We start from the raw sequence: 68,322 nt of genomic DNA, 5'->3' as shown, positions 1-68,322 counted from the left end.
CGTCCCAAGTTTGACGACGCGTGCGCAGCACGGTTGACGTGGCATCCAAGCCATGGCACCTCTACCTAGTGGCTACTTACGTGCTGTTGCTGTGTTGCAGTCGTTTATTTCTGAACATTCAAACGGAATGGTCGATGCCACAACTCGGCACGCACCGTGGAGTACTACTACAGTACTACCGTTGAGTCTCTCTCACGAAAAGTTTGCTCAAATGCTCTATCGATCGTCTTGGCTGGTTGTTTTCTTCTCGATAAAAGTTAAGAGTTGTGCCTAGACCGGTGATTGACTGATTGGTGACTGGTCGTCGTTTGTATACCGTGAGGAAGCAAGCTGGCTGAATTTTATATGCTAAAGCGGTCTCTTAGGGGCGTTTTCTTCCGGTGACTTATTTGTAGCACGTGTCACATCGAATGTTTAGATACTAATTAGGAGTATTAAACGTAGACTATTTACAAAACTCATTACATAAGTGGAGGCTAAACGGTGAGACGAATCTATTAAGTCTGATTAAGCCTAATTAATTCACATTAGCGAATGGTTACGGTAGCACCACATTGTCAAATCATGGACTAATTAGACTTAATAGATTCGTCTCGCGATCTAGCCTAGGATTTGTGCAATTAGTTTTGCAATTAGTCTACGTTTAATACTCCTAATTAGTATCTAAACATTCGATGTGATGGGTGCTTAAAATAAGTTAGTGGAAGAAAACGGGGCCTTTAATTATTGCTGAATGATTATGATTCCACAGAGAGAGAAGATGATCATCCAAAATATCGGAGAAAGTTGAATATGCCCAATTACCGGACAGCTCCAGATTCTTATGATTTGGCTCTTGTACTTCTGTTTGTTCGTCCTTACGATAAAAGGGGTATTTGGAAGACAGGGCTAAATTGTCACATCGGATATTTTAACACTAATTTGAAATATTAAATATAGACTAATTGCAAAACTAATTGCACAAATCCTAGGCTAGATCGCGAGACGAATCTATTAAGTCTAATTAGTCCATGATTTGACAATGTGGTGCTACCGTAACCATTCGCTAATGTGAATTAATTAGGCTTAATAGATCCATCTCGCGATGTAGCCTAGGGGTTCTCCTAATTAGCATCCGAATATCTGATTTAGCCCCTTCCTTCCAAACAAGATCTAATTAAGTGCATCATACCTACCTTTTGCTCAATTTGGCTTTTGTGCTCATCTGTTTCTGAGGGAATCCTTCTGGGTTCTTGCTGGCTGGAAACACAGTGAGTCTGACATTCCAATTGCCCCACAGCTTCAGTTCAACTTGTGAACTCCGACGGTTACCGTACGCCTAGCTTCTGGCTGGGGCTACAGGAAAGCACGTCATCCATGAAAGGTCCACGGTTTGCGGATCACATGGGGCTCGTGCAACTAATCACAAGGTGTTTGCATTAGACTTGGCCTAGAGCCTACAGGCGGCCCTCTCATGTGGCAAGTTGACATGGTCACATGTGGTGTGATCGCAAATAAACTCCTCACAACCGATTCCACAAAACCTTTTCCACGGAACGAAGGTATTCGACCTAAAGATGACGGGATCAAACTCATCATCACGATTGTTTATTCCACGACATGACAGAAGAGAAGGTTCGTTCCGTCTACACTGATCACTCCGATCGTCCGTTGTGTCATCGCTAGGTAGGTGTCGCCTTCAACCAACGCCGAGCTAGCTCCGTCACGTCCCGTGTCGTCGTCCTCCCCACGCTTCCGGTGACGGACTACGGGGAATGGAATGGTCGCGAGGCATCGTCCGGCAATGGAAGTAATCTGTCTGACCAACCGGCCCTGGTCGGTGCCCCTGATTTGCGGTTGCTTTCTCGCTGAGTTGTATTCTGGCCTAATTTAATCGGCCAGACAAAATGTAACTAGTTTCATTTCAGAATGGGCTAATTTTCAACTAAGAATCTTCTCTTTGGTCTCTGTTTGGATTCATATAATGGAGCTAGGAGAAGAAGGAGAAGGTGACGTGGATGGGTGGCGGGCCCCAGGTGTCAGCGCCTGTCCACGTTGCCGTAACGGACCCAACTACCGAACTTGTAATAACAACCTTAGACGCAAACTGCCGCGATGACCGAAGACGGAAGAAGAACAAAATTTAGGCGAATCCACCGAACGACCAAGAGGCAAGAAAATCGGGATGGCTAGCTCACCGTATTTCTTGGCGTGGAGGACGAACTGGATGGCCGGCGTGTAGTAGTCGGCGTAGATGATGCGGACGCCGGGGTGCTTGGCCCGGAGCTCGGCGATCTTGCGCTGCAGCGCCGCGTTGTGCACCCAGGACAGCGTGTTCATGTCCTTGATGCACCCGCTCCGGGGGCCGTACCCCTCCGGCTGCTTGCGGAAGATGGAGAGGTAGACGGGGAAGCAGCCGATGGGGAGCACCCCCGGGACCACCAGGTCCACCGCCCCTTCCGCGATGAGCTTCTCGACGCCCTCGCCGATGGAGTCGACGACGTGCGGGATGAAGTCGTGCGCCTCAGACAGCGGGCGGAACGCGAACAGCGGCGAGTTGTAGTCGTTGCCGCCGAACTCGCCCACGATGAACAGCGACCGCCGGAAAAGGTCACGGCACTCTGAAAGAGATGACCAAGAAGTAATCATCGTATACTATACTACTATGAAGAATTAATTGAGATGCATCACGCTAGCTATTCAATGCAAGAAAATGAACCTTGCGGGGAGCTGCAGATTTTGGGCTTCATGTCCTGGAACCACTTGATCTGGGTGTGCAGGGAGCCGGAGTTCCAGACGGTCTGCCCGAGGCCGCGCGCCTGGAAGAAGGGCGTGTCCAGCGACGTGGCGCCCGTGATGGCGAAGTTGGCGCCGTGGTGGAACGTCGCGTTCTTCGCCTTGGACGGCGGCAGCAACGGCAGCCCGAGCTCCTGCGCTGCTCGTCATTCATGATCACCGGTGGCCGATCAGCAGCCAGCTCGAATGATATTAATTAATTGATTATATTAACTAATTGTTAGTTACCGATGAAGTCGACGACGAGGCGGCCGTCGGAGCACCGCCCCGTGGGGTAGCCGAAGTAGGTCATGCCGTAGGGAAGCCGCGCCGTGGCGAGGTAGTCCGGGATGCCGTCCACCACGAGGTTCCCGGCGTCCACCAGGGAGTCACCGAAGTTGAAGATGGCCGCGTACTCCTTCGCCGCGGCCGCCCGCGGCCCCGCCGCCAGCGCCGCCGCAACGGCGACGAGGAGGACAGCGACGAAGCACGCCGGCCGCCGGCACGCCATGGCGAACGTAATCGACGATCGAGGATCGACGCGACACGGCCGCACTCCCCCCGCGTGCGTACGTGCAGAAGAGAGCTGTGCTGCCGGCCGGCGCGTGTCGTCCGCTGGCCAGCGCGGTCGTTTAAATCCCCGTCCGGAGCCGGGTCGCCGGGGGCCCGGGCGTACGGTTTGGTTAAATTAAAGGGAAAGCTACTTAATTAATGGGGGGTTTTCTTTTCTTGTCCTGGTTGGAGGCGAAGAAGAGTACTGCAACTGGGTTTGATTGTTTGATCAAGTCATGAGCACGACGCGACGCGCGTAGTTGACAGAGCTTTTGAGCCAGGTCAATAGTCTCAGCAAGGGCACTCGTTAACGGGTCCCGGTTGCTAACCAATCAATCCTCAGAGTTTTGCACACATGCATGGAGGAATCTACGGTGGTGGCGAAGGAGAAGCCGGGAAGGGGAGCAAGAACATGCAGGGAATTATTTGTTGTTAGAGGAAGGAGAGCTGGTCGAGCTGACCTTCAGTTCAGAGTTGACATTCTGAGCTGTTGTCAGGGATGTCTTGCGATTGGTGCTCGGATAGATCGGTCGCATCTCAGCCAGGAAAGCCACGGGGGGTTTACTTTAGCAGCCTATCTTCATCCAAAACATTTTGTACAATGTCTCCTTAAGAACAAAAAAAGAAGGAACATTTCGCATTGGAAGATTCTTAGTCGATGTACAAAGAAGTGTACTGCATGCACTAGCAAGTGCCCGTCGTCAGACGCAGCATCTGATCCGGACCCGGAAGCAAGCGACTTGTGCAAGTTGGCACAGGGAAGGAGACTAGCGACGAGCTGAGAAGCTCCCTCTGAATCGCACGCGCGGCAGCCAATGGGAGAGGAAGCAGGGCGGCACCGCAGTCGCCGAGAAGAAGTCTGCACGCCCACGTCTGATCGATCAGCACACAAAGGCCGGAAGGAAAGGGGTTCATGGGGGTGGTTGCGCCATTCCTGTCAAGATGACGACGCCTCCTCCCGAGCTGGCCATATGCAACAGGGATACTGTATGCCACGTTTGATCCATCCATCATATGGGATGGGAGCTCCTTGATGCATTGACCCTCAGGATCATTTTGCTCGGCGGAGCTCATGGAATCAATCCTCTGTATTCTATCCTCTCCGTATTTCTGCACGTCCTGTGCTGCTCCCTCTCAAGTCTCAACATTCTCAGTTTCTGCAGTCTGCGAAGGACACAGCTTGGAAGGAGTGGCTGGCCATGTGGACGGAGAATTGTATACACTTACATCGTGCTAGAGCCAGTGATGTATACAAAATTAAAAACGTTCTTATCATATACGACTGACTCTAGCTGGTGGTGGCATATGGGTATCCAAAATTTTTAAAATTCGCTGGACTTGAACAAAACCTTCAAAGAATTCAGTGACAGAGATATTGTACTCTCTAGCGCAGGAATTTCCTCTTCATTGGATTACTTGTCCCTTTTCTTTGCTAAACAATTGAAAGGAAGAACAAGGGCATGATCGAGCTACTCTGCCTCGTTCATGCCGATCCAACTGGCGAGGCGAGTGTTGCGGATGGCCATCCGTGCGTTTGTAGGTAGGCAGGCACGCCCCGGTCCAGCTCTCTCTGTCGAGCGTTCTGTTCCTGCAAAAGATAGCTCTGCTCTGCACGGCGGCTAAGCTTTAGCTTCCCTGGATGGATGCTGGATTCATGCTACGCTGACAATCCACAGCTACAGTCCATCCGTTGATTGATCAACATGCGTGTTAAAAATGGATTAGCCTACTAGTAGCTTGTTCAGTCAGTGGTGGTGGTTGCCGTTTGCCAACGGATCGATCGACCTGCTTTTGGTATGGTAGGTGTGCTGCAGCTGGCTTATTGGCCCGGCGTTCGCATTCACAAGGAGAACGATCGATCATATCGATGCTATATCTATATATACCAAGCGTCGAATGATGCATACGTAGCGTGTGCAGGTAGACCAGTGACCTCGCCGTCTCCTTCTCTGCCTGCCCTTAAATAACTCTCCACGATTGCAGTGTTGCTGTGTGCTCGAGCAGCACTGATCGATGAGTCCATTCAGCAATCAAGTTGTGCGTCGTTAATTGAGGAATCGACTTCAGGAAACTGTTCACGGTTGCGTGTGCCGTTTACTTGCCAAGATTCAGACGATGGTGGCGGCGAACAAGTAGGATACTCGGTCGCTAATAAGCTGTGCGTGGTTAGGCTAATCAGGAGACTTGGAAGACAAAAATGAAGCTCTGACCAGTCAGTGAATCGTTTGGTTTTTAATCTGTGGGCAGGTAGGAAAATTTGCAATGAACTTTCAGTTTCTGAAATGGCGACTGACGGACTGCGACTGCAACAGCACAAGGGAGCAAAGGACAAAAAGAAACTGGCACAAGATTCGTCCAAAAAACGAGAACAACGGAAAAGAAAAATGTCGCGAGAGCTACTGCCTGTTTATGTAGTTGGTTGGTATGGCTGGGGTTGTACACTGCTTCCCCTGTCGCTCTCGCGAGAACAATCAAAAGGCTTGGCTGGTTTGCATGGCCATGGCTGCAACGACAACCGCAGGCACCAGCTCTGTCGCTGTGCGGTTACGTTCTCGGGAGGGCCCTACTTCTTTCTCTCTCTGTTTTTTTTAACAAGCAGCTTGCGGCTGCTATATTAATAAAAGGGAAAGTCCAACGGGCAAAACAAAATAAAGTTACGTACACTCTGTACACTCACATCCCGGCTAGCGCCTCGGAAAAAGAACAGGGCGTCACAATATACAATTAAGTACGCCTCACGACCTCTATAAACCGCTCTAGGTGCTTAGCCCCCATCGCCACCCATGTACTTGCCTCCTCTTTTATCCTGGCCACTAAAAAGTTGATGGATTGTTCCTGGTGTTGGAAAATCAGTACATTGCGCTCCTTCCATATCTCCCACAGCACTAGGATGATCGGTGTTCTCAATCCTTTCTTATCGACGACCTGCACGCCCGCTAAAGTTGACCACCAGTCGTGTAGCATGTCATGAGGAATCCAACGATTTGGGTCCATGTCTTCCCACCTGGTCCATGCACTCACTTGAGTCCAAATGCTCCTCGTGAAGCTGCCTTCAGTGAATAGGTGCATTCCGGTCTCCTGAGTTGCGTCGCTAAAAACGCAACGTGGATTACTCGGCCATCCCCGACGTGCCAGTCGATCCGCCATCTAGATGCTGTCCTGAATGTCCAGCCAGATGAATAACTTACACTTTGGTGGCGTCCACGGTTTCCATATGAGTGCCTCAAAATTAGTCGTCATGGAACCAAAGAACTGTGCTCGGTATGTTGATTGTGTGCTATATCGCCCATCTACCGTCAACTTCCATAGGATGGTGTCCTGGACTCCCGTCCTGAGTTGTACTCGGGTCGCCGCCATCCATAGTCGGTGGTACTCTATGAAGTGTGTCATCGAGAGACCATGATGTAGGAGGTCTAAGTCAGTGATCCAAGCATCATCAGTGAGAGCATCACGCAGCGATCTGTTCTTTCTTCTTGAGATGTTTCTTCTTGAGATGTTAAATAGGTTCGGTGCCATGTCTCTTGACCTGTGGCCATCTATCCATCCACAGTCCCAGAAAGATATTGTATTGCCGTCACAATTATTTAAGTCGTGGTTGCCGCGAAGAGCTTACGGTCGGCTTGCGTGCAGGGGACATCATAGTCATCCCAAAGTGCACCCTCATTCATCCACTTCTGCCATAGCCAATGTAAACGTAGGGCCCTGGAGAATTTTGCCATATGCAACACTCCTAGACCACCTCCTTTCTTGTGGCTGGCTGACCGGTTCAGTTGACTCCTCTTAGCATCAATAATCTTCATGATCTCCTTTGGTGCATTTAGAGCTATGAGAAGATAAATTCATTGGGCAGTTAGCACCGATTTGACAAGCTGATCTCCCAGCTGTTGTCATATTTCTAGCGCTCCAACTGCTCAGTTTCCCAATTGCCTTGTCCACTAATGGCTGAAAGTGCACCGCCTTTAACCGTGTCGTAGAGAGCAGTAGACCCAGGTATTTGACAGGGAAGGTGCCATGCTTTGCCGGGAGGTTTTGCAGCACTTTGGTTAGCTCTATTCCTTGACAATGAATGGGCAGCATTGTTGATTTTTGGAAGTTTGATTTGAGCCCTATCATCTCGCCGTCTCGCCAAACATATTCAGGATGTTTACAAGTGCATCTATCTCCTCCTTTCTAGGCGCATTGAACAACGCCGCATCATTTGTGTACATTGATATCCTACATGAGGGGCCATATCCTCGCAGCTTAGAGAAGATACCCATATCCGTTGCCAATTCAATTAGCCTCTGCAGTGGGTCGATTGCTATGACGAAGAGGAGTGACGAGAGGGGGTCGCCTTGTCTTAGACCCCAATCATGCTTTAGTGGTTGATTTGGGACCCCATTTAGGAAGACTCTGGAGGAGGATGTCGATAGTAACGCCGCGATCCAGTTGCACCAACGTGTCGGGAAACCAAGGTGTTGCATGAGGGTCAGTAGATAATCCCACCTAACCAAGTCGAACGCCTTTGCAATGTCCAATTTAAGGAATATTGCTGGCACTTTGTTGCAATGGTAGCGCCTGGCTGTGTTGCGCACTGACATAAAATTATCGTGTATGCTCCTATTCTTGATGAATGCACTCTAGCATTTGGAAACAATTGAGTTCATATATAGTTGAAGCCTTAGTGCCAAAGCTTCAGTGATGATTTTGATGAAGGAATGAATCAGGCTTATGGGCCTGAAATCCTAGACGGTGTCAGCCTGCTCTTTATTTGGCAACAGTATGATGTTTGCTGAATTTATAAGCCCTAAGGTGTTGCAACGAAGCAAATAAAAAGCATTTGCCACCACCATTACATCTTGCTAATTATCTCCCAGCATGACTTAAGGAAGCACCCAGTGTACCCGTCCGGTCTTGGAGCTCTATCACTCGGCAATTTGTCGATGGCCTTTTGATTTCCTCCTCTGATAAAGGTGAGTCTAGCGAGGACAGATCATGGGTGTTGATTCATAGGTTGTCCCAATTGAAATCAGTCTGTCTCGGCCATGGATGTTGCATGGCGCTATTGAAGAAGTTTTGGATCTCGGTTGCTTTTTCATCATGTGTGCATGCCCATTGTAAGCCCTTTTTTAATTTGTGAATCAAGTTTTTCCAGCGCCTGGAGTTGACCCAACGGTGGAAAAAATGTATGTTTGCATCTCCCAGTTTTAGATTGTTAATTCTGCTCGCTTGGTTTTTACGTGCTCGTTCGATGGCGGCGAGACCCAATGCTCTTGTCTTTAGGCGGCTACGCAAGAGGCGTTCTTCATCGGATAGTGCACGCTGCTCTTGCGCTATGTCCAATCTTAGAATAATCTCTAGGGTCATGAAAAGTTGCATTCTAGCATCAGGTATGAGACAGTTTGACCACTCCCCGATCGTATCATGCAGCTTGTGATATAATCTGTGGAAAGGCTCAACATGTGTTGTTGGTGCATTCCATGCTTGGGTGACTGTATCCTTAAATCGTGGAAGTTTAGTCCAAAAATATTTGAATTTGAATGATTTTGGACGTCTCGGGCCACTCTGGTTGGATAACAAGAGTGGACAATTGTCGGATAGGGAAGTGGATAGGGCTTGTAGTGTATGTTTGGTGAATGCCTATTCCCATTGCTCATTGGTGAATACTTTATCGAGTTTAACAAGAGTAGGGTTTCTTCTCTCATTGCTCCACGTGAACTTTCTATTTTGGAGGTGAATCTCGTGTAGATCACAGGCGTCCAAGGTGTCTCTAAACATGGTCATGTGGCTCCAGTTTAGTCTAGTGTTGTTCTTGTTGCTCGCTTTATAGATGAGGTTAAAATCACCTAGAACTAGCCATTGGGAGTAGTTCCCTGGGTTTAGAGATTCCAACTCGGCCAGTAAATATGCTTTCCTGCTAGCTCTGGTCAGGCCATAAACAACCTGTTGACGTCGGATTTTGACACGTGTTTTGAATCGGTGTTAAAGAATGAGAGAAACGGGCCGATGCGGCAGGCTAAAAGCTACAGTTGGGAATCGGCCGATTAAAGCTACAGTTGGGAATCGGCCGATTGAAGCTACAGTGTTTCGGCCAATTGACAAAAGGGGTCGGTAAAGGTTGGCCAATTTGGGCCTAAGGTCGGCTAGGGAAAAGATCAGCTGAAGAAGGGGATTGGCCCGTAGGGAGATGACAACCAACTCTGATACGAGTTGTGTTTTTGTTATCATTTAAAATTAGAGATAGATCCTAGTCGGTTAGAAAATTAGTTGTAAATAGGCTATAAATAGCCACCTCTAGAGGTTTGTAAAGGACACACATCAATCAATATAACCAATCTACTTTTTACTCGTACTTTACTTTCAAGTCGGCGACTTCGCCAAAATACTTTTTCTTTCACGAGTTTATACGGGTTGGCAGGGCTGCATCGACACGATCTCCGGCCGATTCTGTAAGTTCCGCTTATCGAGTAATATCTAAGCTTTAACTTCGGGCGCATCGCTATTATTTCGTTTAGATTTATTCACCAGTTATCGATATCAACTAGAATCGTAGGTTCCACCTGTTATTTTAGTTTTTATCACCAGTTATCCAGCTTGAGATACGAACTGTCGGCTTTTATTACTTTCATTCTTTGTTATCATATAGCCAATTAGATCTATCCCAAGTGTTGTTTTTCCAACGTTGTTTAGTTTGCTCTAGTAGCTTTTTTTACCATCGCTACACGGTATCGGCTGTTTTATAGCTGGTCACCTCTACAGTAAATTAATCGATTCGCCAACACGCCTTTAAAGACGGATCGGAACTTTAGCCGATCCGAACCCCTGGAATTTAATATTTTATTTCCTTGTCAATCAACAGGTCAGATTGACTGGCACGCCGCACGAACCGCACCAAGGCGATAACCTGAATAGGAGTTAAGCAGATTCTCCCGGGTCATGTGTCCGATGCTGAGGATCATCGGCCGATTTCCAGCGCCAACACACTTTTGGCACGCCCGGTGGGACCAAACAACATCCAACATGTTGAAGGCTGCCGAGGTCTCTGAAGACAACGTCATCGAAATTACTGAAGCAGATCTCAAGGATGACCAGAAGGAAGAAGTGGCAAGACATCTAGAAGAATACAGGAAGACATGCTTGCAATCCTTTAGTCGTACCAGCAACGGGGAGACCCTCAAGAAAGCTCCTCTTCCAACTCCCTGCCATATCACCATCGCTCAGGACTCAGGGAAAATGTCCGACATGATTCAACAGTCGGTTTAACTGGCTATGATGAACTAGTCCACAGTAATGACCAACACGGTATACAATGCCATCATCAGTTCCTTGGTCAGCGGCGTAGCTCAGGGGTATCAGGGACCAACGTACGCCCCACCCATCGTAGCTCCAATCAGAGGCTTCTCAGCGGTGCCAAGCGCGTCTCACTTGGCTCCTCAACCGATACCAATGCAACATGGAGGGTACAACGCTTCAATACCCCTAGGATACAACGACGCACCATCCTACCAATCACAAGCGCCATCTCAGCCTACTCAAATTTCCTCCGTATAACCGCCGCTCTCAAACTCGGCACCGTGGGGAATACCAGCAATGACGGCCGAGCTAGATCCGACAACCAGTTACGGCAACCCTCCAGTCCAGGCATCATTCCAATCAGCCATCCGGCCGACGGTCCCACAATATCAGCCGACCATGTTAGAAGTTAGCAAGGGGGCAGACAATGAAGAAACGCTCAGGGGTGCAACACCGATGATACTATACGACGAAGTGACAGATCCCCTACGCCATCAACCATCAGCTACTCAGCCGACTGCCCAACCACAAAATCTGCAGCACACTCTGATCCATCACCCAGTCATGGCACCGCCGGTCCAGCAGCACGTACCGATTCCTCAACTGGTCATACATCAGCAGCAGGTGGATTGGACCGCAAGGATAGCAGAAGTAATTCAAGATCAATTTGGGTTGAAGCTAAAGGTACAAACCTACACGTACAAGACACCATACCCACCTGCCTACGACCTGTTACCGTTTGCCCATCGGTACAAGGTCCCCGATTTCACCAAATTCTCGGGATCGGATGACACGTCAACGGTAGAGCACGTGAATCGATTCATTATCCAGTGCGGGGAAGCCGCCACGCAAGATGCTCTGCGAGTACGATTATTCTCGTTATCCCTATCCGGATCGACCTTCCAGTGGTTCACTACACTGCCGCCCAATTCCATCGTTACTTGGGCCGATTTGGAGAAATAGTTCCATAAATACTTCTAAGCGAGAGTCCACGAGATGAAGCTCTTAGATCTAACCATCCTCAAGCAGAGGAGCAACGAACCAGTGACCAGTGACGTACAAAGGTTCAGAGAGATCAGGAACAAGTGCTACACCCTGGTCACCTCAGCCGTGGCTTGACTAGGGGGAGCGGTGGTTGAACGGAGGCGACCTGCAATGAGAGGGGGAGTAACTGCTCCGAGGGGACGCAGTAAAGGCGGAGCTCCCCCTCCAAGACCGTCGTGTCTAGCACGAATCCTCATCGGTGGATCTTCTAAGGACTTGGGCGTAAGTGCGGCGTGCTGGGGGAGAGCGGCCCCGACCTCCTTCCGATGGGATCTGCGAAGCACTCACCTGGATCTTGGCGTTGACCTTGGGCCTAGCGCACGGTTGTAGTGCAACCGGATCTGCGATTGGCTTGGGTGACGGGTGGGGGCGGCTGGCGTGGCCGACCAGGCGGCTACGGAGTTCCTGGATTTGGCATGGGGGCGGCGGAAGAGTCTAGGTTGCGGTGGCACGGGCGTCATTGCTGGGAGCGGAGCACGTGGGGGCATGTTTGTTTTTACCCGTGTGGAACATGTGGTTACCTTTGTGCCCTACTTCTTTCTTGGATTTCCTGCGAATGCTTGCTAAGAAACTCACGTATGTAGAAGCATCGGTTGGCCGATTGTTCCCTGTGTTTCTAAACATGTATACACATACATACATCAGCATCAGTCGCAAACTGGCAGCCGGTCTTGTACCAAACATTGCAGCCGACGTGCTATTTTCCACAGACGTGTTAGTCATACAAGTAGTGGCGGAGCTAGGGGGTGACCAGCAGGGGCCATGGCCCCCCTAACATCACATAGATTGTTTTATCCTGTATACTTATTAGTGCATGACAGTGATGAATTGCTGATTACTGATGGCCAAAAGTAGCTACAGCGCGCATGCATGGGCCTTGGCAGCTCGGATTGACCTATTTGTAATATCCACTCTAGCAATGGAATAAATATTTATAACCATCTCCTTCTTCCTGTAAATAGACCCTTATAACTTTGTGAAGAGGACTTTTAACCATGTACTCCTACTATGTCATATGTGCTTTCTATCTAATGGTTCATCTCTCACCTATTCAAGATCTTTATCCCAACACTTACCTTTTATTTCTTCTTCATTGCGCCTCCATCAGCCCCGCCTCCTCCTCCCCGCCTTCTCCTCCTCTAGCCTAGCTTCCTACCATAGCCTGCCACGATAACACGGTAGAGCCTTAGCCTCCATCCTACCCCTCTTCATTTAGTGGTTAGACATTTCAAGTGGCGGGCGATGTTCTTGCCTCCCCATCGCAAGAACATATTTCTAGATAAATTAGTTGATTTTATCGCCTAATAATGCAATTCAAATTATCTCTAAGGGGACCAATGCCCCCCTCCCACCCACTCCACACATGGAGGAACACACATTCAAAGACTCAATTTAGTCAAAGTCATCATCAAGAATAATAATACACTTATATACAATTGACCATCATAAGGTGATGTATATATGTCCTCCTACGGATGCCCGCTGATTAGCATCTTCTTTCATTAGGTGTCCATGTTTATGAAGGCTGGAAGCGTCATGGGCTTCATGGCCCATTTCAAGAAATGCATGGCTGAATCTTCAGGGGCTTCTATATGCCTTCCGGAAGGTATACAAGGAACTCATCTTTAAAGTCCATATTAAGCCCATGTACAATATTTTTTTAACATTCATCAACATTTATTGATATTTATCTATATTTTTGGCTTAATTATAACCAATATTTCTTGACGTTAGCTAACATTTTTTTATATGTACCTATATTTTTCTTTAACTTTTTACACTCACAAACATTATTTCTCAACAATTTTTTACACGCATCAAATTTTTTTTTGCATTCATCAATATTTTTTGACATTCACCAACTTTTTTGCCTAAAAAATGTTAAGATATTTCATTTAAAATGTTGAAGTAGTTCATTGGGCCATTGTGGGCTAGTGACTGGATTACTGCTGGGTTATAGATGTTTAGTTATCTTTCTATGGGAAGATAGATAGGAAATCCGGATTCTTCGCTTCTGGAGTTTTGGGGTTGGGTCAGGAAAGTTTTTTTTGACCTTGGATCAGTAAGACAATTCCGTTTATATATTTCAACAAAAAAAAACTTCCATGTGTTTTCCTGTAGCATTGAACATAAAAAGCCCAAAACAACATACTTTCCTGTAGTACTCAGGAATGGAGAGCGTGCGTGCATGTAGTCTCTATATTTGTACGATGTTTGTAATAACCAGGGGATAGGATTTCACTTTTTGAATTTTTCCCCAATCGAAAGCATCGAAATTTCAGCTGAAATTTAGACTAAAAGGTCTATCTTTCGATGAAGAGACTGAATTTCGGACACTGAAAAGATCGAAATTTCACAAAATTCATGAAAATCCGGTAATAACATACTTTCACATGAATCATTCGTGCTGCGAACGATTAGCAAACTGTCCTTTTCAAACCATGCACGTATCCCATTCTCAACAAGTCACCACAACGATCATCAGCCGGCCACTTCTCCACATTCAGTCACACACCGCGCGATGGCTGCATCTCAGCGCAGGATGCCGGGGGTGCAGTAGGTCCCGTTGAGCCACCCGTCGGCGACGGCGTGGTAGGCGGCGTCGGTGAGGTGGATGCCGTCCCAGACCAGGTGCTTCTCCGGGTCGGCGCAGGCGCTCGCCCCGGTCATCCCGCACCGCGCCCTGTTATTGTAGTTGTAGCTGCCCTGCCCGCCGGCGCCGCAGCACACTCTCAGCCCATATTTCAGCCCTGCGCACAGTGCAAAAACACACACATGGATTCACTGGATCAGGCTGTCACCACGCACAGTCGAACAGGAACGGCACGTCGTCAGAGCTGCCGCACGTACCGAAGGTCTCCGGTGAGCGGACCATGTCGGCGACCTGGGCGTAGAAGTCGGCGTACATGAGCCTGACGCCGGCGTGCTTGCTCCGGAGGCCCGACACCGCCTGCTTCAGCAGATCGTTGTGGTAGCTGGACAGGTTGTTGAAGCTCTTGAGGCAGCCGATCTCGTCGTAGTCGTCCTTGCTGGAGCTCGGGTACAGCGTCAGGTACAGCGGGAAGCACCCGATCGGCAGCACGCCCGGCACCACGACGTCCACGGCGCCGAGCTCGATCAGCGCCTGCAGGTCCGTAATTTCAAAAGCTTTGCTGAATTTTTATTAGAAGAAAAGAGACGAAAATAAGAGTAAAATGTACGGCCGGCCCTTTAACTTGGCAGCGAGCGTCATCTAGGTCCTCAAACTCCCAGAATGCACATCTACATTCCTAAACTTACTAATCGGTTCACGTGAGGTCCAAATCTCCATAAGTACCATTAAACTACTCACGTGGCATGTTGACCGTACAATGACATGGTCTGACATGTGGGATCCGTATATTATGCCTATCTCTCTTCTGCAAACCTCTCTCATGACCCATGTTTCTAATATAAAAGAAAAAAGAAAAAATCCACCCGTGGGGAAGCAGGAGGTGGCCGGGGTCGTGCAGCGGATGGGGATGATGGCCGCAACCGTGCACGGTGGCCCCGCAGGGGCAGCCTGGCCGAAGCAAACAGCCGCCGAGCTGCGGCGCAGTACGGGCAGACGGCGCTAGTGGCCGCGGCCCGGCACGTGCCGGCGGTCGCGGCTTGCTTGGGTGGGCAGCGTTTGAGGGGCGATGGGCGCGGCGGCCATGCTCCATACAGCGGTAGTGGTCGTGCATGATGGTAGCGCCAGGCCTCCTCGCCCGCAACGCTGGTGCTTTTTGGTAGATGCTGATTTTGCTCTTGTGGTTTTGTTGCGTGCTCGGGTGGGAAGAGTTACAGGACGATCACCGGGTGGAGTGGAGTATGGATTTCTACGCGGGAGGCTCGGCGTCGCGCGGCAGTGGAAGCCGCCGGGGCACGCTGACCACACGTGGCCGTCCCCACGCGCCAACGACCACCGCGGCCTCCCTCTTCTTCCTCGCCGGCACCCATCGCCTCCTCCGTGCAGCCCTCCTATTCCTCGTCTGCGCGGCGGTGATGGTGGCGGCGCCGGGCACGGCGGCTTCGGGGCAAATGCAGCGGGCGTCGTGGGTGACTTGGTTGGCGACACTCCGGCTTGGGTTGCTGCTTCTATGGTGTTGCTGGAGGAGTAGGAGGAGGAGGAGGAGAGGGGAGGCGGAGCTGACGTCGGGGTGGAAAGTAAGAGGCACTTGCTGGTGGCGTGCGTGCTGCCACCGCTGCTGCCCAAGCGCAGGGCGGTCCCGACGTCCGTGAGGTGGCAGTTCCAGCCCGGTTGCGGGCGGCACGCGGCTGTTCCGCTCGGCCGCCCTCGGTCTGGAGATGCTGGTGTGTGCGGTAGCCCAGTGCAGGCGGGTGGTGGCACCCCCGCGGGGGAGGACTACGGCCGGCCCGACCTCACCAGCACCCCAAGCTCGAGCGCATCACCGCCAGTGGGGGATTGAGGTGATGGGAGGTGGACCTGACATGTGGACCCGACATGTCCGGTCCACATCATCAGCATGCCACGCGGCCAGTTTAATGCTGGTTATGGAGATTTGGACCTCACGTGAACCGATTAGCAAGTTTAGAGATGTAGATGTGTATTTTGGGAGTTTGGGAACCTAGATGACAGTCGCTACCAAGTTGAAGGGCCGGCCGTACATTTTACTCTGAAAATAAATACAAAGAAATAAAAAAAAGAGAGGAAAAAAAGAAGAGAAACAACTATTACAACCGGTGGTGCAGGTCTAATTTAACCGTCATCACGAGACCAGTTTTGGTGCGTCTTCCCGACGAGGGCAAGTGTGCGTTCTGGTGCGGGACACGTACCTCTAGGCTGTTCGTGATCTTGTCGATGATCTGGGGCACGTAGGTTCTGACCTCGGCCATGCCCTTGCCGCCGAAGAGCGGCGCGTTGTAGTCGTTGCCGCCGAACTCGCCGACGATGAACAGGGAGTTGTTCAGGTAGCTCTTGCAATCTACACACAGTACATAATTCATTATATGTTCAGTTGGAGCCTGCTAACGCATGCTAATAAGTGATAAAACAAGAGTGAAAGGTCACCGCTGCCGCAGATGGAGGGCATGAGCTGCTGGAACCACTGGATCTGGGTGCCCAGGGGCCCGTTGTTCCAGATGCTGTTGCCCAGGCCGTGTGACTGGAAGAAGTCGAAGTCCATGGTGGTGGCGCCGATGATGGCCATGTTCGCGCCCTTCTTGAAGTCGCCGCCGCTCGCCTTGGACGGTGGAAGCAGCGGCAAGCGGAAGTGCTCAGCTGCACGTGCACGACCGGACATAAAAAGGTCACCGCGCCAAGTATTTTCATGTTATGAGTCATGACATGCATGCCGAAAGCATGTAACCAAGAGAGAAATTAAAGGTCAGGCACACCGCACACACCTAGGAAGTCTACGACGACGCGGCCGTCGGTGCACCGGCCGGTGGGGCGCCCGAAGTGGGTGTTCCCGTACGGCGGCTGCCCGGTGGTGAGCCAGGACGGGCAGCCGCCGGAGCCCGTGCAAAGGTTGCCGGTGTCGGAGATGGAGTCCCCGAAGCTGTAGATTGCGTTGTAGATCTGCGAGCACCCGTGCCGGGCGACGGAGAGGAGGAAGACGATGAGCACCGCCGCCCTCAGCATTGCTGATCAGATAGGGTGGCTGCAAGTTTGTGCTTGGTTGCAACGCACAGTGAGCAAGCACGTCCATTTATAAGACGAGGCTGCGTGCGAGCACGTCACCGTCACCCACACAAGGCAGGTACACACCCCCTGTAAATTTGCTCTAGCTTTGTCAATGGAAAAATATGTGACATTTACAATATCAAATAAATGCACTATTAAAATATATTTCATGGTCGGTGAAATTTGATTTAATGTGTAGATATGCATTTTTATATAAACTTGATCAAAATTAGAGAAATTTAACTTAGGACAAAATCCTAAAACAACTTACAATTTAAAACAAGCAAGTAGATAGTAGGGCTGTTTGGATCTGGAGCTAAAATTTAGTCCGTGTCACATCGAATATTCGGATGCTAATTAGGAGGACTAAACATGAGCTAATTACAAAACTAATTGCAGAACCCCTAGGCTAAATCGAGAGACAAATCTATTAAGCCTAATTAATCCATCATTAGCGAATGTTTACTGTAGCACTATATTGTCAAATCATGGACTAATTAGGCTTAATAGATTCGTCTCGTGATTTAGCCTAGGGGTTGTGAAATTGGTTTTATAATTAGTCTATATTTAATACTCCTAATTAGTGTCCAAATATTCGATATGACAAGGGCTAAAATTTAGCCCGGGGATCCAGACACCCTCTAAGAGTCTTATCGTAGACCATGCATACATCTGTGGGTTTATGTTAGCGCATACAACTGCACAAACTGAAATTTTGAGGCAAGCTGATTGGAAACCAGATGGCATAACGACCGAGGTTGTATACTGAACATAAGTTATTAAATGAGTTGACCATATGGCCTTCTCTTTAGAGATAAAGAGTGAAAATATAGTACCTGCTGGAAAGATAAAGACAGCCATTATCGCTCAAAGATGGCAGATAGATTCATAGTTAGCATGGAAACACATATCATTTCAAATGGGGACCATGCATGTTCTTTTTCGTTCCTGGATACCCACAACATGGTAAAGACACATAACTTCTAGAAAAGGTTGCAGCTGCAAGTTGATTGAGCCTATAATGACAGGTCTTGATTACTTGCACAGTACATTATCTAGTGCACCAGACATGATATTTGTAGATTGTGCAAGAGTGTAAACACAGACGTATGAGGATACATGCGGAAGTTAGTGTTTCCAGCATTAAGAGCCTAACAAGAATTAACAAAGCATTAGTGACAAGAGCTGAAGAGCACGTAGCGATGGGAATGACACGCAGCAGCATAAGTGATCACTGATTAACAGCACAAGGCTGCGAGAAGGACCAGTGCTTTGGCGGTGGCGGCGGCGGCGGCGCACGGGGGGAGAGGGATGTTGATGGGAATGGTGGTGCTTCTGGATTTGATAATGGAGAGATAACAGGCAATTTTGCAATGCGATAGGAATTGGCGGGAGGTGGATTCTGACTTAAACGAGTCAGTTGGATGGAACGGGCCGTACAGGCCTGACCAGCGTTGGGCCTTTTGGCCCAGTATAGAAGAGCATCAGGCCCACCCTTGTAACGGAGAGTTGTGAGGATTAAGAGTTGGGGTTGGCGTGGGGCCCACGGGGCAGAGTGTGGCTTAACCAGCATGTATCCTGTTACATTGAATTCAGTCTATGAACAGCAAAACCACAAATCCTATCCTATAATCGCTAGTTCAAAATCTGTGATTGATGGATAAAAGGCTTATGAAACAAACATACACACTTGAACTATCAGTTGATCGAAGATGCGTAAGACTGTATGTAGGATAAAAGGCCTGAAACAAACATACACACTTGTGTCCTCCTCCATTTTGACTTAGGTTGGATTCAGAATGTTCTTTAGCATAAATCGCATGTGCTGCCACGATTCACAAACTGTCCGTTTCTAATTAACAACCATACTCGTTTCACATTGCTTGTCAGATATGATGTCACCTGTACTAATCACCATAGCCAAGCCATCAGTTCCTAGCCAATATTATTTCGTCATTGATCCCTGCCGATCAGGCGATCACGACTCCACATTCTGTCGACCGTGCTTTGACTACATCTCATCAGTGCAGGATGCCGGGGCTGCAGTAGGTCCCGTCGAGCCACCCGCCGGCGATGGAGCCATAGGCGGCGTCGGTGAGATGGACGCCGTCCCAGGCCAGGTACTTCTCCGGGTCGCCGCAGGCGCTCGCCCCGGCCGTGCCGCAATTCGCGCCGTTGTTGTAGTTGTAGGGGCCCTCGCCGCCGGCGCCGCAGCACACTCTCAGCCCGTACTCCAGCCCTGCACGTACACAGTGCGAAACCACAGCTGGATTGGAACAGGAACTGCCCGTCGATCCGTGCGTGCATGTCCGGAGGAAACAAGCGAGACGGAGTGACGGCGGCGCACGTACCGAAGGTCTCCGGTGACCGGACCATGTCCGTGACCTGGGCGTAGAAGTCGGCGTACATGAGCCTGACGCCGGCGTGCTTGCTCCGGAGGCCCGACAGCGCCTGCTTCAGCAACTCGTTGTGGTAGCTGGACAGGCTGTTGAAGCTCCTGAGGCAGCCGATCTCGTCGTAGTCGTCCTTGTTCGAGCTCGGGTACAGCGTCAGGTACACCGGGAAGCACCCGATCGGCAGCACGCCCGGCACTACGACGTCCACGGCGCCCAGCCCGATCAGCGTCTGTGCACGTGTTCGTTTCATTCGTCGCAAAGATCACGTCAGATTTTGGGGTTCTTCCTATCATCAGGACACGCGTATGTTCTGCATCGTGGAGTGGGTGCCGCACAACTTGTACCTCCACGCCGGTTGTGATCCTGTCGACGACCTGGGGCACGTAGCTCCTGGCCTCGGCCATGCCCTTGCCGGGGGTGAAGAGGGCCGCGTTGTAGTCGTTGCCCCCGAACTCGCCGACGATGAACAGGGAGTTGCTGAAGTAGCTCTTGCAGCCTGCATCTGCACAATTTACATTTAGAATGCATTGTTCGCACAAATCACAAATAAAACAGCTCAGAGGATCCAAGTGTAATGAAACAGAGGTGAAGACGGTCACCGGTGCCGCAGATGGAGGGCATGAGCTGCTGGAACCACTGGATCTGAGTGCCCAAGGAGCCGTCGTTCCAGACGCTGGCACCCAGCCCGCGGGACTTGAAGAAGTCGAAGTCCATGGCGGTGGCGCCGATGATGGCCATGTTCGCGCCCTTCTTGAAGTCGCCGCCGCTCGCCTTGGAAGGCGGGAGCAGCGGCAAGCCAAAGCGCTCCGCTGCGCGTGCACGAACGGACATGAAAGGTCAGTACCAGTACGTGACATGCTTGCCAAGCATGTAGCTGTGAACACACAGAATCATCGAGAACGCACGCACCCAGGAAGTCGACGACGACGCGGCCGTCGGTGCACCGGCCGGTGGGGCGCCCGAAGTGGGTGTTCCCGTACGGCGGCTTCCCTGTGTTGTCCCACGACGGGCAGCCGCCAGAGCCCGCGCAGAGGTTGCCGGTGTCGGAGATGGAGTCCCCGAAGCTGTAGATCGCGTTGTAGCGCTGGGAACACCCGTGCCCGGCAAAGGAGAGGAGGAAGACGATGAGCACCGCCGCCCTCACCATCGCTGGTCAGATACGTGATACCCAGAGGGACTGCTGCTTTGTGCTTGGTTGCAACGCACAGCTAACAGACGCGGCCGTTTATAAGCTTGAAGCTTCGAGGTTCGAGCAGCTGAGCTAGCACCGAACTTTGGCCATCGGTTGGGGTGTCGTTTTGATTTGGAGGGTTGCTCAGTCGCCATGTCCAGCCGTATCCATGTGCTATCAGATTCCTAGTCTCGTCGTACTATAAGGCAGTAAGATTCATCTTTTTCAAACAGTGGAGAACCTTTTGAACCTTTGTCTGCCCTTTTTTCCTTCTTGATTACAAACATCTTTTTGCTCAGACGATGGTCCATGAATCAAGAACCTGCTGAAATAGATAAGAATGTCACCCTCTTGTCTCCTGTGGTTTCCTATATGGCTATATTGAGTTTTGCCAAAACATATCCTCTGGCTATTATCTCTATCCCTGCTATTTTCCATAACAAAACATTGGAGTTGGTGGTGATGATAGATGTGCCTGCCTGCCTGCCTGCCATGAGCCCATGACCACCTCTCTTCCCTAAACTTTATCTTATTCAACCACACTCGTTCTTGAATGCGATTAATAGCTAGGAATTTACTTATCATCTTAGTTATTTCATTTGCACATAATTAACTATCTACATGCTTTGTCATCTGTTATATAACACCATTTTCACATGGACTATGTATATACATGTACCTTTTTATTTATGCACAGATAATTTTGCTAGTTTTGTTTTAATAATTGATGAAACTATGTAATCTTATTCGTTTGATCAGAATAGGGCCATGGTTTACCAATTGCAACCCCAAATACTAGAAAAAAAAGGCAGTGTGGTGCACTGGCTGTTACATGTTTTCGATTGGATATGTTACCGGCGTAACAGCGAGTATCAAACACGTAGTTAGCATTCGCATCAACCACACATGAAGCACCAACACCCTTGGTGGTGCAAGAAAATGAATGCCTTTATGTCCACCTCAAGCAGGGCCCAATCCCAATATTAGCAGGCAGGCTGAAGATCAATGAAAGCGACGCGACTGCTTGGCTGCTCGGTGATAAGGTGGTTGCCAAACTAGTCGATTGGAGAAACTGCGATCAACCACGGCATTTCCCTCTTCCTTGCAAAACGATGACGAGAACATCCAATGGGAATCAAAGGGGAAAAAAAATCTTATGACACCACCACCTACCAGGCCGCTGAACATCACACAGCAAACCGCATCAGTGAAAGTTCAGTTCATATCAACTTTCACCTCCGATCCCAAGATCTATCAGAAGAAACAATTTCGTCACGTACCTGATGAATATGAAATGGGAATTTGGCCTTTGGTGACAGCTATTTTCTGCTAGCGGTCAATTCGGGTTGCTGAATGTGGTCTGCTTAACATCTTCAGGAAGTTCAGAGGAAGGGAAAAGGCATGTCTCCAGTAACGCTCCTAGTGTGTGGTGCAGACGAAGACTTCGAGTTCCTGTCAGAGGTACTCAATGCTGCAGGCAGGCACCAGAAGCTGCAATCTTGCACATCCCATTGGAATTTCCTGACTCTTCTCATATGTGATCTGATGATGCCATAGATCGAGCTGCTGTCGAGGCTGAACCACTGCCATGTGGTGACATTGCTGGGGTACTGCTCGGAGATCCAGGGCCGGCAGCTGGAGAGGCTGCTGGTGATTCAGACAGTGACCTGAATGCTTGTCACTGAATGCTGAGATTTTTTCTTTCGAGGGTGCAGATCACTGACCTTGCCATGGCCAGGTGCCTGATGAACGACGGCGTGACGAGCTGCTCGAGCTCGCCGGCGCGGATCACCGACCTTGGTAGGAGATCGATAGTGGATTTGGTTAGTGCAGCGGTGCCATCAGCAATAAGCTCGAGGCCGGGGAGGAATGGATCTTGTTCGTGTCCTCAGTCCTCACCATCCACACTGCATGTCTGCATATGCATCCCTGAATGTACAGTACACATGCAAACGCGATTAGATTGAGAAGGAAAGGAGGTCATCGTGCTGCATCTGCACTGTTCATCGATTCGTCTGCCGTCGCCGCCGTAGGCCCGTACCTCATCCAGCATCTGGGCGCACCGCACCCGTGCTCGGCCTTTGTGCGCATCCTCCGCACCGCTTCCGGCGACGGTGTCCGCCACGGCGCCATGTGCTTGCGATCGCGGCCAGCCCGACCGTCACCGGCGACACCAGCACTGGCCGCCGGCGCCGAGGCTTTAATTCCCGGCACTGATTTCACAACGTACTGCCACCGTGGGTCGGCCAGAACGCGTTGGTGCGGGATCCAGACCCTGAAGACCTCCCCGTCGGCTTCGGCGTCCGCCGGCGGAGGCTATGCCATCCAGGGGGTTATATGCAAATATTTGGATAATCGCGATCCAAATTAGGACGTTTTGTGTAAATATTGGGATCGCGACCAATAATCGCGATCCATTTCAGGGGGGTGTTCGTAAATATCTAGATCGTGGTTAGTCATCGCGATCCAATTTAGGGGTTTTGTGCGAAATGAGTTGGATCCCCCGTCCCCGCCGCCGCCGCCCGCCGCCTCCATGGCCGGCTCCGAGGTCCCGGCACGCGCCTGGATGCTGTGGCCGCGACTTGATGCCCCGCCGGCTATGGGAGATGGGGAGACTAGAGGCCCACACATGGCTACACCGCCGGCGCAGCCTTCTACGACGAATCCCTCGGGGGAATCCCGACGGACCCCCGCCCCCCGGCACGCCGCCGCAGCGGCGGAAGGTTCCCAGGATGTTTCACGGTGGCCGGCTGACCTACTCGAACACACGCACTACCCAAGACAACCGCAAGTCCGACCAAATCAGTGTTGCGACGATCACCGTCAACGTTTAGCAATCGTTGGTCATCGTCCCGCTAATCAGTAATCAGACGCAACAACACCAGGCGGTGCCGAAACTGACAGGTCCCCAGAACAAGTAGTAGCACTAGTAACAACACTCGTCACAAGGTCACAGTCAACAAATCTCTGAAATTCAATCGCAGAATATAATCCACCAAAGTATATTGTTGGGGATCGCCAAAACACCAAACACCCTCGAGCGCCGATCGTGGGTAAAAACTCTCTAACTTTGCAAGATCTAGATGAAGGAACAAAACTTAATTAACCTTGCAAGTTTTTATAGAAGCTATCTGATAGTAAAACTCGTACCCTCGCATCTTCTTTGTTATTGGAGGGACTTGAAGTGGCAACTAATTGTTGATCACCAAATTCCAATTGAGCTAACCCTCGAGTGTTCGAAGTCAATCCCGAACACCGAGCTTTCACCTTTTTTATTCTTTACTAGGAACGCAGCCTAAAGGAAGACGTCACAAGGTTATAAATTCTCGGAGCAGCATAATAAATCAGGCGCCACGAGATTGGACAACTGTCTCGGACCGAGGGTGAAGACATGGGGCTGGAGGATCGATCTGGTGCGAAGGTGAAGCTCCAAGGTTGGGAGGATGGAAGCGTGAGAAACGTGACCACGTGGAGAAATTCAATTTGTATACGTTACCCTCAATGATCTTTATGTACGGCATATCCTAGAAATGTAGTGGTTGAGGAAGGATATTTTCGGAATGTAAAATGGCTCCCTGGTCACTGTAAAAGGGGAGCCCTACCTTGTTGTAAAAGGAAGGCTACAATTTTTCTATTTTCAAGTGCTATCTCCTTTTATCCACAAATCTATTCGGTATCAAATTTCTTTGAGACTAACAGGGCGTCCACCGTGTTCTCAGCCGTAAAACAACCCACGATGCCACAACCAAAGAAGAAGAAGATCACACCACAGGAAACCACCGAGGGTGAAAGAGAGCAAGAGAGAGGGACTTGTCCTTATTAGTCAAGACGACACAGACACCTTAGAGAGGTTAAGTGAGAGTTGAGGCTAACTTACGAACAAAAAGTGAGCAATAAAGAGCCAAGGCGGAGGAGAAACAAGCACAAGACACGATTTACTTGGAGCAACAGAAAAAGAATTGGCCTCGATACTCAAACAACTCAAAACCCTAAAAAAATAAAAAGAAAGATTTGCCCAGAGAATTGAAAGCACTAGTGGCTAGAAAAATAGCAAAACTAAATCAAGCAAACAAATAATTGGCAGAATTGCGAGAAGAATTGGATGAACTACAATACTTGCAAAACATGCCACCACAACCACCAACTTCGAGACAGCAACATATCATGAATGACGACGCATCTATCCCACAGACAAATACTAACCTCGCTGGGCACAACATCCCAGTGATGACAAACACCTATGTAACAGTAGATCAAAACTCTCCATTGTCCTTGGGCTTGCAAACGGCTCCATGGTCTACAACCTCCAAGGCGGTTTCACTGCCAAAGTTCAATGGGCAAAATGACCCTCGCCACTTCCTCATGAGCTACGAAGCTGCAATAGCATCAGCTGGACGAAACAATGTTGTCTTAGCCAAGTCCCTAATCATAGCCTGCGAAGGAGCAGCACTGAACTAATACTAGCTACTCCCACCACAGTCAATATACAGGTGGATAAATCTCAAAACAAAGCTAATACAAAACTTCCAAGACTTCCATCGTGCAACAACAGACCCGAGCGACTTGTTCCATGGCATCCAAAAAGATAAAGAACCCCTAGCCAGTTATGTCAGAAGATTTGTGCAATTGAAGTCACAAACTCCGGATGTGGACAAAAGTGTAGCCGTAGCAGCCTGCATTAGAGGGCTAATACCAGGCCCAACAGCTTCGCATCTAACAAGAGAAAAGCCAAAAACCATGAAAGCTATGTTCGCCGAGCTGGGAAAAGTACTGCAAGTCAGATGAGGACCACAGAAAAAGAGTGATGGAACGAAACCACCAAAAGCAAGCTTAAAAAGATCAAAATTGGCAAGCCTCGAAATACAATTTTGCACAACACCAGCATCCATACCCATCTCAAGGTTGGGATTGGGAATCCCAAACAGGATATAGAGAGAAGGAGAAAGGAGAGAGAAAGCCAAATGAACAAGTGAACAAAATGAACAAATGGCCAAAAGTCCTCTCCTCCGAGCCCTAGGGCTCTATTTATAGGGAGGAGAGGTGGCTGTTTGTGTTAATTCCATTGGTGGGGTTGAATATTACAAACAGATCCCTAGACTTTACAAAGAGGTCCCTAGATGTTACAACTGAGTCCCTAAGCCTTACAAACAAATCCTTAGACCCCATTTCGGACCTCTTTTATACACAAAGGGACTTCCTAGCCTTAGTCCACTTAAATCGCACCTCCAACAGTAGCCCCTGAACTATTTGGCCTTGGCCGGCACAACAAGGCCTAATAGTTGCTCATGTTTAAAAGAGGTTAACAACTCATTCTCCGGATGTAAGCCTTTGGGTGACTTGAATGATAGCTTTGAATCGGTATAAAATTTCATTCCTGACCCTCGATCAGCAGGCCTTGGTTTGATGGCTAATGTAGTCGAAGTAGTCGTGGCTGAAGGTAGCTGTAACATCTTCAAACCTTCTCTCACGAGCACCAGGTTACTAGGATGGATTGGTCTTCCAGTACACCCCCTAGCCCCTCTTGGCTGGTGTTCGTGAGAGAAGCTCCGCATGTAGTGGAAGTAATCGAAGTTGAATCGTACGTGAAGTCGGTGATGACGTTGAAGTTGATAGCGAGCCCCTCGAGGCAATGTAGTGATGGCGAGGTAGATGACGATGTTGAGGGTGAGCCCCTTAAGCCGATGTAGCGGAGGTAAAATCGAGGGTGATGCCGAGGTTGAGCCCCTTAGCCAATGCAGCGGAAAATGCGAAGTCGCCGAATGATGGGTCGATGGGCTATACCCTCGCTGCTGGTAGCTTTAAGTTGTCGCTGTGCTGGCAGCTTTTTCAACCTCGCGACAAGCGCTTGAAAAGATTAGCCTCGCCGTCCTTAGGCTTAAACCCTCGAGGTTGCAGTCCATCACGTGGTAAAATCCCAAGGGATATAGATAGATAGATAGATAGATAGATAGATAGATAGCATGCGCGAGGCTTATCATGATTGAAAGCGTAGCGCATTGGTTAGTCTTGAAAGCTGTTATTAGCTAAAGGATATGAATTCAAGTCCCAAGTTTAAGAGTTTAGTAGTCCTGCGACATCTTTCTGTGTTTGCTGCAAGAGTTCTTGCCATACAGCTTGGATGCTACGTTGGTTGCATTCTCGACGTCATGATGCGAGGTTGGGCGCGACAGTTCAGGTCGCTTATGCCTTTTTTCTTTTATCGGCCGAGGATAGCCGCGAGGGTCCAGCTTATTAGCACGGGGGTTCATGCTAGCTTATTTTCTTTTTTTCTGAGCTGAGATCAAAATCATAAGAGAAACGAGTCGAGGTTAACTATTAAAAGTACTCAAGCAGTGTGTGCTTGAGTTTTTTTTTACACTTATGCTTGAGGTTTACAGGTCGAAATCCTATCAGCAATTTGTTTTTAGAGAAAGGATAAGTTACTTAGCTCCTCGAAGGTCCTCTTCTATGGATTTTGGACTTTTGTAATTAATTAAACACCCTCGCTTGCTGATGGTAGTGCTGCCTTGGTGCATGCATGCGGAGGTTCCAAGGGCAGCTTGGTCTGCGGAGGTTAGAATGCAACTTGACTTGCAAGGTTCCGCAGCTTTGCGCGGAGGTTCCGAGCACAACCTGACTTGCGAGATTCCGCAGCTTGCCCCCACGGAGATTCCGGGAACAGCTGACTTGCGAGGTTCCGGAGCTCCGGCTTTCGGGGGTGTTGAACAAGGTGATCGATGAATATATCAAGTGAATGTATTAGCAAAGTAAAATATAGGTGGCAAGGGGAACAAGCTAAGGGTGATGAGCTTCGCTGTAAGCAGCAGGTTTGACGGGGACGCAGCTCATCTGGCAGCTTCGCTGCTGAGACCCTTTGCCTTGGTGCCGTCGACTTGTGTGAAATCCTTGCATGCACCCACGGTGGCAAGTGACAAACCAATGCTGCAAGGTGATTAGAAAGGGTGCATTTCATTTTTGAAACCTTGACTGGGAGCCTCGAGGGTGACGTGATTGAAGAATCTTGTCCAAAGAAAAGGAACAAGACCCCAATTACTTATCCGGTTCAACGTTCGAGGGTGCAGCCTAACTCCGTGCTCGGATTGTGTACGGCCATATGAATTTCGTTGGTTACGTGAGCACTCTCAACTGCAGATTATGTAAGGGGCTTTGTGCTGGTACCTCACCATGACTTGGATGATACACTAGCTTTTATCTGTGGTGGTGGAGCCTCGAGGCAGGCCCAGGTCTCCTGGCCACTTCGGTGCCATGATGAACTGCAGCTTCGGCGCCGAGCATATCATCAGAGCAAGTTCATAACCTCATCGCACTTATTATTTAACCTCAGGGTCTTGAGCATGCACTCGCAAGTAACGAGCTGTGCTCTAGCTTGCAACTATGGTGCCTAGAAGCTTCGATGCCATCGATTGGAGGTTGATGTATCTCGAGCACAAACTGCTAGTACCTTTGATACTTCCATATAAATCCTTACAAAACTAAAAACCAGGTTTTCTAATCAACTTGCCACCCTGATGGCTCGCAGCAAAACTCAAGCATCAAGCCTTGTCGAATCTGAAGTTCATATCTGTGACGGTACCAAGGTTGAGCCCCTCGAGATCAAGCCTTGTCAAATATGAAGTTCCGAAGGTGAAGGCGGAGTCCCTTAGCCCGCAAAGTCGTGAGTTCGACTTTGCTTGTGTCTGTGATGCTGTGAATTTTTGTGAATTTTTGAGGTTCGAAACCTTTGGCAGGCGGTCTGTGAATTTTTGAGGTTCGAAACCTTTGGCAAGTGGTCTTGTGTCTGTGATGCTGTGAATTTTTGAGGCATAGTGAGGATTTCATAAGTAAAAGAAAGTTGATAAAAACTTGCTTTGAGTTTTGTGGACTTAAATTTTATGAAAAGTAAGGTCGAAATCGCAACTCTTGGTTGCTTCGACCGTGAAACTTTGAACCCTGCTAGGTTAGAGGGAAAACAAGTGTACATTGCAATATAAAGTTGATGCCGCAACTTGTTGTTGCCTCTGACTCTGAATGCTTGAACGAAAAGTAAAACTGATGCCGCAACTTGTTGTTGCTTTTAGCTCAGAGCTTGCATAGAAATGCAAGGCTTTACTTGCGTAGAAATGCAAGATTCAAGTGTTTACATCTACTGTTGGGATAAGCAAACCTCTGTGCAGAAATGCAAGTCTCGATTGCGCCGAAACACAATGTAATTAAAAATGCTTAAAAGGTAGAGACGATGCTGCAACTTTTTGTGGCTTTTGGCTTTGAATGTTTGAGCAAAAAGTAATATTGCAGAAAAGGTAAACTTGTGGATCGTCACCCAACTTCTCTTTTACGAAATTGAACCTCTTAGCCTCTCGGGCTTTTCTGATTCATGCACGAAAGTCAGGTGATGATTTTGATGCATGCTTTGATGCATATGAATGAAATGCTTGCATATGCAAAGATATATCTTGTAGTTTTGATTGAAACTTGAGCACGCAATAGAATAGTGCCCTGAATTGCTTTAATCAACCTCCGAAGGTTGTGACTTGGTGCTAACCATTATAGTGAAAGGCCAATGATTGATGAAAGCCCATAGAGATAATTCCAATAGTTGATGGGAGCCAAAGGTCCGTAAGATATATCACTTGATGAAAACCAACGCGCCATTAAAACCAATATATCATGCCCCAACTCTTGACTTGGTTATGAGGTGAAAACCAATGTACCTGAAAATAAAAAGTGCGAGGGTCTAATATAAAAGGGTTAGCTTTAAGCGGGTGGAGAGGGGCTTACGGTGGTGAAAAACTGCATGCTAAAGAAAAAAAATTCAATATATAAGATGTAGCTTGCACTGTTTTAAATTTTGATCAGAGTCTGCATGCCTCATCTGACCACGATGTAGTAACAATACAAATAAATAGATTAGTCAACAAAAGTTTGCTCGTGCTCAAGCTTTTGTGGACTTACTTTTCAAGCATCAAGCTATAGTCGATATCGTAACTCTTGGTTCCTTCGACTATCATTTTGAACTTAGTCTCATGGGGATAAAACATTGCATTGAATATAGTTAGTGAGAAAATTTTCTAAGGAAAACAACTGAGTTTCTAGGGTAGCCCCGTATGCATGGGCACGCTCCGTAGTTAAGCGCTGGGGAGTGAATAAAATTGCCCAGCTGCTCTAAAGCTCAATCTGGTAAGCGAACAATAAACATATAACTAGATTGCCTTTGTATGTTAGAAAACCAATAAACCAATGCCCTTCATCATGTTTCTTGTAGAAAACCACATGACGCCAGCAAAGGTCATCCAAAATGATTATTGACCAAGTAGCAGAGCTCTGCATTTTTTAAGAGGAGGTACCCTCCATGGAGGGGTTGGCGAATTAATTTTACGTCACTGAATTAACTTAGCTGGGGAAAGGTAAGCAGCTTATAAAAAGGTGACAACATGCGCGTATGGCAAGGATGAAATAATAAGCAAAGTATTTTAAAGGATACATCCTGCAAACATAGATGTTAGCTTAGAGGGGGCACTATCTATAACTCCATACGCACGCAGATAGTGTATAAGATGCATGTGCATAGGAAACCCAATAAACCTTGTTACATAACTGAAGCTATTGAATATGTAAAACGTTTGTTCTTTTACTCTAAGGCCTTAAGCAGTACGCTATAGTAGTTAAACATTTAATCATGCATATTGCGGTAAGAAGACAAACAGAAAAGAAATCGAAGCTTACGTACTATACAAATCAGAGTGGTTGATTTGGTAGATTGCTTACCCTCGAGATGTTAGAGGTTCTGGGATATTGAGTCTCACCATAGCATCATTTTTGATAAATTGTAGACTTACCTTAATTTTTTCCTGAAGCAAAAAGGGGGCCCAACCATCGCTGCTGCTGGGCTGCCAGAACTAGTGCTGCCGAGGCTCTTAATCCTACTTGTGCATGTATAAAGATTATTTTTTACGTAGCTTAATTAATGTTGCTAAGTTAAGAAAGCCACCACTACTTTGACAAACGAGGGTTCTGCAGATGTTTGCAAAATTATGTTGGCCGGTTCAGCTAGCTTCGATCGTGTGTATGACAGTGCATGCATGCTTGCTCGCTAGATGCATGTTTGGCCTTGGCAGCACATTCACGGGGAGCTTGGTTGCGTGCTGGTAGTTTCACATGCATGCAGGAAATCGGGAACAGCGGCCAGCTGCTTTGCTTGCTCGAGGTTGCGAGCCTCGGTCTTGTGCCGCCCGTCCGCACTGTCGATGTTGGCAGCGAGGGTTTACCGCGGAGGTCGACACTTGCCGAGGGTTCGCTACAAGGGTTCTGCGCATGCCGCGGAGGTTCTAGCTGTGAGGTTCAGCGAGGGTTTAGTACTTGCGGCCAAGGTTCGAGGTTGCCGCGAGGCTTCTAGGCGGCCTCGATGGTTCTGCTCTTGCCGCCAAGGTTCGAGGTTGCCGCGGAGGTTCTAGCTGCGAGGTTAGCCGAGTTGCTCAGCTTCGAGGTTAGAAGTTGTTTGGCTTCGAGGTTAGCCGAGTTTCCCAGCACAACTTGATTTGCGACTTTACGAGGTTAACTGCGCCGGCAAGGTGCGGAGGTGAAGTAAAATGGAAGAGTTTATCTGCTAGCTTTAGGCGCACGGCCGTGCGCATGTGACGCAAAAATAACATGTAGCTTCGGTTGTTCGATCAAGCAGGATAGGCTCAACTTCGCTATCCATGTTAATGGCAACATAATTATTGCTATTTTGGCAGTCTGACACGGTTAAACGCCCAAGTGCCTTTCGAGAGGTGAAACTTCGATTGGTGTTCAGACTGTACAAGCTGCTCAGCGTGGTTTTAATTTTCCTTATCATAGTTTTGCTCTTGTTTGATGGGCTGTCAGCCCAACGAGGGTGACATGATAATGACGACGATATTTATAACCTCGCCTGGAACGTACATTCTTGCCTCCGAGCTATGTGGACAAGTGCATCCTTGCGTGATAGACGGTGACATACGTATGCGAAGGTGTGCGGTATGCATTGGAAATGTTGGTGTCGCGAGGTCGTGGAGGTTTGGAGCGGAGGTCCTGCAGCTTGGCTTGTCTTGTCTTGCGAGGGTTCCGTAGTTTAGCTTCAGGAGATTTTGAGACTTTGTGAGGTTTCCAGCTTGCCGATTCACACGGTCGTAGAGCTCGCCGCGAGGGTTCTTGCACCTGGGAACTGAGGTGATGGACAGCGTTGCCTATTTGCTTGAGTGTGCACTCGGAGGTTCGTGGCTCGCCACGGATGTTCGCTTGCTGCTGAGGTTCTAGTTGAATAGCTAGCCCGAGGCTTATTAGAATTGAAAAGCTTTGTGCTAAAGGATATTTAAATCCCATAGCTGTTGACTTGCAACAAACGATCGAGGGTGGTGAGATTAAAGTAAGGCATATTAAGGGATGAGACATGACCTTCAATTGGTTGAAAGCATGACGTGAGGTTCCTGCCGTGGAGGTCGTCGCTCGCTACAGAGGTTTTAGCTGCGGGGGTAGAGCTTGCTGAGGAGATTGACGCTTGCTGCGAGGGTTCTCGGCAGCTTCGAGGATTCAGCTCTTGCCGTCAAAGTTTGAGCTTGCTGTGGAGGTCGTGCTTGTTGCGAGGGTTCTTAATTGGCAGCCTCGAGTGTTCTTGCGGAGGTCGTTGTCGATGGCCCTGCGAGGATTCTTGCCGCGGAGGTCGCGCTTGCCACGAGGGTACGGTGCGCTTGTTGCTGCGTCCAGGTGGGTTTGTGCTGGAGCCTCTGCGTCGTTGCTCGGTCAGCAGCTCTTGGTTATCCTGTCAATATGTCACGATGCCTGGAAGTATCGAGGGTAAAGCTGAAAGCTTTTTCTTTGTTTTAATATCATGGGTGAGCTTCGATTGGATTTGTTGGTTTCCATTAGCCAGAAATTAGCTAGCGACGGTCATCATAGTTTTATTATCACATGTGTTTTGTTGTTGTAAAGCGAGATGGAAATGAACGAAGGTGACGTGATCAAATAATTTATCTCGGGAAAAAAACATGCGCTTCACTCTATAAATTTTTCTCCTTTCGTGGTATGCCGTGAACTTTTATTTCGTGCGAAAACTACAGTGGGCAAAACTACAGTGGGCGTTAGTGTTGGGATTGGGAATCCCGAACAGGTTATAGAGAGAAGGAGAAAGAAGAGAGAAAGCCAAATGAACTCGTGAACAAAATGAACAAATGGTCAAAAGTCCTCTCCTCCAAGCTAGGATTCTATTTATAGGGAGGAGGAGGTGGTTGTTTATGTTAATTCTATTGGTGGGGTTGAATATTACAGACAGATTCTTGACTTTACAAAGAGATCCCTAGATGTTACAACTAAGTCCCTAACCCTTACAAACAAGGCCTTAGATCCCATTTCGAACCTTTTTTATACACAAAGGCGGTTCCTAGCCTTAGTTAACCTCGCAAGTTCTTATGGGAGCTATTCTGGTAGTAAAACTCGTACCCTCGCATCTTCTTTGTTGCTGGAGGGACTTGAAGCTGGCAACTAATAACTAATGACCAAACTCCAATTGAGCTAACCCTCGAGTGTTCGGAGTTAGTCTCGAACACCGAGCTTTCACCTTTTTACTCTTTACTCAGGAATGGAGCCTGAAGGAAGACGTCGCGAGGTTATAAGTTCTCGGAGCAGCATAATGAACCAGATGCCACGAGGTTGGACAACTATCTCGGACCAAGGGTGAAGACACGAGGCTAGAGGATCGATCTGGCACGAAGGTGAAGCCCCGAGGTTGGGAGGATGGAAGCGTAAGAAACGTGACCACATGGATAAATTCAATTTGTACACGTTACCCTCAGTGAAATTTATGTATGGCATATTCTAGAAATGTAGTGGTTGCGGAAAGACATTTTCAGAATGTAAAGTGGCTCACGGGTTACTATAGAAGGGGAGCCCTACCCTGTTGTAAAAGGAAGGCTACAATTTTTCTATTTTCAGGTGCTATCTCCTTTTATCCACAAATCTGTTCGGTATCAAATTTCTTTGAGACCAACAGCACGCCTACCATGTTCTCAGCCATAAAACAACCCACGATGTCACAACCAAAGAAGAAGAAGATCACACCACAGGAAACCACCGAGGGCGAAAGAGAGCAAGAGATAGGACTTATCCTTATTGGTCAAGACGACACAAACACCTTAGAGAGGTTAAAGAGAGTCGAGGCTAACTTACAAACAAGAAATGAGAAAAAAAGAGCCGAGGCGCGGGCAACAAACCAAACATAACTAGAAACAAGCACAAGAAACGATTTACTTGGAGCAATAGAAAAAGAATTGGCCTCGGTACTCAAATAGCTCGAAACCTTAAAAAAATAAAAAGAAAGATTTGCCCAAAGAATTGGAAGCACAACGGCTAGCGGTTAGGAAAGTAGCAAAACTAAATCAACCAAAAAAACAATTGGCAGAATTGTGAGAAGAATTGGATGAACTACAATACTTGCAAAACACGCCACCACAACCACCAACTTCGAGACAGCAACATATCATGAACAACGCATCTATCCCACAGATAAATACTAACCTCGCTGGGCACAACGTCCCAATGATGAAAAACACCTATGTAACAGTAGATCAAAACTCCCCATTGTCCTTGCAAACGGCTACATGGTCTACAACCTCCAAGGCGGTTTCACTGCCAAAGTTCAATGGGCAAAATGACCCTCGCCAATTCCTCATGAGCTACGAAGCTGCAATAGCATCAGTTGGACGAGACGATGTTGTCTTAGCCAAGTCCCTAATCATAGCCTGGGAAGGAGCAGCACTGAACTGGTACTCGCTACACAGTCAATATACAGTTGGATAGATCTCAAAATAAAGCTAATACAAAACTTCCAAGACTTCCATCGTGCAACAACAGACCCGAGCGACTTGTTCCATGGCATCCAAAAAGATAAAGAACCCCTGGCCAGTTATGTCAGAAGATTTGTGCAATTGAAGTCACAAACTCCGGATGTGGACGAAAGTGTAGCCATAGCAGCCTGCATTAGAGGGCTAACACCAGGCCCAACAGCTTTGCATCTAACAAGAGAAAAGTCAAAAACCATGGAAGCTATGTTCGCCGAGCTGGAAAAGTACTATAGGTCAGATGAGGATCACAGAAAAAGAGTGATGGAAAGAAACCGCCAAAGGCAAGCTCAAAAAGACTAAAATTGGCAAGCCTCGAAATACAATTTCGCACAACACCAGCAGTCATACCCAGCTCAACATGTGTTACCTATCGAGGGTGCTCAATCCACACAACAGCAAAGTCAAGATCATAATAGACAACCCCAACAACAATAGGAAACAAGCTATAGCAACGAGCAAAGAGGCAGTCATTCCGGAAGAGGGAGAGGCTGAGGTAGAGGACCTCCGAGGCTGCACAATCAAAACAATCAACCTCAAATGTTCTATTGCACATTTCATGGCAAGCTACTAGATCATGTGACTGACTTTTACCTGGAAATAAAAAAGACCTTTGAAAGAATAGCTAAAGAAAAAAGAGTAGCCGCAGCACCAAAAACCATCCACCATACCTCTTTTTGGCCACAACAGCCATACTTCCAAGCTTATCCACAAACAAACTCAAATATTAACCTCGCAAACTCCTTTGCCAATCTTTCCTTCAACTACCAATCCACCATGATGTGACAACCTTCGTCGCAGTTTCAACCTCAAAGTCAGCAAGCCTCGCAAACCGCAAGCTTTGCACCTTCCCATCCTCTACACAAGATACCACTACCTCCACAAAATCTACCCAATCAAATACCTAAAACCGAGCCTAACAATACCCAAAATAACAACCCCAAAGCCCTACCCACCTACGGCATGATAATGCCAATGTCGGGAGCATCCTCGCAAGAACTCGAAAATCCAAAAACCAATTCAAATGCTTGCCCACCTATGGCATGATCATGCCAATAGCCGGTGGATCCTCTCTAGAATTTGAGAACAAATGACAAAGGCAAAATTATATCAGACAATTCCATTCCATCATCCCTGATGGGCCACCAGCCAAGCCGGAATGGGCACACATGCCCATCTCCTTCATGGAAGAAGACTTTAAACTCAAAACAGCCGCGCATAATGATGCGATGGTGATCGAGGCTATCGTTGCGGGATGGAAAATCAGAAAAGTGCTAGTCGATAATGGAAGCTCAGCGGATATCATTTTCGCAAGCACATTTAGAGAAATGAAAATTGATCCTCACCTGCTACAGCTAGTAGAAGTGCCACCGCTCGGCTTTGGCGGAAAATCAGTACGAGCCTTAGGAAAAATAACACTACCGGTATCATTTGGAAACTAAGACAACACCAGAACGGAACACATAACGTTCGACGTTGTGGAGATGTACTATCCATACTTCGCTATCTTTGACAGGGGATTCATTAACAAGTTTGACGCAATTATAAGGCAGCTTTTCTTACGTATGAAAATCCCAGCCATGAAAGGGGTCATTACAGTCTACGGCGATCAACAAACAACCAGAAACATTGAAAAAGGTGCAACCCCGGGCCAGAAAAATATTCACCACCTAGCAAGCCCCGACGAGGTTGAGTCATCAGAAAAGAAAAAAAACATACATCGAGCCTAAAAGAGACAAAAAAAAAGGTGAAAATGAGCGCCAACGGAGAAACAAAAAAAGTGCTACTAGATGAATGCATTCTAGATAGAGCTGTAACAATTGGGGCCAACCTCGAGCCCAATGAAGAAAAGCACCTAATTGAGTTCCTGAACAAAAATAAGGATGTCTTTGCATGGTCCGCAAGTGACTTGCAAGGAGTTAATAGAGATATAATAGAACACAAGCTAGAGATAAACAAAGGCGTGAAACCCAAAAAGCAAAAGCTTCGAAAAATGTCAGAAGACAAGATACAAGCTATCAAAGCAGAGGTTCAAAGGCTAGCTGATGCCAATGTAATACGCGCAGTCATGTATCCTAAATGGCTAGCAAACATAGTCCCAGTCAAGAAGAAGAATGGCAAATGGAAAATGTGTATAGATTTCACTGATCTAAATAAGGCTTGCCAAAAGATGACCGCCCACTAGAAAGGGTCGAAAAAGTGGTAGATGACGCTGCAAATAGAGAAATGTTGTCACTACCAGACATGTTCTCAAGTTATCACCAGGTGCGAATGAAAAAAGAAGATGAGGAAAAGACAAATTTCATAACTCCATTCGGGGCATACTGCTTTATAAGAATGCCTGAGGGGCTCAAGAATATGAGGCAAACTTTCTCAAGAATGATAGCAATAATCCTGAGTAAGCAACTTCGAAGAAACATTCTAGCCTACGTGGATGATATTGTTGTAAAAAGTGACAAACGAAAAGATCATATTCATGACCCTTTCCAAAAAGAAAAACAGTATTTATTCCCTATTTGCTACGAGTTTTGTTACAAGTCCGAAAAGCATTTCTATTGCATAACAAAGACCCGAACCTTGAAACCTTGAGGCTCTAAAGCCCAAGGGGCTCAAAACCTCAAGTAGCGCACCTGATATAACAACCAAACATAAAACACCCTCGAAGCAAAAAGGATTCATGAGAACTAGCGCATAAATAAAAAGCACGAGAGATGATAAACACAACCATTAACAAACACATTTAAACAGCTAAGGTCGATCAGGCATCCTGTACAGCAAATGTTTACAATCGCCAAATATTACAACCAACAAATGTCTCACTTCCAGACCCTAAAATCAAGCTAACAAGGCGAGCCTCGAGCCTACACCTCGTGCTGCCCAGAACCACCAGCTTCACCTTCCTCGCTCGATCCCTCTCCCTTGACCTGATCACAACAACATCAGTAAGAAAGCAACTAGAAAAGGTACAAATATAAAACAAGAGATAAGAACACAAACCTTCACGAGTCGATCACGAGCAAAAGCCTCGCATGCCGCATCCAGAAGCTGCCCAGAATTGTTTCAAGAAATTTTTCTTCAAAATTTTAATTTTTTTAGAAATCTCTTGTTCATCAAGCTCCAAGGCTAAGGGAAATTAATAGCTGCATGCCCCAAACTTCAGAAATTCGGAACAACCCTCACTCTCCAGCAATTTCAGCATGCCCTCGCAGCAAAAAGAGGCCGCGTAGTCGCTAGCCCCAGCAATGACCAAGGGCAAGGACTCAAACTCTTGGTCCATCCAATCAAACATTTCTTTGGCACCCTTGTTGATAAGGAAAGGAAGGGGATCAACACCAAACTATGCCAAAGTAAGTTTATATCCATCGTGAATTTGTGCAAACTTGGTCTTCAGCACCTACTCCACTTCATCAATAAAAACTTTCTGGTCCTCAAGGCTCTTGCCAAGCGTATGGATCATCGTATCATTTTCAGCACAAGCTTTCTGCAAAGATGAAATAGTTGTTGAATCTTTCTCAATAGTGCTTCGCAATTTCTCCAAAACTCCAAGATTGTCTTACGAATTCTTCTCCAAATTTTCTACCCTCTGAATGAGATCACTGCATGTTTTCACGAGCAATTATTTGTTTTTCTTTAAATTTGTGTTTTCCTCGAAAAGAGAGGTCTTGAGATCATTTAAAGCAGTATTCTATTTTTTCAACCTCACGATCTCAACCTCGAGTTCAATAATTTTAGTGCTACGGCTAAGTGCAGCTTTCTCTTTCTCCCGAAGCCTATCAACGACAACCTTACCAGCAATCACAGCCTAAAAAGAGAAACAATGAAAAACAAGTAAAAAACTTGAGAAGAAGACGGCATCGCCAAACTACCAAAACCTCGATAGTCGTAAAAGCAATACCTTATACCCAAGGGTAGCTGTTATTCTTGCCAAATGATTAGGGTCGTAGCACCGTAAAGACTTCTCGTACTCTATTAAAACAGCGAACACCATATAAGTAAGCAAGTAAGCAAGAATCAAACAAAACAAGAGACATCATCAAAATACTAACCCTTAGGATCAAATGAACTGCCTCGAGTATCATCTTGAGTAAAACACTTAACCCTTGTAGGAACCTGAGGAATTTGCTCTTTTTCCTTAGCAACCTCGCCCTCCTCAGAAACCTCAAAAGAAATACAAGTTTTAGCCACCCCCAAAGCTGCCTTCATTGTTTCACCTACAACCTGGAGTGAGTCCCTCGATCCCCATAGAAGCGGCGGATTTAAAGGATCATCAACCTCACCTGACCCAGGTGCATGAACAGACATCCCTAAGATCTGTGCCAAAAGCCTTGTTGTAATCAACCACAGACTAAGGTAGAGCGGAGCCCTCGGGTACAGGATCCACTCTTAGAAGCATCGAGGGCTCGTTGTATGGCTCTCCAACTACGCCAACAGTATTTTGCAATTCCATCAAAAAATTAATAGAGGCACCGCTAGCATCTACGAAGCTTAATTTACGTGAAAATTTGATGACATTCTTACCTGGCTCAGCAGGCACCAGATCAGGTTTGTCATCCTTGGTAGCAACAGCAACCTCGGGGTGCAGCTCTTTTTGAGGAGACCTCTTCTCAGTTTTGAGGCGCAGAGATGAAGCCAAAGACAAGTCCTCGTTCAAAAATCCTTCATCATCATCATCAAGGACATTAACAATTCTAACCTCAGTTTTCTTACCAGCCTTCTTCAATTTCAGCCCAGCAAAAGCTCCAGCGGCTTCGAGTTCTAACCTCGTAGCATCTGGCTTAACCTCGGGCTCACGCATTGTAGGCGTAGAGCTCTTGACAACCTTAGGATTTTTGCCGAAAGAGCTCAACTACTGATCGGCAAAAGAACCCTAACCAAGCAAGCTTTTCTTTTTAAGAGCCTCGAGGCCAGAGGTCTTGGACTTCTTGCTGACCTCGACCACAGGCAAAGAAGCTGAGTCCTCAGATTTCTTCTTTCCCTTGCCTCCATTCCCACCAATCTCAATAGAGCCAGTCACGCTAACCTCGCGCATCCGCTTAGAGGGTTTGCGAGGTTTGGCGTGAGGTTCAACCTCTATACCCATCTCGGACAGCACACGATTCACTCGTAGACCGTGAGTAACAATCTTGCAAGCAGACAAAAACTCACTCTCGTGGCAAGGCCCCTCTCTCAACCTCGTCAAAAAAAACAAGGCATGAACTCACTCTCGTGGCAAGGCCCCTCTCTCAACCTTGTCAAAAAAAACTCACTCTCGTGGCAAGCCCGCCTCTCAACCTCGTCAACAAAAAAAAACTCACTCTCCTTTGGCGTCCATCCGTAAGAAAGGGGCCAGATGTCCGCAGCCAAAAAATTCTTCAACTAAGTCTCGCCTGGCAACACATGAACAAGCAAGAACAAGGCATCCTCGCAAGCCCAAAAAGTCTTTGTTCTCAAGAAAGGTGAAGCAGTTGTAATGTTCAAAGGCGACATCGAGCTGAAGAAGGGGTAAAATGGCTGACCATAACCAGAAGCCTCGAACATATCTATCTTAATGTAAAACCAATAGCTAAGCCACTCATCATCCCATCTGTTCTTTTGTGCCATAGAGAGCTCAACCCTGGAAATTTTCTTACTCGCATTTTTCCTTCGGGTTGTAAACATGCAACAGCCGAACTGCGTCTCAAAAGTCCCCTCCTCTTCATCAAACTCAACCCTCTTCTTCTGAATATGAAGCTCAAAGAGCCTCGCAAAACCATCAACATCAATCACACCTCCAAACGTGCGCTGAATCCAGTAAAACTTAGAGAGCACCACGAAGGCATTAGGCGTAAGCTGGTGAAGCTTAGCATTATATCTATCAAAAGCTGAGGCAACATCTTATCACAGGGAAACTGCAGGCCGGCGGTAAAGAAATCCCTAAAAACCACAGCCTCGCCAATTTTAGGTTTTGGCACAAGCTCTTCACCAGAAGGCCTAGCAACACCCTCAGGAAAATAGCCCTCACTAACATAAAAATCAGTAGTATTTTGTGAAACCAAAGAACGCCCAAAGTGAAGGGTTGGAGGGAAAGTATCCTTGCTAGCCATAAGGTCCAATGGGTCAACCTCGACGTTTGTAAGATCCTCCCCACTGTCACTATCGGAAGAAATCTCCAAATGATCAGAACCCTCGTGAGCCTCTTGTCCCTCGGGAGCGTCACCTTGCAGCCTCGCTTGCTGTTAACTCTTCAGAGTTATCAATCTCACAATTTGCATAATTCGAGCCAACTAAACAACACTTAAAAGTAAATAAAAAAGCAAACAATAGAGCAAGAGGCAAACAAGAATGCAAAATATGAATAAGAACAATACCTTCGAAGCTACGAAGACTGACGAAAACAGCCGAGGAAGCGTGAATCTCAAAGCACTAAGCAAGCAGCGCGCAAACTCACAGCAAAAAGCGAGGGTAGCCCTGAGCGACCCGTACCCCCCACCTTTTATAGGGGAGCTAACGGGCGCGAACGGACGCCTCAAACCTCGAACTGAAGCCGAAGAGGTAACCAATCAAAAATTGACACTTCAGGCATAAAAAGTAATCGTTGGCTCACCTCTCCTCCGACGCTCGAGGGTGACGTTTTTGATAGAGCAATCCATTGTCGCGGGTTTGGCCCGTTGGAGTCGACCCTCACCCATGAGGGGCTACTGTTGGGGATCGCCAAAACGCCAAACACCCTCGAGGGCCGTCCGTGGATAAAAACTCTCTAACCTCGCAAGATCTGGACCAAGGAATAAAACTTAGTTAACCTCGCAAGTTCTTATGGGAGCTATTCTGGTAGTAAAACTCGTACCCTCACATCTTCTTTGTTGTCGGAGGGACTTGAAGCTGGCACCTGATAATTGATGACAAAACTCCAATTGAGCTAACCCTCGAGTGTTTGGAGTTAGTCCCGAACACCAACATTTCACCTTTTTACTCTTTACTCAGGAACGGAGCTCGCGAGGTTATAAGTTCTCGGAGCAGCATAATGAACCAGGCGCCACAAGGTTGGACAACTGTCTCGGATCGAGGGTGAAGACACGAGGCTGGAGGATCGATCTGGCGCGAAGGTGAAGTCCCGAGGTTGGGAGGATGGAAGCGTAAGAAACGTGACCACATGGAGAAATTCAATTTGTACGTACCCTTAGTGACTTTTATGTACGGCATATCATAGGAATGTAGTGGTTGAGAAAGAACATTTTCGAAATGTAAAGTGGCTCACGGGTCACTATAAAAGAGGAGCCCTACCTGTTGTAAAAGGAGCGCTACAGTTTTTCTATTTTCAGGTGCTATCTTCTTTTATCCACAAATCTATCAAATTTCTTTCAGACCAACATATATTCAGAAGAATGAAATCAGCCGACGATGATACGAATATACAGCAAGAAATCTGTGGACGAACACAAAGTGCCGAACCGGAGTCTAATAGTAACTTGGAGGTAGCACGAGGCAGGTAGCTAGCTACGGTGGAACAGCGGCGAAGTGGATGATGATCAGCAGGGTATCTTGGAGGTGAACCATGTCATGACATGGAGCGGCGCCTTGACGAGCTCGACGGCCACCTCCAGCAGCAGCGTCACGCACAGGCAGCAGGGGCAGATGCACGAGATGGGCAGCCTGCGAATTGAACACAGCGTAACCAGCAGAATTAGTTAGTCTCGTCGGATCATCAAGGCCGTGCCGATCCACAAGAGAGATTGAGAAGGGAAATCAAAGGAGAAATTCCGGCCGGGAACAACAAACGCACCCGATGATCCAGATGATGGCGCCGACGAAGGAGACGATGACGGCGAGGAGCGCGAAGGGAAGGCCCAGGAGCCACCCCAGGGGCCGGCACTCGCCGTCGCCGCCGCAGCACATCCTCTCTCGATCCTCTCCTCCCCTCCGGCTCCGGCGCGGAGATCAGATGCAATAATCAATGCCGGCCGCTGCGTTGCGCTGCTTGCTGCGCTGGCGTAGAAAACCAAGTGCGCGCAAGACTACAAGAGCTAATCCGATCCGTATATATGGAGGCGTGCGGTCTCGGGTGGTCGCTTTCCTTCCTTCCGGTGCTGAGAAGCCCAACACGCTTTCCTTCTCAGCTGACGACGACCGCGATGGCGAGAGGAAGGAACTGCCCGCTCGCTCGCCGGTTACCCAGACGGCCAGACGCGCACCCGATCACGTCACGGGGTTTCGTGGGTGGAGTTTGACTCGTGGACCGCAGTTCCGGCTATTGAACCCGTGGTGACGCCGGCGCCCGGGGGCGCGTGGCGGCGCGCGGTTTGGCCGCCCTCCTACTCCGTCCTGGCTTGGACCGGGGTGGGACGTGCCAGGTTCCAGGCGACACCCTGACACCCATGCCATGTGGAGTTGGTTGGGGCTTGGAAGGCGAGGCGAAGGTCCGGGGCGTCCGGCTCCGGCCGTGGCGGTTTCGCTCGCCAGTGGCCACTGCCTGGCTCCCACGTTACTCGTTGAATTCTACGCGCCAGATCAGATCACCCCAACTCAATGATTTCGTGATCAGACATAGGCAGAGAAAGTATAGATAATTGTTCCGTGACGCATGCGTGCACTAAAAGATGGTCAATTAAGGAGCTTCGCGATGATACGGAATCTCAGCTATCTATAGGTAAACATCAGGGCCAGCAGCGCAATGCTCATTCAGAAGCTGAGACATTTTGTCAGCTCACTGAGCTGGGAGGCGGCAGCAAACGGAACAATCTAGACGTTCCCGATCCAATATGAACCTAAAGAGACATGTACAGATCTTCTTCTGCTCCTTTTGCCACAGTGTTGCAGACCCATGATCCCCAAAGCCAAATATTGTTTGCACTGATCTTGGTACATCATCAAGAACTATACTCTGGCTTCCTTTCAATGTTTTGATAATCAATATATTAGTTAACTTTCACCAGGTAAAGTTCTTCAGCAAGTATCATCATCAAAAGCACGGAGCAAAAATAAAGCATGTACTTAGGGCCTGTTTGGCTCCATGGTGTTAAAGTTTAACACCCGTCACATCGAATGTTTGGATGCTAATTAGGAGTATTAAACATAGACTAATTACAAAACTAATTGCACAGATGGAGTGTAATTCGTGAGACGAATCTATTAAGCCTAATTAGTCCATGATTTGACAATGTGGTGCTACAGTAACCATTTGCTAATGATGGATTAATTAGGCTTAATAGATTCGTCACGCGAATTAGCACAGGGTTCTGCAATTAGTTTTATAATTAGCTCATGTTTAGTTCTCCTAATTAGCATCCGAACATCCGATGTGACACTGTTAAAGTTTAGCACCTCGTATCCAAACACCCCCTTAGTGCATCGCACGGAAGCAAGCTGTAATGATAAGGCACCTGAACCGAAGAAACTGCACACTCCATCCACAAAAGATTGTGTGCATATCACCCAATTGTCCATAGGAATACTTTGACAAGAAACACCAACATAACGTTCGTACAAAAAAAATCAGTATTTATGTATAACTAAGACAAATACTATCGGTTGCGGTGATTTCATCCTCTGGCCAATTAGCACGGGTGGATCGACTTATCTAACATACCATGCACCCTTAGCAACAAAAGAATGTCCTAGAAGCATATGTGTCAGAAGCACAACTTAGTACTAGTTAGTAATACCCATAAGCATAACACCAATCACCATCAATGGAACATTGATCAGTCATCTTTCCACCAACACTAATCTGTACTCAAATTAAAAGCCAGGCGCCCAGGCGCGAAACTGAATAGTACAGGATTCCAAGAAGCCACCAACAAATCACTCTGCTACTTCTCACAAAGTCACAAGCATCAAATGTCTGGAATGAACCGCAGATATGAATATACAACAATCTGTGGAGACGCACAAAAAATTAACCATGTACTCACTGTATACAACCTGTCATCCAGATCATCCCAATTTAATAATTGCTCAATCAAAATGCGTAGAAAAATAATAATAAACCAATCTTCCATGACACATCCTTGTTGGACTGACTACACTAATCATGAATTCCTGATTGTAAAGCTCTGCAGTGATGATGCGGAATCAATCATACATAGGAATCAGTACAGCCATGGATGATAAAATTACATGGCTGGAGACAACATGCTGTATCTCAGTAAGCTTGCAGCAGAATGAAGAATTGAATTGTCTCTGTTCTAGCAATTGAAATCCACCACGAATGATCTTTTAAGTAATCCAGCGATCTACAGCTTCCGGTTCCTGTTTCCAGCCTACAAGATCTGGGTGTCCACTTGACAGCAGGTATCTTTGCAAGCATACACAGATGAGTTGTATAACATGCATTGACTATTAACTATCTTTCCACTCCAGCAAGAAGAAACCTAAAATGGTCAAGATTAAATACTATTCAATGCTACTCAAATAGAAATGTGATACTATACTAAGTTAAGTTATGGAGAAGTCCTGTTTCTTCTTCGCGCATTCTAGAGACAATTTCAGCAGGAGACCATTTACAGGTTATGGAGCATGGACTATGGACCATTAGCAAGTTAGAGCATAGATGTCAGAATATACGATTTTGTCCTACAAACTTAAGCGTTTATGATCTGGATTGATGGTGGATAGATAGTCAAGTTTATCTATCTCAAACTGAAAAGAAAAAAAATGGTTGTTGACAATTTATATGAAAAACAAACCATGTAGCTTTTTAGAGTTCAAGAAGAGTAAGTTTACACATGGTAAAAAAAAATAGTAGAGTGCCTACCCAGTCTCTCATGTACATCAAGTAGAACTTAATCATTCAAACTTGCATTCTCTTTCTCCATCTCAACAATACAAGCTAGTCTATCATGCACCTGTCAAGGACATGTTATTAGTTTAAGTTCATTGCAAAACATCAGCGTCGAAAACTAATCAGTCTCTTACCTCTTCAAGTTTTTGTGCAGATTCCTGTTTAAACTTCTCATCATACCTGAAATAATATAATCATTAACCCTCTTATAGCTGTCAAATGCTTGTAGATATACACTGCTGAGTCAGGACCTACCACTCTCGAGGTATACCAGCTTCATCACGAGCCGGATAGTTAAATGGACCCTTCAATACAACACCATACTCCTTTATCAAGTCTGAAATGTTAATGTGAATATTGCATTAGACAACATAATTTTGTATATGCATATATAGTACTCTAGACGATTAGGCGAGACAAACCTTTAAAAGTATCACCAGAATCACGACCCATCATTTGGCATACTTTCAGAAACCAATACAAACCTACAGAAACATGTGCAAGCTCTTCCTCTGCTACTCTTGCCACAATATCTGCTGATCGATGATCCCCAAAACCAAATAACCTTTGGACTAATCTTGGTCCAGCATCAAGGCCTCTAGCTTCCTATCAAGATTCTAATAATCAACATATTGGTCAATTGTAACAAAACAGTTTTTGAGGAAGCTTTATCACCGAAATAATGGTACCTACTAGTACCAGCTGAATACTAGCAAGTTCAATAATCAACTAAAATTAAACATGTATTTATTAGGACAAGCATCACGCATAAGGAAGCAGTATTGATGTGGCACCTGAACCAAAGGAATCACAGCCAATCGTGCAGAAACATCACTTGACGACTTTGCACATTCCCTCCAAAGAAGATTGTGAACTGGCATATCACCATAACTGTCCACAGATATACTATGACATGTTAGAGCAACCTGGCATCGCTCATCATTCACTAAAAAAAAGTCACCGTCCATGTATAACTAAGGCAATATTATAGGCGGACATGTGGTTTCCTCCTCTGACCAGTGACACATGAATACATGATACGGACATTTATATATTATACAATGGAATCGAAGAAGTAGGTAGCTGGTCCTGCATTTTTTTGCGCCACTCACCTGAACCCAAGCTCAGCTAGGCGCTGCGAGTACCACCGAAAGTGGCGGCTCTCGTCGTCTGCCACACGAGCGAAATCCGCGAAGAAGCCGTCTCCCAGCGTGTCCCTGAGCGGCGCGAACCGCACGACGGTGTCCCACGCGAGGTCGATGGCGTTGAGCTCGACGTGCGCCAGGTTGTGCAGCATGTACGCGTTGAGCGGCACCCGCATCTCCTTGTGCGTGGTCATCTCCTTCTGCGTCACCTGCATAAAGAGCAATATCAGCAGTACAGTCACCCACTCCTGCTCGATGGAATGCCAAATCCAGGAGGAAGCGCTCCTACCACGAGGGGCTTGTCGGGCCTGGCAGGGTGGTCGGGGGCCGTGGCCTGGCCGACGGGGAGCCCGGCGACCCACCGGGAGAAGGCGGCGTGCGTGAGCCGCGCCTTGGCGAGGGGGTCGGCGGTGGACAGCACCAGCGCACCCATCTCCGCCAGCGACGAGCCCGCGCCGGCGTCAGGTTCGGGCGGGGCCCCGGCCGCCTCCTCGGCGTCGGAGGCGCAGGGGCCATCGGGGCCCCACGTGCGGAGGTCGCTGGGCGGTGCCCGGCGCCAGGCGTGGAGGCCCGGCCATGGGAGCGGCGAGGGGGAGGCGGCGGCGGATGCCGCGGCTGACAGGAGGCGACGGGGTGCGGGGCCGCGTGGCAGTGGGAGCGGGGGGAGGCGGCGGAGCGGGAGCATTTGGTGGCCGGTGCCGTTTGTTTCCGACCTCCCGGGATAACGCGAATTTCCTTGGGGTTCTGCGAATAAACGATGCGCTGTGAACTGCTCGCGCAAATTTCACGAGTCCTATTCCGGCAAATTTTCATGGAAAATACAAACATAACACTCTGTCCTGCTTGAAAAGTGAGAATTTCATGCGAAATCATCCAGTTCATACTGGAATACTCTTCGAGCAGGACAAGGTAGATCCATCCAGACCAACACATGCTCAGATTCTCCATTCAAACATGACCTGTCGTACAACAGATGTTCAGTCAGCTTCACCATTGAAAGATCACCGGCGATGCGGCGGAGCAATCCAACAAGAACCCAGAAACATTTGCATTCTGGAGGCCGTCTACGAGACGATGAAGTTCAGGGTGCTGGTCTGCTGAACTTCTTTCCGTACCAGTCACAATGGAGCTGAGTTCAGTTCAAACTTCAAACAAATGCGCAGCGCTATTTTAAGATGCAGTGCAACCGGAGACAGACAAAAAAAATGATCAATGCTAATGCAAACACCAACAGAAATTACACAACTATAACAATTGTACAATCTTACAACAGGGCGAGGCCTCCAGGTTCCTGGTCTTCACCCCACCGCTTGTTTTACTGCCCCCAGTTTGCAGGTTTCTTCCTATCCAATGTGAGGTAACTTCCAGCTTGACGACTAGAGAAACGCAGCACTCTACAATAAGTACATGACTGCAAATAGTGTTGCAGATGAATTGGGCATGAGCTATCCCACGCAACCACTTCTGAGACCAAAACAACAACAGCATGGCAGATGGCACTGGTTAGGGTCCCTACATAACCAAAATTTACAACAATCTCGCCGACAATTTCACGCTAGAATCATTGGTGAACTAAGGAGTTATGGCCTTTCCAGTCTCAAATCAACACCTGCAAACGAAATCGGACATGTCAGTTTTGTGATTGTGTGATCATGGAATTAGTTATAATTTAGTCAGTTTATTATTTCATATAGTTGGTCGTTTGGATCAGAAGTTAAATGCATTATTTCAGAAGCAGGTAGACTCAAAGCATCCGCATTTCCCTACCATGATTTGTTTAAAAGCTTAACTAACTCTTGCTTTATGAGCAACAACCTTTGGCAATAAAAGCTACCTGAAATAATCACTAACAATGACAAAACGAGCAAACAAGGCATAAGCTTAAGCCTTGCAATAGTACTAGTAATAGAAAGGAAAACAAATTCCTGTACTTAGTGCAATTCATAGTTATGTATTAAATCAAGCAATCTACAGCACATTTGGTTTCAGATCTGCATCCCATTGCGCATAACAAACTATGTGACAACAAAAATTGCTCAATCACATTCACCAAGGCTATGGAGGGCTGATCTATGCCTCCAAGGTAGAAAAATTGACAGAATAAGACAATCAAGCAGACAAGTACCTATCTAAGCTCAAGAAAAGGTAAAGTACAAAAATAAAGAGAAGCAAATCAGGCCCAATCTTTACAACTTGGCCTTGATGATACATTGACTAGTAAGTGAGGAATTTGAACATCACAACATGTTTTCAGGTCAACTTATGTTTTCAAATGACCCACAACATAACTGCAGATTTTTTTTTTATCTGAACTGCAAAACTTTCTGCCAATGGCAAAAACTTACTCGATGGGCTAGACCAGCACGGCCATATATAGACAGATGATGAAAATGGGAAAGGATACCAAGAAAGCCTAGTACTTGAAAAGTTGAAATCCGCGAAAAAAAACGGAGCAAGTAAACGTCAAACAACTATGATATGAATACCTTCCTCTCGTGTTTTCCAAATATAGTTAGAATTGGACTAACAAACAACCAGCCCAAAGTACGCCAAAAAGCAGAATTGATACAATTGTTCACCCATTGCTCAAATTCTGAGGACACTAGTACAATTCCAGGATACATTAATTCCTAACAAGGATTTTTTATATTAGTTTGGTGTACAAATCCACGATGTATTAATTCCTAATACGGATCTTTTATACTAGTTTGGTGCTACAGCTGAAACTAGAGCCACATAAAGGCAAAGAAATATCAAACCATGAAACTGGCTAGCAAGGAGAAAATGAAAAGGAAAGGTAAAGAGATCAAATCAGTTTGGATCGTAAACCTGATAGCTGTCATAAAGACGAGGTGGAGGGCTAGAGCCTAGAGTACTCGATACTCGCAACGAAACAAAGAAAGTATTGTACTAAGAAAAAACAAATCATACAGAAGGTGCTAATATAGTTTTGAAGAACAATTGTATCTAGGCGCGCCTAAATAAATGAAGTATGAATTATAAATATTGGCAGTATCAGAAACACGTATAGGATCATTTGGAACACTTTGAGTTGCCATACAAAAATTAGGTTAATAACAGTAGACTAATCAAATATACTACAAATTAACAGCATGACATTAAATTCGCATACACGTACAGTACAATGTGCCACTTCACATATGAGTATGTGACATTAAATATGCAAGAAGACAAACAGTTGGCACACACAAAAAGAAAAACAGTTCCGGGCTACATGCGAGGAAAAAGTTAAAGAACTCTGCTATGCTGTTGATGTGAATACTTTGACTTTGTCAACCATTTACAATTTATCTAGGGGACACCTTTAATGCTTACCTAAAAAAGTGTCTCTGTAACCAACATGCGTACTTTCTTTAGTTGGGAAAATTACTACCATGCGTTGTTTTAAGATCACAGTAATAAAAGCCTTTGCAGACTTAAATCATGTGAATGGTGACTCCCAGATATAAACTAAAATCAGTAGATCGACACCACAGATTATCACCAATTAAATGTTAATTGATTTTACTTACAAGCCAACAAAGGAAGCTACTTATACTGGTGCTCCTAGTAGAACGACCAAGGTCGTCACCACCAAGCCTGCACATTTATTTCTTACCATGTTCTGTGCAAAAACTATAGGACAAAGCCAACAGTTTACATTTCGCCAACAGAACGTTCAAACGATAGAGGCATAAGATGTCACATTGGTCTATGGAATTTCATTTCTAAAGCTTATGCAGATGGGAAAAAAGGCTAAATATTTAGGATTGATGGCTGAGCAAATGCAATACATGACCCAGATAGTTGAATTCTGGATTGCTCATGTGAGCTTATCAATCAGCATCTTCTGTAAGTTAGATGACAAATATCCATCCAGAAGCTTTATGACAAATATCCATCCAGAAGCTTTCTGGCAAAAAACAATTAACTAATTAACTGGTTCCACAGAGGACATGAATTGTCTGTACAGCCTTGTGATTTGTAGCTCCAAAAATGTTTATTGAATTTGAAGAATTTACCAAATTATTCGACATTATATGCAAATGATTGCTCCATTAATGTAGAATATACCTGGGCTATTGATGCTACGTTCTGGGTGACTGTGGTGCATCAGAGCCATCTGCTGATGAACTATCTGTGTCCGTATCTGCACATGTTTCTCAAAGTAAATTCATGTGTTTCCTAAATACTTCCAAACCTAACCTTTATAAAGAAGAATACAGGATCCAAAAGATTGTCTTGTTATGATATCTGCAAAATAAGGGAACATTTACCACTAGAGGACGAGCCCGAGTCACTACTAGAGCTTCCAGAACTACTTGATCTACCAGCAGTCTCTCCCTTCTGATCTTCCAAATGACCCGGTGATGATTCACCCACGTATCTCTCATTGTCATCTGTAGTTGAGTATACTTAGTCAATTCTTTTGCAGTGATAAGAACAGAAGATAATAGGCACAAGTGGTTGTTGCATTAGAAGCATGATTATAATGATACATTTATTCTTTTCTCAAACAGAAAGAACGAGCATAGCAATTACAAGAATGCCCTAAAGACACATGTCCCGCCTACCTGCTGCATTTTCCTTAGGTGGTTGTGGTTCAACATCAACTGCTTCTGGTTCTGGAATCTGTAACAGCAAGACAGCAATAAGAACCAAATGGAAAATATTACCTAAAACTTAATGCAGGCACCAATACTAACAACCAAAATCATACCGGTTCTTGTACTGCAGGAATCTGATCCTGATCTGCCTCATCCTGCCTCACATGCTCTATCTTCTCCAGCTCCTGATCAGGCTCAGCCTCAGCCTCAGCCTCATCTGGCCTTACTGCAGAAAGCTCAGCCTTCCGCTTATTCTTAGTTATACTCTTCTTATAGTTTGTCACAAATCTATCAAGCTCCCATAATGTTTCAACATCAAAGCTATCGATATCAACCTCAATCTCATCATCATGCTGGCTGAGTGACAGGTTCCTCTTCTTTATGATCTGAACAACATTGTCTAGCTTCTCTGGTGGCAAATCCTGGAGGTTATTGCTAAGCCGCTGCTTCTCCCAGAAGGTCATATCCCTCTTATTTGGCTCCCTTGCCTTGGGCTTCTTTAAAACAGGTGGCCTGCCAGTGTGTGGCTTCGGTGTGGCCTCCATCCCAGCAGCATGGACGGTCGAATCCGACCTCTCTAACACCCTAGAATTATCTATCTCCTTTGGTTTTCTGGGTGCAGCCGAGGACGGTGTAGGAGGCTGTGGTGATAGCTGCGCTACCTCAGCTTCAATCTCCGGCCACTTCTCCTCAAACATGTTCAGCAGCTGCTCGGCCATGAAGTGCACGTCCTGCCCCTTGGGGTTGTACGTCATGGCATTCTGGAACGTTAGACGCACATCCCCGGCGAACTCCCGTGGTGACTTGTACTGTCCTGCCGCTAGCTTTGACTTGACAGTGCCGAGGTCCATGGGCTTGGTGATGATGGTATGGTAGTCGTGCAGGCCAAGCGCACTCGCATCTACCGGCTTGTTGAACACCCAGCTGTGCTTGTGCTTCATGAGCCTGGCAAGCACCGCGGCGCAGGTCTTGAACACGGGCGCGTAGAGCTTGCGCCGCGCCTCCGCCGAGAGGTGCGGGTGCGGGGCTCCCCCGCCCTTCTTGGACTTGTGCTTGGACGCCGGCGGGTGCGGCGGGAGCGGCGTGGAGGGGTCGGTGGCGGAGAGAGCGGAGGAGGGGGCGGGAGCCGGGAGGGAGCTGAGGCGCTTGGAGGCGGCGCGCACCTGGGCGAGCTCGGCAGAGAGGCGGCGGCGGAGCTCCCGGCGGGTGGCCAGCGTGGAGGGCAGCGAGAAGGTGACGGTGGGGAGGAGCGGGCCGTTGCTGTGGGAGTCGAAGGAGGGGACGCTGGGAGCCTTGGAGCTGGCGTGGGATTTGCGAGAGTAGGGTTTGCTGGACGGCGAGGGCGGCCCGGAGGCCATTCTGGGCGGGTCAACGGCAGCGGCGGATCGAGGACGGCGGCGGATCGGAGGCGGCGATTTGGGGATTTGGGCGGAGGAGGCGAAACGGGGAGGAAGGGGTTCGGTGAGGGCTTGGTGCTGGTGGGGCAAGCGCTGGCAGCTGCTACCGTGCAAGGGAGAGAAACAAGATCCAGTTTTTTTTTTCTTTTCCTCTTTGCTCTGTTTTGGCTCCCTCTTTTGCTTGTCTCCTTTCCGTTGTTGGTAAAAAAAAATTAGTTGATCTTCGTTCCAGTGATCTGAGTGCGGTCCGATTCGAAATGCAAACAGTAACTAACATTGTTGTGAAAGTATTCTATCAAGTGCTCCCTCCATCTCAAATTATAAGTCGTTTGGTTTTTCTAGGTGTATGGATATTATTATGCATCTATAGTGTATACTCAGATTCATAATAATATATATGAACCTACAAAAGTCAAAATAAGTTATAATTTGGAACGGAGGGAGTAATATCTATATGAATTTAGAAAAGTCAAAACGACCTGTAATTTGGAGCGATGGGAGTAATATCTATCGTACATTGTAAATCTATGCAATTTTTGTATATTAATGTCAAGGTTTAAAAATTTTGACCATGAAGAATCGCAAAATGACATGTGTTATAGACTAAGGAGTATGAGATCATCAACATTGTTTTGGTTTATCTATGACATATTAGCTCGTGCATAGAATTGATCCTACAGGAAAAAATAACAGAATTATGACACAATTTGCATAAAAGTATAATAGTATCATCTATAACGGTAAGAGCTGGTAATTAATCGGATAGTGTCAAACGATAAGATGTTTCCATTCAATAAGGCGAGTGTTGCGGAGAGAAGAAGGTATCTTTTTAGACATCTAGAGTCGGAGTCGTAACGTAAAGGCTAGTATTGCGATTGGCGTGACAAAATGCATTGCCGATGGCTTTTGTTGTCTTGTCTCGTGCCCGACAAAACGATCCATAAAATGTAATAATATCACCTATAACGGTAAAAGTTAGTCATTAATCTGATAGTGTCAAATGATATGGTGTTTCCACTTAATAAAGCGAGCGTTGTTAAGAGACACGTTGGCGTCGTGTAGCCCTAAACTCAAATCCTAATGATTGTTTGAAATAGAGAGAGTGGAGAGACGGGTTCAAAAGAGATTGTAACATAAGCTTCAAACGCATTATGCTATTGGTTTAGCTTTTATGGAAAAATAGATCCACTTAAGGAAAAAAGATGATATAAACAGTACGCTTGTTGATTTAAAACTGATCAGATCAGTTATAGCGTGTGTAGACTAGATGTATTTTTCTAAAGTTCTATTGACGCTCCGTCCATGTTTGATGCTCACATCTCTAACTACACTCTATTCCAAATCGCAACTACAAACCATTGTTTTGCTGGCGGTGAACACAACAGTCTCAGGCGAGTTTCCTCTTATTTTTTCGGAAAAAAGAATCTGAGAGTTGGATCACTGTTTCCGTTATAAAAGTCATCATGACCATACTGCGCGTGCTTCAGGTCGGCTCAGCCACCGCATCTCCAGCACCGCTGAATCGGAAGGAGATGATATCACGGCGAACGGCCGGAATATGCTCGTCGGTGCCAATGATTCGCCTGCTGGACGCGAGTCAAATTAAATTCGGCATGATGACTTCACGAGCTCACCCCAAGATTCCGTCTCATCCACCAGATGACCAGATCACACACGGCCACCTACCCTGCGCCAGATGACGAGGTAGCCGCCACTGCCACTGCCAGTCCGCCGCACAGCCTCCAAAGCCGCATCCCAAGAAGCGAAGCGCTCTGTGACTGAGTGAGTGAGCCCGCGCGGCAGATTCCCCGATCCGAGCGATCCACCATGCGGCCGCGGCTGGTGCTCTTCGGCGACTCCATCACCGAGCAGTCCTTCGAGTCCGGCGGATGGGGCGCCGCGCTCACCGACCGCTTCGCCCGCCAGGTACGTACGTGCGCGTGTTTCCTCTCTGGCGTCGCGCCGCCGCCGGCCGCCGTGGACTGACCCGTGTCTGGGGCCCCTGCCCCGCCCTCTGATTTGATCCAGGCGGACGTGGTGCTGCGCGGGCTCAGCGGGTACAACACGCGGTGGGCGCTCAAGGTGCTGCCGCGGGCCATGGAGGGCGCGGCGGACGCGGACCCGGCGGCCGTCACCGTCTTCTTCGGCGCCAATGACGCCTCGCTGCCCGACCAAGTGCAGGCGCACCAGAACGTCCCGCTCGAGGAGTACCAGACCAACCTCCGCGCCATCTGCGCCTACTTTAAGGTTTAGAAGAAGTTGCTGTCTAGCCTTGTGCGATCATATGATTCCCAGATTCGGATATGTTGGATTCTTCTTCGCTCATGTATCTGTTTCTTGGTTCTTCGATCGCAGGAGCGATGGCCCTCCGCTGCTATCATACTCATCACTCCCCCACCGATTTACGAGACAGCGAGAATCCGGTAAACAAATAAATCCACTTTTGAGGATACTACAAATGGAATAGATCCACCGATTTATCACTCGTCACTCTACTGATCTTTAGCTTTCAGAAGGGAATCTAGTGGTCAACCGTAGAAAAATCAAATCATTGGGTGCCTTTCGTATACTGATTCCCATTAGTTTCCTTTTTTGCTGTGATGCTTATATGCTATTCCTGCATTCAGCCATGGATGCAAGTTGTATGCGGTGAACTGCATCTTTCCAGATTGCTGCTTACAGTAAGCGAAAACGTGCTCAGCATTTACTGCTAATCATCACACCGATATACGAACCTGCAAAAATCTGTCTAGAAATAGCCACCACTTGTTTATCTGTAGCTAGTGCGCCTAGCTTTTGCGACAAGAATCTATCGAGTAACCGTTGATTTGTGTGAATCACACCGATGAATGATGATGTCTTCTCAACCATAGATAGCTGTTGCACATGGGCCATTCCTGTTGCATCTCCTCACAACAAACATGTCTTTTAACACTATACTTCAGAGCCTCTCTGTACATGCTAATTTTGATGATCGTGGCTTGAGGGGAGAAAAAACGGGAAATGCTGAGTTACATCAGACCAGACTACGAGGTTTATTTAGGGCAGGACATGCTTATTTTGGACTTACATACATTTGTCAAAGAGTCCCATGAGATACGATTCTTTGGATGTTGCCTGTATTTTCCATTCAAGGCACGTGCATTCTATGTGTTGGGATTGTCTCTGTCTTTCTAGGCATGTCCTGCTAACTGATTTTCCGCAAAATGCACCGTTACTAAAGTAGATTTCAAGCATCCACACTGATTATCCCTGTCTTCTTATGCAGAGACATTTATGGAGTTGATGACTCTGCACGACAAGCAGAAAGAACCAACGAGGCTGCTGGCTCTTATGCACAGGCATGCATAGCTGTTGCCAAAGAATTGGGCCATCCGGTTATAGACATCTGGACAAAGATGCAGGAATTTCCAGATTGGCAAACATCTGCATTAAGGTAATGCATCTATTTCAATTACCCCCGGGAGTAATGCAGGATCCAGATAGGCTAATAAACGGATACTACTCTGTATTTTTCCGGTATCTAGTTTTAAAACTATCTTGCATTTCTTTGTCCCATCATTAACAATGTGCACTGGATATTTCCATTTGCTATAGGGGGGAATCGAACTTATGTATACATTTGGTTGTTCTGTTGACTGTTGCTAAGACCAGTAGCCTATGCTAATAGAATACACTGTGTAGAAATTTGAAGTGGGTAACAATCTACTGCACTTAATTTTCTTTTAAAACTTACATGTATCTACTATGTGATATATTGATGATTACTAATGGGGCAGTACATTACTACTTTTAGGTTTCTCCATTATCAGATTTTAGGCTCTGGCGTTCTGTAATAAGTGCTGTGATTCTTTGTTTTTATGCTGGGATTCTAAATCGATTATTGCGTGATATCTGTTCCAATCTGCACATCTTTTTTTCCGATGTGCAAGCACTAGATAACATTTTTTACACCTTGATGCAGTGATGGGCTTCACTTCACGCCTACTGGAAACAAGATCCTGTTCGACGAGTTGGTGCAGACGCTGGCAGGCATCGGTTTCAGCAAGGAGAGCCTCCCATATGATCTCCCCCTCTACCCCGAAATCGACCCCAAGGACCCCATGAAAGCTTTCGGAGCTTGAAGAGGACGCCTTAGTGCATGATTGGATTAGAGATGTTTGCTCGTGTCAAATGATGTGCCCTACTCACTATCTGTTCTGTTTGGCAGTGCGTGTGCGACTTTTACTTCTGGAATTGTGTTTTGTCCTTTGTAATTAATATGCATAAGTACTACTGATGCCATCACATAAACAGTGAAATTCAATAAATGGCATTTTTTTCAGTACTTCATTTTCGAGGCTTGGAAATCAGACGTGCACAAAATGGGTCCGCTTCAGCAGCCCTGTATATTGGCACGGTGCACAGTAGGCGATGACTTAAAAATGCCGCGAGTATTTCAAAATCATGAAAAAAAAATAGGTGATTGAGCAACGCAACTTCAGAGGCATTCTCCAGAAATGGTTTAGGGAAGGGGAAAAAAGGGTTCGAAGCTTTGGGCCAGTGAGCGGAGGCCCATGAGAATGAGAGAAGAAGAAAGAACTTTTTAGATGACCTTGCTCGGCTGCCGCCTCCGGTTAACTACCGACGAGTTCAAATCTCCTTGATTGTATGAACATGAAAAAAAATCAGTCGCTTGAATCGCAGGAAATGCATTGGCATTCCAAACATTACCGATCAGGTGACAGTCGCATCTTCACATGTATTGGCAGTATGTACCATGCACATTCCCATGTAACTGCAAAGAGTACACAGATTCATCAATCATCACAGGTAGGCAGGGCAACTCGCTGCATCATAGATGGACCATGGCTGCCTGGCGTGAACCAGCTCCCGGGGTCATGCATCCTTTCTCAATCTGTGGTAGCAGGCCAGCACTGGTGAATATAGCTGGACTGATTCATGGTGTCCTGCATAACTGCAATTGCAGCACCGCAAGAAACGGCCAATCTCTGATCCGGAGCAATGGCACGGTCCGACTCCAATCTTGCTTTCAGTGAGATCACACGGGCTGTTTAGGTGCAAACTCCGACCATATCAAAGTATTGAAAAGATCACACTACCCGGAGGAATCATGCAGTGAAAGGCAAACCAAGTTGCAATGTCACGGCATAATTTTCTCAATTTTTTTTCATTTGGGATATAGAGGTGACACAACACGACATTGTTAGTTTGGTATCCCAGAACAGAAGGGTCAAGAACAACCAACCAAAAATTTTGGGTGAGATTCTTTTTTTTACCTAGGCAAAAGCTGATATATACACTAACTTACATCGATCCGTCACTTCCTATGTTGACAGGGTCACCGACTTTGGCGGCCAGACGACAGGATACATACACATCAGACTCTAAGAGGTCTCTGTTTCACTCAGCAAAAACTTTGGGCTTTCGTACCCTTTGGCTCCTGCAATTTACAGCCACCGCCAGCACAGCCTTCTCAGTCTTCACATTCAAGGGGGCGCTTTCAGTCTCCTTTGTTGCGGAGGGCGCATTTGCAGTCTCCTGCTTCTTTGCTGCTGAGGATGGCTTCCCAGTTTCCTGCTTCTTTGCTGCTGAGGATGGCTTCCCAGTTTCCTCCTTTGCTGCTGAGGATGGCTTACCAGTTTCCTGCTTCTTCGATGGTACAGATTCACGCTTCTTCGCATCTGCAGGTTCATTTCCAGTTTTGCGCTTCTTCCTAGCTGAGCGAGCAGTCATGGTTCCCAGCCCCATTGAACCAGAGGGCGCGCTCTCAGTTTTCTCCACTGCCGCAGCAGAAGGTGTGCCCCCAGTTTTGTTCTTTGCAGCTGAGGGTGTGCCCTCAGCTTTCTCCTTTGCAGGTGTTTTGGAGGTCTCTTTCTTCTTATTCTTCTTCTTCTTGGTGAGAAAAGAGCCTTTCTTCCTCTTCTTCTTAGGTTTAAGCTCCTTGCTCTGAGGGGAGACAGGCTCCACCGCTGGAGCAGAAGTGCTATCAACTGGAGCACAAGTGTTCTTAACTTCTGCTGGAGCAGAAATGTTCTTCGTTTCTGCTGGGCCTTTGTTAGAAGTTCCAGAAGGCAGATGCTTGGCCTTACCAAACTGCCGATGCACTACATTGGCTGCTTGATTGTCTATGAGGATATCATAAGTGTTCTGCAAAAAAGAAACAGTAGTAGAATCAACTAAATGCATGTGCAAATATATTGGCCAAGAAGCAAACACGTTCATCTTTTTTTTTTCTGGAGATGGTTCGAAATCAGTAAAATAGTTCTAGATAATAAAATAATAACAGCCACAGCTCCACATCTAAAGTAAGATTTTAAAACTGTCATTGGAACATAACATACTAAATTACTAGTATTGTGTGTTTGGAAAACAAAGTTAAAAATGAATTGCTTTGTCACATGCAAAATTCATAGGGATATCTTCTGACAAAGTAATATTGAGTTCTGGATGAATCTGATTCACAGACATCTTAATAAATTTTAGATCAGTTTGACACTAATGTAAACATCTGACATGGCACCCATACCTCATGTCCAAGATATAACTACAAATTCCAGGTTCTATGGGGGCAATAGCATCTGTTTTCTGTTTACATGGAAACTAGACTTTTTTTATTTAAAAGTAAACTAGGAAAGTCGCAATACCTACAATATTTTACGGATGCAGGAAAGGTTTGATTATTTCTCAATGGGGACTCTATACACCCCATGCCTACTGTGTGCATATAAGATGATCTAAATTCCAATTTGAAAGCAGTAACACTGAGAGGATCAACCCAAATCAAAACAAGCACTAATAAAGAATTAAAAGAGGAATAAGATTAAGCAAAGGACCAAAGAATTACTTCTTTGCATAAATCCCCAATGTGACCATTTGGTATGGAATTGTCAGTACCCAAGAGTTGGTCCATTGTGACGTATTTCTCCCTCAAGTGATTGCACTCTCCACTTCTTTCTTCAGCATTCCTATTTTCATCTTTTAAATGAGCATCAGTTTCCATGTCAGGCAAAGCAGGTCTCACTGCAAGAGCTGATACATCATCCTTCAGCAAAACGTTTAGATTCTTCCTTTTCCGTGGTTTACTATATCGACACTCCATATAAGAGAATGAGTGCTTTTGAGTATGCTGCCTCTCCTGAGGCACCCTGACATGAGTACTGTACTCAGAAATCACCAAATTTTCTCCTCCAGAATGAGCCTTGCTAAGACGATCTTGCAGCAGATGAACTCTAGACTGGAGCCCGTCAATTGTCATGAGTGCGTGCTTTAAAATGAGTTGCTCAAAAATCATATCATAATTCTCGGAATTGAGCAATGTAATAGTGTCAAGTCCACCTCTGATACAGCCATCAACTGCATGAAGAACAAACCAAACACGATACATAATTAACACTTGCATGAAAATTACTTAGGCAGCAAATATAGATTAATTGCATTTTCTGCATGGCCAATCTAACTAAACCCCAAGTGGCTATGTGTGTCCTTCAGTGATCTAATCAGAAAATGAGAATGCTACAATAAAATCCAATGAAACCATAGAGGATCAGAAAGGTGTTCGGCACATTTTAATATACATAGATATATAAACTACTCCCTCTGTCAAATTATATTGGGTATGCATGTTTCAGGAAAATTCAAACTTTGTATATTTTGACTTGGTCAAATTATAAGTATGTCTAGTGCATTAAATTATACAGATACATTCATATTTCAATTTGCTTTTAATCTATATTCATTTTATAGATAAGAATAGTTATACTACAAGAAAACAATGGTCAAAGTCTAATTTTGAATCCTGGTAAAAAAAGAGTCTAGTTTTGAAGACTGTGTCAAAATAAAATACACACTATATACTTGGATGGTGGGAATAGTTGATTGGTTACTTCACAAACAATGAGGTAGCCACCAACACAAGAGCTCGGTCACTTCTACCAAACAGATTTGGTTTCAGGATCCATGCAATCAAACTTTAAAAACCTTGACCACTAAAGTACGCATAAGCATTAAAATTTGTCACTATAATGGCATTGGTAGATTATCCATGTGAACCGCTTTCAAGCAATTATTTTTTACATATTTTTTACTGACATTTTAGTAAAATCAAAGGTGTGTGTGTAATGTACTGTTAATGTCCATAACAGAAAGTAAAAAATATGGCTACAAGGCTACATTAGGTATCTCACAAAAGCAATTTTTCTTCTCACAACCAGATCTAGGAGCTAACTCGGTTTAATGTAACTATGCTTAATACCATGCTTTCAATTTTAACTCCACTAAAAAGTTTGACCACATGGGCAAATTCGTACCTGTACTGCCACAATCATCATCAATTAAGATACCACCAGTTTCAGCTCCCTTATTTTGCTTATCTGCCAAATATTGGAAGATTCTTACAATTAACAACTAAACTAGGTGCAAAATCAACTTGGCTATGAATAAATTGATGTCCTATCCCTACAAAAAGGTAGACATAATTGGATGTCAGACTAGAACCATTATAGTATGACAATATCTGGTGCTTGTTGATGTACAAGGGCCCATCCACATTTTCTTCATGTCTCTTCCTCTTTCTCCTCTTCATAATACTGTCCCCATGGCCTTTGTGAATCTGCCTCGATTCTAACCTAGAAACATTTGCTTTGCTTACTGCTAGCTGTAGTTCCTTTTCTTTCTTGATTAGAGCAAGCTCCCTGTCATACTTTGATACTTGAGATGACAGCTCCTTCACACGCAACTCTAACCACTGGCATCTCCACAGAATTGGAAGAACAGAATCCCTCCACTCAGCTGTCACCTTTTTCCTTCTGAAGGGCAATCCATATCACAAAATTTGCCCCAAAAAAAGAAGTGTCTCAGAATAACAAAACTTTACATTATAACGACATATTGTAAGAATATAACAAATAGCTGCTTGCTCCAATGATATTCTAACTATACCGTAAAATGACAGGTAAGCTAACAGTTTGAAACACTCACAAGAGTAGCTCAACTAGCGGTTTCCTTGTTCATGACTACACATTATAAGCACACTATCAAAGAAAGGCAATAAGCATGAAACCTGATCGACAATATTTCCTGACATGCACAAAAGGGAATCTATAATGGTCTACAGCATCAAAGATAAACATCATCAATGATGGTCCCAATCAGTATATGATATCTATTCATGGGTTTGAATCCCAGGCTAGAACTTCTTTGTGATTTAGACTGTCATGCTTAGCAAATATTATTTAGTTATCTAGGCAAACTTTGCCCCCCCCCCCCCCCCACACACACACAACAAAAAAAAAAGGAAAAGAGAAAAATGGTAACCCTAACCCAAGGACTCTCTCTAAACAGAAGGATAGTGTGCTCTATGTTTTAATCTTTGGCCCTTGTTTAGTTCACCCCCAACTCCCAACTTTGGCACTATGCAAAAAGAAGATTCTCCATCATATCAAACTTGCGGTACATGCATGAAGTACTAAATGTAGATGAAATTAAAAACTAATTGCACAGTTTTGTTGTACTTTGCGAGACGAATCTTTTGAGCCTAATTAGTCAATGTTTGGACAATAATTCACAAATACAAACGAAATGCTACAGTATGCTACAGTGCTGTAACAGTAATTTGGCACCTCCAAACTTTGGTAACTAAACTTTGATTCACTGCTGAATTGACAGACACGTGATCCCCCGTGCTGTGCTGATTATCATGGAATTAATTGACCTAGTTGTTGAAATCAAAGTCCTGGTGAAATAAACAACACTACAATTTTACAGTGCTTCTGAAGAAGCTGCCATTTGCTCAATTATCTTTTTAAATAGCCATGCTAACAAATAGAAGACCTTAGGAGTACCCGGTAATTGTTTTGTTCTGATTGTGGTAGGCATACTTGGCATAAGTGGCCACCTGCTTCAATTATGCATAGAAGAATTGGGCAGAAATTATACCCAGGTCTTAATGTATCAGGTGCTATCATCACCTTCTAAAATTTAATATTTCATATACAAAAGATGAACGAAATATACCTCGAAAAAGGAAATTTTCGACGATAAAGCAGTAATTACTATGCATACAAGACACCGTATTACGTTTACTGAATCATTTCTTTCCGTTTTGGTTACATTGGTCCTACTTTTCTTGCTGCTTCTGCAGACAGTAATTAGAACATAGTATACCAGTCGAAAGTCAAAACCCTACTAAAACCTTCTGTTTTGTAACCAGGAGCATGGGACCAACACCAAAACACATCAGTGCCTAAACTGCCTAGCATAATCCCACACCTGTTCATTCTACCATGAACCAGGACGGCACAATCATCAGATCAGTAACATTCAGAGAACACGAGGAACTGATGAGAAGACTCACCTTGGCAGCTTTGAGTACCCACTACCATTGGCATCAGCTGAGATGACAGAATCCACCTCCGGTTCACCCCCATCAGCCTCACCTTCGAAACCGGAGCTGGTGTCCCCGAACGAGCTCGAGCATTCGACGGCATCACCTCCCCGATCTGTAGCAAGGCCAGGAGCCACCACCTTCTGAGGGCCACCGTTCGTGCAGACGGCCTCGGCTATCACCACCACCATGCTGCTTTGGTTCCTGCCTTCCTGGCGCCACCACCGCCCCCGTCCTCAGCACATCAATGGCTGCAGCAGGAGCAGTAGCGGGCGCCACGGAAACCAGGGGCGGACCCAGCATAGGACATGGGTGTACACTGGGTCAGATCCGAACACAATCAGCTCACGCTAGGAGCAGGAAGGGAAGGGAAGGAGCGGGCATACCTGGTGGGTACTCGTCGATGGAAAAGGACCCGGCGAAGACTTGGCGAATAGCGCCGGCGGCGCTCGCCCAGTCGTCGCCGCCGCCAGGAAAGGAAGATGGGGGAAAGGAACAGAGATCAGGGGGAGGGGGTGAACCGTAAACGCCGCGAACGACCGAACGATATGTTTTTTTTTCTTCTTTCATTACCAGTTTACCACTTTATAGTTTATACATACTTAACAAAATTGGTTAACTTCTCTATGTCCTTTTAAGAAGTTGGCTCACATGACTCATACGTTGGCTATTTTTTTCTTCAAATTACACGGTACAGACTTAGACACTCATGTACACGTACACACACTTACCCCTACGAATACACGCAACCTTTCCCTACCCTTGTTAGTCATCTCTGAAAGATTGAGCCGATAAATCTTCAAAATTGATAAAATCATCGTTGGCGTCTCGCTGTCGATAGGCACGTCGCCTACCACTAAAAGAATAGAGCCAGTTAAATCCTAGAATAAGGCTCTGTTTGGCACGGCTCCACTCCTAAACTCCAGCAACTCCATCAAAAAATTCAGCCAAACACCCTAACTCCAAAACTCCATGGAGTTGCCAACTCCATGGAGCTGTAGTGCAAATGGAGGTGGAGTTTTGGAGCACCTCTTTTGCTGCTCCAGAAACCTCTCTTTTGAACCTCCTCGTAGAGTTGGTGGGTAATTACCCACTGTTGGCGCTAGAAATCGGTCAACCGGATCCCAGCGGCCGACACACGACCCGGGAGAATCTGCTTAGCTCCTGTTCGGGTGAATGCCCTGGTGCGGTTCGCGCGGCGTGCCAGCCAATCTGACCTGTTGATTGGCAAGGAAGAACACGTATCAAATTCAGTAACTACGATCGGCTAAGTTTCCGATCGAGATAGCTTATCGGCAGATCGGCCGATTTACTGTGGTAAAGGAATCGGCTACAAGATGGCACGATCCTTATAACCTCGTAGATAGAAAAGTATTAAAGTAATCGGTACAAGGTATGTAGTAACAGCACTAGGAAAAGATCTAATCGGCAACAGATGGATCTGGCAACAGAAAGTAATGAAAGCCGATACTACCGATTCCTAGTAGGATAACTGGTGATAAAAACTAGAAAAACAGGTAAAAACCTATGAATCTAGCCGATATCGATAACTGATGAATAAATCTAAACGAAACAACAGCGATACGCCGGAAGTTAAAGCTTAGATATTACTCGATAAACGGAACTTACAGAATCGGCCGGAGATCAAGATGATGCAGCCCTGCCAACTCGCACGAACTCGTGAGAAAGAAAAAGTGATGGCGAAGTCGCCTGCTTGAAAGTAAGTATGAAGAATAAAGTAACTTGTTGTATTGATTGATTGTTGTCTACAGATTTACAAAGGTAGCTATTTATAGCCCCGTACAAATAATCTTCTTAACCGACTAGGACTCTATCTCTAATTCAAACAGAAAACAAATATCTACAAGCACAATCCGTGCTAAACTAATTACCCCACGCTTCGTGGGCTGAACTCCACCTTATCTTTCCACCTTCCCAAACCCATACAGGCCCACTTTAGTCCACCTTCCTGATCGGCCGATTTCTCATCAGCAAAGGATTGCCGATTGGGAACCTGACGTATTTACTCTGAAGTGAAGTAAAAGCCTCTTGACCGATTCCGCACTGTAGCCCCTTTTGACCGATTCCCATCTGCACTCCTTCGATTTCCTTCTTCTTTGACGCCGATTCTACTGATGACGAAATCCGGCGTCAACACATGCCCCCCAGTTTCGGAGTAAAACATAATCCTTTACTTCGAAATTCTTTACAACCTCTCCTCCGAAACGGCCGCAGTGAAAATATCCTTCCGTTTCGCGGTCTCCCGGCTGATCATTGCAATTTTTTGAAACGGGCGCCCACGACGGCCACTACCCCGAAAAACTCGACGCGCCGGCGCGGTGAAAATTCCGTTTTTACCCTTCCTTCAGGCACCCTATAAATATCACTTCACCGCAACTCGTCTTCAAGCTCACATTTCTTTTCCAGCGCGCGCACCTCCTTCTTTCTTCAATCTTGCCATCGAAGTTTTCCAGTTTCAGCTCCAATCACTTCTTCCCCTTTTCCCTTCAATGGCGACTCCCTCCGGCAACTCCCCAGCACGCGATGCTCCAGGGACAATTCCTCCGGTGGAGGTAGCGACGGCCGTCACTTCTTCGACAGATGCAAGGGCTTCATCAGAAATCCCAATGGCGGTTCCCTTCACAGCCCCATCATCTGCACCAACGTCGGTGGCCACGCCGATTACTCAGAACTTTATCCCGGAGGTAAATACCGAATCCTCTCCTTATCGGCAATATTTTAGATCTACTCCTTACATTCCTATGCCCTCTTTTTCTTTTTAGGCGGTTAGAGATAGAATTACCATTCATCTCACGGATAGCCCCGGCCTTGTTTGTCTCGGTCCCATGGGAAACCCAGATCCGGCGATTCTTATAAATTCGGAAACTGACCGGATTCCTTTCAAACGGTCCGATATGAACTTAAATCAATGGGCAAGTACTTTTAGATCCTGGCCGAATGAAACCCCTGGTTGGAGGGAATGGTACCAACGGGTGGCCGCGTCCAGGAGCGTTTCATGGGATGAGCTTAAAATCGGCCAATGCATCAACCTTTCTCTGTCGCAGATGGAGAAAAATGAGCCGCTAGTGATGGCAGCTTCCTATTTCTGGTCTGACGCCCTTAATGCATTTTTATTTGGTCATGGTCCTATGACTCCCACTCTGGCCGATGTGGTCCTCTTGACTGGCTTAGACGTATCCTCCCTTGACACGCCTTTCCAACTTCTGAATGTTCCGTCGCATCGGCTGGACACAAGAGGAATCGGCGGCTGGAAGGGCTTTATTAGTGATAACAAGAAGACCGGTACTGTGGATAACAGGGAGCACACCGCTTTCCTGATAATGTGGCTCGAAAAACACTTCTTCTGTGGAAGAGCCGCCGGCCCAACAACCAACACCCAATCTTTAGCCGAGGCACTGTCCAAAGGAAGCTGCATTCCTCTCGGGAAACATCTTCTGGGCGCCGTGTACCACATGCTCCACCAAATCGGCACAAAACTTTCCAAAGGAGAACCAATCGGCAACCCAGGTGGGCCTTGGTGGTTCGTCAATTTATGGTTGAACCTCTATATGAACAGGATCACTCGGCAGCCAGTGGACCGCATGTCATTTCCCAATATTGAATCGGCAGAAGACCCTACCGAGCGTCGCCGATGTATGTCTTATGGCGAAGCAGCGTCAGCTTTTCCAGGTTGTGCATATTCTGCTACAAAAGTAGCCGAGTACTTTCGATGCTTTTACAACGGATTCAATGAGGACGCCACTATCTGGTTCCCATACCAGCGAGACATCCCAGTTTTTGAGCTCCCCTCCTGCTTTGACTCGACTTCTGGCCGATTTGATGAAGGTCTTTATGAAGAATTGATCAAACCAGGAATCTTACCGGCCAACTTCTTCTCGGGGAAAAATGCCCCTACATATGAGTTCTACAACCCGTCTACTGCTGCTCGACAATTCGGCATGGGTCAACTGCCGATACGGGTGTATTTTGCTGGCCGAATCAAGTTCAGAGAAGCGCTCAAAACTGGCCTGGACTATTGTCGGCTGCGAGACCGAATTCCGGATTCCAGTACAATCAACTTGAATGAATGGCTATTATATCCATTTGCAATCCAGCCTTTCAAGCTTTGGTGGGCCGAATGGAAGCAGTTCTTATTCTGCAATTCAGCATCGGCGTACTGTAACCTTCTAGATCCATCCAACATTGATCCTAACGCCGAGGTATTTCTGCTTATTGACTGTATTCTTTTCACCATAATTGAGCACCTAATGATTTCATTTTTCCTTTAGGCTGAGAATCAAGTTCCTCCCACGCACAGCCGCAGTGGTCGGCTAATAGAGAGTTATCCGTACACCACTTACCCTCTCATCGGCTATGACGCTCCATCAGTCGATATGATCGCTGGCCGATCGAAGAGAGTTCAGAAGAAGGTCGTCAAGAAAACTAGTCGCCGAGTCCGGGCTCGTACGGCATCGGCGGACCCTCCTGAACCCGCATCGGCAGAAGTCTTGACTGCACCGCCCCCGGCCACACAAAGTACTGATACCCAAGCCATTACACAAGCCGGAGCGGCTGCCGCCTCACTATTGCTGGAAGCCTTACAAGTGAGTTCGAGCTTTATCACTTCCGATCTGTCAACTCGGTATTAATTCTTGTTCACTTTGTGCTTCTTAGGGTTCTTCTATGGAAATATCACAGTCAGTGACAACTCGACTGGATGCCAACACGCCCCTGCCTTCATCCGTTGAGGTACGGTACTTGTCTTATGGACTTCCTTCGGGTATTTGCATATAACATATTTAACCGATCCCTCGATGCAGACCATCAGTACACCAAGCGTTCCTCGACAACCGATTCCTTCCCAGGGAGCCGGTCAGAGCACCGTGCCGATTGTCGTAGAGTCTTCTTCATCGGATGAACCCATGACTCAGGCCACCGAACAAGATCCAACGGCTCCACAAGCGCAGCATGAGGAAATCCGTTTTAAGATGGTAAGTTCTTGAACCAGCCTCACCAGCCGATTTACTCTGTTCCCCTGCCGATTTACCCTTTTTCTTTATTCTTTTCAGGAACAGGACTCTCCCAACAACAGTCTCTTCTCCTTCGCAGTCGCTCTCTCTGATGATGAGGAGACTTCTTCTCGCCAAGTTGCCTTAAGCTCCGTCCCTGACGACGTCCGGGCTAAGCTTACCAATATCCGATCCCTCCTTCAAGGGGATATCGGCCGATTGGTAGAGGATGCTTCGCCGATTCGGCAACTTTTTAGTGACGTCAGCGGACGAGTACCAGAGGAAGCGGAAGAGGCGTTGGCACCGGCGGCTTTTATTGAGTCCATGAGGATTCCCGTTTTTAGAGCCCTTCGTCATATGGCCGACCGCGCGAAACTGGC

At 46.7% G+C, this 68,322-nt stretch overlaps 8 protein-coding genes and 1 long non-coding RNA gene across 11 annotated transcripts in view; 1 reads left to right on the top strand and 8 right to left on the bottom strand.

The window, feature by feature from the left end:
- LOC101776100 (GDSL esterase/lipase At5g45910) overlaps positions 1–3,443 on the bottom strand; it is a 4,492-nt gene extending 1,049 nt beyond the window's left edge. The window contains exons 1-3 of the mRNA XM_004968565.3: positions 3,004–3,443; positions 2,699–2,914; positions 2,178–2,600 (exon numbers count right to left, since the gene is read on the bottom strand). Coding sequence (XP_004968622.1) covers positions 2,178–2,600; positions 2,699–2,914; positions 3,004–3,265 — 901 coding nt within the window. The 5' untranslated portion in view covers positions 3,266–3,443. The remainder of the gene's footprint in view (positions 1–2,177; positions 2,601–2,698; positions 2,915–3,003) is intronic.
- Positions 3,444–14,154: 10,711 nt separating this feature from the next.
- Positions 14,155–17,227, bottom strand: LOC101781381 (GDSL esterase/lipase At5g45910). Its single transcript, XM_014805200.1, has 5 exons — positions 16,990–17,227; positions 16,655–16,864; positions 16,420–16,568; positions 14,473–14,746; positions 14,155–14,372 (listed from the first exon to the last, which is right to left on the bottom strand). Exons 1-5 carry the CDS (start codon positions 17,225–17,227, stop codon positions 14,155–14,157), a joined length of 1,089 nt encoding a protein of 362 aa, XP_014660686.1.
- Positions 17,228–19,290: 2,063 nt separating this feature from the next.
- LOC101780969 (GDSL esterase/lipase At1g28600) lies at positions 19,291–20,812 on the bottom strand. Its single transcript, XM_004971705.1, has 5 exons — positions 20,575–20,812; positions 20,265–20,474; positions 20,010–20,161; positions 19,621–19,894; positions 19,291–19,508 (listed from the first exon to the last, which is right to left on the bottom strand). Exons 1-5 carry the CDS (start codon positions 20,810–20,812, stop codon positions 19,291–19,293), a joined length of 1,092 nt encoding a protein of 363 aa, XP_004971762.1.
- A 16,574-nt stretch (positions 20,813–37,386) lies between these two features.
- LOC111257234 lies at positions 37,387–38,695 on the bottom strand. The gene is made up of 3 exons (XR_002677649.1): positions 38,561–38,695; positions 37,663–38,467; positions 37,387–37,589 (listed from the first exon to the last, which is right to left on the bottom strand). It is a non-coding gene; the product is annotated as an uncharacterized LOC111257234 (long non-coding RNA).
- Positions 38,696–41,854: 3,159 nt separating this feature from the next.
- LOC101775699 lies at positions 41,855–42,647 on the bottom strand. Its single transcript, XM_004968564.4, has 2 exons — positions 42,404–42,647; positions 41,855–42,273 (listed from the first exon to the last, which is right to left on the bottom strand). The coding sequence occupies exons 1-2, from the start codon at positions 42,514–42,516 to the stop codon at positions 42,150–42,152; spliced, it is 237 nt and encodes a 78-aa protein (XP_004968621.1). The 5' UTR covers positions 42,517–42,647; the 3' UTR covers positions 41,855–42,149.
- A 1,811-nt stretch (positions 42,648–44,458) lies between these two features.
- Positions 44,459–47,406, bottom strand: LOC101775292 (uncharacterized protein HI_0077). Its single transcript, XM_004968563.4, has 8 exons — positions 46,835–47,406; positions 46,513–46,754; positions 46,195–46,291; positions 45,823–46,006; positions 45,656–45,737; positions 45,535–45,580; positions 45,374–45,464; positions 44,459–44,990 (listed from the first exon to the last, which is right to left on the bottom strand). Exons 1-7 carry the CDS (start codon positions 47,228–47,230, stop codon positions 45,402–45,404), a joined length of 1,110 nt encoding a protein of 369 aa, XP_004968620.1. The 5' UTR covers positions 47,231–47,406; the 3' UTR covers positions 44,459–44,990; positions 45,374–45,401.
- Positions 47,407–47,740: 334 nt separating this feature from the next.
- Positions 47,741–52,679, bottom strand: LOC101774886 (transcription factor GTE4). Its single transcript, XM_004968562.2, has 5 exons — positions 51,266–52,679; positions 51,120–51,177; positions 50,823–50,945; positions 50,620–50,695; positions 47,741–48,154 (listed from the first exon to the last, which is right to left on the bottom strand). Exons 1-4 carry the CDS (start codon positions 52,508–52,510, stop codon positions 50,634–50,636), a joined length of 1,488 nt encoding a protein of 495 aa, XP_004968619.1. The 5' UTR covers positions 52,511–52,679; the 3' UTR covers positions 47,741–48,154; positions 50,620–50,633.
- A 1,491-nt stretch (positions 52,680–54,170) lies between these two features.
- Positions 54,171–56,881, top strand: LOC101774490 (GDSL esterase/lipase At5g45920). The gene is made up of 5 exons (XM_004968561.4): positions 54,171–54,475; positions 54,578–54,796; positions 54,905–54,972; positions 55,818–55,985; positions 56,514–56,881. Exons 1-5 carry the CDS (start codon positions 54,377–54,379, stop codon positions 56,671–56,673), a joined length of 714 nt encoding a protein of 237 aa, XP_004968618.1. The 5' UTR covers positions 54,171–54,376; the 3' UTR covers positions 56,674–56,881.
- An 803-nt stretch (positions 56,882–57,684) lies between these two features.
- LOC101773805 lies at positions 57,685–63,484 on the bottom strand. Of its 3 annotated transcripts, none has more exons than XM_012845719.3 (6): positions 63,320–63,484; positions 62,904–63,252; positions 61,046–61,353; positions 60,859–60,921; positions 59,397–59,905; positions 57,685–58,699 (listed from the first exon to the last, which is right to left on the bottom strand). In XM_012845719.3, exons 2-6 carry the CDS (start codon positions 63,122–63,124, stop codon positions 57,953–57,955), a joined length of 1,848 nt encoding a protein of 615 aa, XP_012701173.1. In that variant the 5' UTR covers positions 63,125–63,252; positions 63,320–63,484; the 3' UTR covers positions 57,685–57,952. The 3 variants fall into 3 exon arrangements, with proteins under 3 accessions (XP_012701173.1, XP_004968616.1, XP_004968617.1); XM_004968559.4 differs by having other exon boundaries at positions 61,046–61,356; positions 63,320–63,483; XM_004968560.4 differs by having other exon boundaries at positions 61,046–61,356; positions 62,904–63,184; positions 63,320–63,483.
- Positions 63,485–68,322: the final 4,838 nt, after the last annotated feature.

Source organism: Setaria italica, chromosome V (assembly GCF_000263155.2).
Source record: "Setaria italica strain Yugu1 chromosome V, Setaria_italica_v2.0, whole genome shotgun sequence".
NCBI lineage: Eukaryota > Viridiplantae > Streptophyta > Magnoliopsida > Poales > Poaceae > Setaria > Setaria italica.
This window is presented reverse-complemented; position numbering and strand designations above follow the sequence as displayed.

Coding starts and splice junctions, on each gene's coding strand:
- LOC101781381 (XM_014805200.1), bottom strand. CDS start 17,227: ATGCTGAGGGCGGCGGTGCTCATCGTCTTCCTCCTCTCCGTCGCCCGG. Junction 16,569..16,654: donor GCCCTCCATCTGCGGCAGCG/GTGACCTTTCAC, acceptor TACTGTGTGTAG/ATTGCAAGAGCTACCTGAAC. Junction 14,373..14,472: donor CCGCTCACCGGAGACCTTCG/GTACGTGCGGCA, acceptor CACTGTGCGCAG/GGCTGAAATATGGGCTGAGA.
- LOC101780969 (XM_004971705.1), bottom strand. CDS start 20,812: ATGGTGAGGGCGGCGGTGCTCATCGTCTTCCTCCTCTCCTTTGCCGGG. Junction 20,475..20,574: donor CGTCGTCGTCGACTTCCTGG/GTGCGTGCGTTC, acceptor GTGCACGCGCAG/CGGAGCGCTTTGGCTTGCCG. Junction 19,509..19,620: donor CCGGTCACCGGAGACCTTCG/GTACGTGCGCCG, acceptor GTGTACGTGCAG/GGCTGGAGTACGGGCTGAGA.
- LOC101775699 (XM_004968564.4), bottom strand. CDS start 42,516: ATGTGCTGCGGCGGCGACGGCGAGTGCCGGCCCCTGGGGTGGCTCCTG. Junction 42,274..42,403: donor GCCATCATCTGGATCATCGG/GTGCGTTTGTTG, acceptor TTCAATTCGCAG/GCTGCCCATCTCGTGCATCT.
- LOC101775292 (XM_004968563.4), bottom strand. CDS start 47,230: ATGCTCCCGCTCCGCCGCCTCCCCCCGCTCCCACTGCCACGCGGCCCC. Junction 46,007..46,194: donor CTGTGATTCCTTTGGTTCAG/GTGCCACATCAA, acceptor GAATCTTGATAG/GAAGCTAGAGGCCTTGATGC. Junction 45,738..45,822: donor TTCTGGTGATACTTTTAAAG/GTTTGTCTCGCC, acceptor TTAACATTTCAG/ACTTGATAAAGGAGTATGGT.
- LOC101774886 (XM_004968562.2), bottom strand. CDS start 52,510: ATGGCCTCCGGGCCGCCCTCGCCGTCCAGCAAACCCTACTCTCGCAAA. Junction 51,178..51,265: donor TTCCTGCAGTACAAGAACCG/GTATGATTTTGG, acceptor TTGCTGTTACAG/ATTCCAGAACCAGAAGCAGT. Junction 50,696..50,822: donor CTCGGGCTCGTCCTCTAGTG/GTAAATGTTCCC, acceptor AAACATGTGCAG/ATACGGACACAGATAGTTCA.
- LOC101774490 (XM_004968561.4), top strand. CDS start 54,377: ATGCGGCCGCGGCTGGTGCTCTTCGGCGACTCCATCACCGAGCAGTCC. Junction 54,797..54,904: donor CCATCTGCGCCTACTTTAAG/GTTTAGAAGAAG, acceptor CTTCGATCGCAG/GAGCGATGGCCCTCCGCTGC. Junction 55,986..56,513: donor TGGCAAACATCTGCATTAAG/GTAATGCATCTA, acceptor ACCTTGATGCAG/TGATGGGCTTCACTTCACGC.
- LOC101773805 (XM_004968559.4), bottom strand. CDS start 63,124: ATGGTGGTGGTGATAGCCGAGGCCGTCTGCACGAACGGTGGCCCTCAG. Junction 59,906..60,858: donor TGATGATTGTGGCAGTACAG/GTACGAATTTGC, acceptor TTCTTCATGCAG/TTGATGGCTGTATCAGAGGT. Junction 58,700..59,396: donor TTGGGGATTTATGCAAAGAA/GTAATTCTTTGG, acceptor TCTTTTTTGCAG/AACACTTATGATATCCTCAT.